The following is a 70,376-nucleotide window of genomic DNA, read 5'->3' as shown; positions in this document are numbered from 1 at the left end:
GTTGAGCCACTTTATTGGCTTGTTCACGTATTGGCAGCTGTGGCTCCCTTCCTGCTGCTTGTACTCTGAATAGATTTTTATTGCTTAATTCTCTGTAAGTGAAGTGCTAGCAAATTGTAAAATCCTATTGCTTAACATGTAGCATTAAGTATTGAACTAGCAAAAGAATCAATTACAGGTTTGGTCACTGATTAGCTTGACTTTTTATGGAATTTAACGTCAAGTCTCATTATAATTCTGCTCTTTAATTCAGGAAATAAAGCACATGTGGGGAGCTAATAGCTGAGAGCAGCTCTGCTCCAGCTCTCCTGCTGGGGGGATGCTCAGTGCTGTGCAGCAGGGAGGTTTCATCTGCTCCCCGCCTCTCCATCAGGGCAGGGCCAGTCCTGAGGTTCCATCAGGGCCCCCAAGTCCTGCAGGAGATACAACTGAGCCCGGGTCTGTGTCTCTGCCCTCCTTTCCTAACCTGTGGGAGTTCCAGGGCCTGGCTGGTGGGCAGGGGTGACCCTGATGCATCTTCCTGTGTCCCTTGCCCCCCTTGTGATCCCCGGCAGGCTGCTGAGCCAACACCATCCCTGGCGAGGGGCCCCATGACCCACTGCCCGCCGCGGGCAGCCCCCCAGCACAGCAGGGAGCAGCTCTGGCTGGGCTCTGCAGTCAGACATGGGCCGTGTCCTACTGTCAAGCCCTGGGTGCAGAGTAATGGACGTTTGGCATCTGAAATCCTGACCAGCTCTCTGAGCCTCCTGTCTGGGGGTGAGGCAGGGTGGGAAGCTGGGAGCTGCAGATGGTTTGCAGGAGCCTTTAGCCAAGGGCCACATGGCAGAGGACTCTGACCTCATTTGGGTCACTGTGTCCATCCAGGAGCTCAAAAGCCTGTCTGGCTTCTGGTAAAAATATGAGTCTGATGACCCTGGGCAAGTGAACTCTGAGGAGGAATCCGAGCCCAAGTTAAACTCTAGCAGAAAATGTTAAATCAATTGTGATCGGTGTCAGGTCTGTCCTGAAGCACCTCCAGGGGAGGGAGGGGAGGGGAAGCCGTGCGGTGCCCGGGGGAAGAGCTCGGTGCGGGATGAGCCGTGCGGTGCCCGGGGGAAGAGCTCGGTGCGGGATGAGCCGTGCGGTGCCCGGGGGAAGAGCTCGGTGCGGGATGAGCCGTGCGGTGCCCGGGGGATGAGCTCGGTGCGGGATGAGCCGTGCGGTGCCTGGGGGAAGAGCTCGGTGCGGGATGAGCCGTGCGGTGCCCGGGGGAAGAGCTCGGTGCGGGATGAGCCGTGCGGTGCCCGGGGGAAGAGCTCGGTGCGGGATGAGCCGTGCGGTGCCCGGGGGAAGAGCTCGGTGCGGGATGAGCCGTGCGGTGCCCGGGGGATGAGCTCGGTGCGGGATGAGCCGTGCGGTGCCCGGGGGATGAGCTCGGTGCGGGATGAGCCGTGCGGTGCCCGGGGGATGAGCTCGGTGCGGGATGAGCCGTGCTGGGTATGGGGGCACCGGCACTTCCCTGGCTCCATCCCCCGGGGCACAGGGGAAGGTGGGGAGAGCTCGGGGCCGCCTCCCTCCCCTCCTGCTCCTCCTCCCCGACCTGCACAGGGTCCTGCCCTGGCCCCTGGCAGTGCCCGGCTGTGGAAGAGCCCCTGGGAAGGGCTGTGGCAGCTGACGGAGGCTTTGCCCTGTCCCGGGGCTCCCGGGGCTCCTGTGGGGTCCTGTGGGGTCCTGTGGGGCTCAGCCCTCCCTGCCCTGCTGCTGGGGGCTCTGGTCCTCCACAGCCTCCTGCCTCCCCTCACCGCTGCCTGCCTTCGCTGACGGACAACTGCAATTGGATTTCCAAATTACACCGTCTCAGATTAGATTCAATATCCCTTTTCTCAGACCAGACAACCCCTTAATTCCTTTTCTTTCGATTGCGTGGGGACCCTCTGTGCAGCTCAGACCCTTCAGCAGAAAATCTTTGCTGCATCGAGGCCGTCGTGTGCTATTGCAATAAGCTGGAGACACAGAGCTCCAGCACAAACAGCAGGAGAGCAGCAAGTTTTCCCTTCCAGCACTGAGATTTCTGGAGGCTCCTTCCTGTCTGGCTGAGCTTATCCTCCTTCCAGGAGCAGCTCTGCTGGCATACTAATTTATAGCGTGCTTGAGCAGTCCCCCTGCATCCTGAGTGAGGAGGGTTTGGGAAATTAAAGTTTGTAGAAAATGCATCAAAAATCTGATGTCCTCAAGCAAGACAGCTGTTTTTCCAGCCACCAAAAAGGGAGGCTGTGCCTTACTGCAGCAGCTGGGGCCAGTGTGGGGGAGAGGAGGACAGGCTGGGGCAAGGGGCACAGTGCTGGGTGTCCTGGCCAGGAACTGGAGGCTGGGTGGGTGCCCAGGGTCTGTGGGCTCTGGGAGCACAGAGCTGCCCAGCAGCCGTGTTCCATCTGGCCTGTGCTGGGCTGGGCACGTTCCTGGTGCTGGCAAATAATAAATAACAATAATGATTATGGAAGCGCTATGCATGTGCCCCATGGGCTCTGCAAAAAAACCTTCTACATCAAAATCCAACTGCAACGTTTTCCCCCTTGTCTAATTCGCAATATATGCCCATAAAAACAATAATTTATTTGTACATGGGCAATTCCCGAGGTATTTAGTGAAGATTGGTAGCTGCTGACTGTATCCTATCCTAGCAAAGTAGACCCAGTGGGATTTCTTGGACTTTGTGCGAGTGCAGAAGTGTCTTGGGGGTGTATATTAAAAAATCATTAAATGACATTATACTGTCTACTTGGGATTAAGCTCTGGGCTAGGTCTGGTCCCACCCCCAGTCATGTCTCCTACCTTGCTGTCGATGTCCCTGGGCTCTGAGCCTGGCTCATCTCCTGTTGTTCAGGACAGACGCTGAAAGCAAATGCTGCTCCCCATTTCCAGTTTTGACTTTCATATCATGGCTCTTCAATGTACTGAAATCTGTGTGGTGTTTAAAATTCAGCTATGTTTGTCAGAATTCAATTACCCCTGAAGATTACACAAAGATTATCAAAGTTGTAAACAGCAGAATATGCTCAGAGATCAATGAAGCGCAACAAAGACCATATTTAACAGGAGAAATAAAAGTAGGAGCATGCTGGCAAACCCTGGCAGTAGAGCATAATGTCACATCATCGCACTGAAGGTTGGGAAGTAATTGAAATCTATGTTAAAGCACAATATATCCCCGTGCAGATTTGCAGGCACAGAACCCAGTTCCAGTTCTAATATCTGAGCAGTTCATTTGGTTTAAGCAGACCCAGGCTCGGGGGGTTCTCTGTAGCTGCCAGTGCAGTGCTCTCTGCAGGGTCTGCGCTGCTGCCCCCTGCTCTGCCCCCTCTCCTGGCAGCCTGCAGGCAGCAGGAGCCCTTCACTGAGGGAACGGGAGGATTAGGGCTCAGGATGATTGTCCTTCATACAAATGAACCACCTTGTTCATTCCTGTGTGGTGGATTTGGTTGGAAGCTGTTTTCAGCTCTGTAGCTGTGCCCATGGCAGCACTGGGGCAGGCCCTGTGGGCAGTGGGCAGTGATTGCCCCCATTGGTGCCAGCAGGGTGCCCTGCCCTGGGTGGTGCCCATCCTGGGGGTGATGCCCTGCCCTGGGGTGATGCCCTGCCCTGGGATGATGCCCTGCCCTGGGATGATGCCCTGCCCTGGGATGATGCCCTGCCCTGGGATGGTGCTCTGCCCTGGGATGGTGCCCTGCCCTGGCACAGGAGCTGGTGCCTGAAGAGACTGAGGTGGCTGAGGTGGCTGAGAAGCAGCAGGAGTGACCAGGGGTGCTGGGCCCCGGGTTGTGGCCATCCCTGCTGTGCAGGACATGTCTGTTTGTCCCATGGGATGCTGTGTCCATGGGGCTGGGTGGGATGTCTTCCCCACGAGCACCCTTCCCGGTGCCCCAGTGCCTGCAGAGCCCTGGCAGATCCCCTCCGGGCAGCTGCAGCTCCGGCGTGTTTGTGGTTTCCATTGTCATTCTGGAAGCAGCAGCTAGCTGATTTTTCTTCTCTGTAATATATTGCCACTATAATACCAAGTCTAGCAGAACAATGAACTCTAGAGGATGGAGGTACCTTCCTCCTGTTTTGCAAACTAAACATAATTTTTATTTGTGCTGAGGTTTCTGGGTGGTGCAAGGAGAGTGAGGAGGGGGGACAGTGCTGGGCAGGAGGAGCTCCATCCCTGCCCTGCCCTGGCACTGGGACTCCCACACTCCCTGTGGCCCCACAGCACCGGGATACAAGGAAGGAAATCTCCTTTTGTCAAATACTTTGAGGTTTGAGAAGAAACCCTAAAACCCAGATTAATTACTGCTATCTGGTCCCACCGGGGCTGGTCCACCTGCTGCAGCCAAAATGGGCTGAAATTCTCATTCCCTTTCTGCCTTCCTCTCTCTCTCTCTTTTTTTTTTTTTTTTTCCTATTTACTTCTGGTTTAATCTGCATATTATCATCAGTGCAAAGACCTCTGAAATAACATCTGACAAATGACGCCTATTAAAAAAACCCTCTGCACTGTCCTCTTTCACCGCCTTCCAATTTGGACTAGCACTATAACTATGCATCAATAGACAAGCAATATTATGTTAAGAACATGATAAAATACCAGCAGCTTCATAATGGCAGCAGCCAAATGGTAATTTCTGCTTCAGAAATTGGTCATTTATTTTGCTGGTCTGTTCTTACGTTCAAATTAGATGAAGTTTAATATACTGTAAAATTGAATGTATTCTATCCTTTTCAACAAATATGGCATGTATGAAATGATTTATGGGTCTTACAAACCTTAAAATGTTAAATAATCTCCTTTTTCCTGTACCTTAACTCAGTGATGCCAAATAGTTTAAGTACAGAGAAGCAAAACTTTATTAGCTCCTATCCTGATCATCACTTTATTTTGCTGCCTTTACAGAGATAGGAACAGTATTTAACATATTAGACCAAGTTTAGAAGCCATATTAATTGGTACATTAATTTTACCCCATTAACTGTAATTGGTAGGAAAGCGATTCTTCCCAATAAACGTTGTGCTTTGTGTTTTAAAAGTTTAATGAAGTCATGAGGCCGAAATGAGGTTGCTCCTCCGGGCCTGCCCGGTGCCTTGTGGGGCTGCCCCACAGCACCAGCCCGCGGCTGTGCCTTTGCCAGTCCCGTCCCTGCCCCTGGCTGTGCCCCGGCGCCCCTGGCGTGTCCCTAATTTCAGCTCAGCCGTGTCCCGATCCAGCCGTGTCCCAGTCCGGACATGTCCCCATCCAGCTGTGTCCCCATCCAGCCGTGCCCCCTCTGTCCTTCCCCCGGAGCGCCGCACAGGCCGGGCCGGCAGCGAGGATGTCTCAGGTGTGCATCCCCTGCTCTGCTGCTCGGGGGCTGCTCCTGAGGGTCTGGGCAAAGCCGGCTGGAAGGGCTGGGGTCTGTTCTGTGTCTGCTCCGTGCCGGGGCTGGCAGCACAGTTTCCCCCATCCCCAGGGGGCCAAAGCACACCAGGCTGTGACCCTGACACCCGGGCCTGAGCTGCTCTTCCTGGGAGATGCAGAGCCAGGATCAGCATTCTGGAGGGTTTTGATGGAGATTACTGACAAGGTGCAAGCCCCACCGTGACTTGAAAATAAGTATTTTAATCTGTTCAGTTCAAGGTGTTTTTGTGTCTGGTAGCAGTAGCTTGGGTCCAGGTCCCCACAAGGCTGGTGGTAGCAGCTCCTCTAAGCAGGAGGGGTAGGTTCGATGGGGGCTGCCCTGCCCCCAGGGTGTCTCCCCTCCCAGGCTGAGGGGAGATAATCACACATTATCCCCTCTCTGAAGGTCTGGCCCCAGATCCTGGGAAATCCCTGAGGGGACTGCCTTGGCTGTGGGGCGAGGTGATGGGTGACAGAGAAGCAGTCAAGAAGCAGAACGGGGGTGACTTCCTCCTGGCTTGCAGTTATTTAAAACAAATTGACTCCTTGCCCTTCGCCTTTCCTGTCTCCCGATCAGCAGCTTGTCCCTGAGGATAAGCCTCAGAGCAGCACAATCTCCTGCAGTCCCCTGGAGCTGCAGCCCTCTGCACCAGGATAAGTGAGAAGCCCTTTATTCTGTTTATTTGCTCTATATAATTTTTTCTGCTCTTGCTGACCCTTCTGGGAAGCGTTCCACCCTTCAGGCTCTCTGCTGGGTGCCAGAATTACTGAGCTTAGGCTATATTTGCATTTCATATCCTAGTTAAACCAACACCCTCAAGGTCAGGACACTCTGCTGGGTTGGAGTAGGCTCCCAGACAGCAGCCCCGGCTCAGCAGAGGGGCAGAGCGACACCCAGCCCCTGCTCCGGGAGCGCCGCGCTCCTCCCAGCTCCTCCCGGCTCCTCCCGACCAAGGGACGGGGTTTCTGCCGCGGGCCCTGCCCGCACGGGAGGGGTCGAGCAGGGGCTGCTTCCCTGGGGAGATTATTCTGTGTCTGTATCCTCATAGTGAAACATTTTCCTCTTGTGTCCAGACGGACTCACCCTGGGAGGAACAGGCACCTATTTCCCCTGGGCTTTCCCGTGTGACTCCTTGTACAAAGGTGTCCTTTGGGTTATGCCCCATCTGAGGGCACAGCCTTGCTACCCCCAGTGCGGGATACTGATGTGCATCTCCATGCATGCCTGTGTCCTACAAACAGGCTGAAACAGGCAGCAGCTGCAGAGAGCACAGAGCTGTGCTATAATGATTCTTACATCCGTGAACACTGTCTGTTTTTCCTTTCATTAAGGAACATTTCTTACAAAAAAGTAGCTGGATTTCTGATGTGAAAAAACAATTCTGCTCAAGACTGAGAGCTGTTTAGAATAAACGCCAGACGCTGTGTGATGGAGACGTTGCATGGAGACTTAATGCTGGTCACATCCCTTCTCTGCCAGTAAGTCAAGGATGTGTCTTTGCTATTGTATTTGGTGACTCATCTTTCAAATAATCATCTCTGGAAGAATTCTGTGCCAAGATGAAAAAATGCCTGGGTCCCAGAAGCATGTGTATGTCTCTCCATGAGCACAGTCCAGGAGCGAGCTGTGGGGCAGCTCTGCTCCCCCTTCTCTCGGGGGCCAGGGCCGTGGGACATGGGCTGGAACGGTCCCCTCGCCCGGCCAGAGGACTGCAGGTGAAGGTGAGAGTTTGGCAGGAGGCAGCACTGCCTCATGCAGGTCCCATTTTCTGTGGTTTGGCTGGAGAACACAGTCAGCCAGCCCCCCTTGGCCACTGTCACACTCACAGCATGGGGCAGCTGCAGCACTCTGCCCCACACCTGCCCATGCTCACCTGCCTTGGAGCTGCAGTCCCAGGCACCTGAGCTTCCTCCCAGCACCTGGAGGTTTTCCTCACCCTCGGAGAAAAATATGTAGATTAGGTGAGTAAGTGAAGTGCTGTATGCTAATGCATTCAACAGAGCCACTGTTCCATAACATCCAACCTACACACAGAGGATGTGCTGGAAGTGGCTTCCCTGGAAAACATTTCCTCGCTGATTTACAAAAAGTTACATGAACTCATTAAACATAACACAAGATGGTGAATAGCAGGGAAACTGTAGGTGCTGTGTGGACTGAGTGCCAGCAGCTGTGCCCACTGAGACATTCCTTGGTGGCATGGGGAAGGCTCCAGCAGCCTGGTGATGGTGAAATGTGGCAACAGCATCTTATTTGTAGCCTGTGGTGTAAATGGCCCCCAGGCTGGACTAACCAGGATATCAGGCCATAAGCACTTCTCCAGCCAGGCTGCACTGCACCAGGCCAGCAGCCAACAATCTGTCTCCACAGGTAACCTCCCGAAGAAGGTGCAGGTCAGCCTGTTCCCTCCCTGGGGCAGGGGGAAGAGTCTCCTCTGAGCAGGGTTTGGGGCACCATGGTTGCCTGTCTATTACAGAGTGCTGGTGTGTGTGCAGCCCCCTCAGGAGAGCCTGACTGCATGGTCAGGGCTGCAGCTCACATTGCTCTGAGCTCTTCTTTTCTGTGTTTAATAACTGGATGCTGCAGTTTTGACAGGACCAAGAGCTGACTGGCTGGTCTGAGAGTTCTGCTGCTGTGAAGAGAGCAAAAGAGATGGACAAGCCAGTGGCACATGTGTTCCCTCTGAGTTACATTTTCCATATTAGGATGGGGTTAAAACTCACAGTTCTCAGGGCATTAGAAGATTTCTAGCATATGTCTCTGGGAGCACTGCCTTAGGTCTGTTTGGTTTTTTCCTTTCTGGGAGTAATTCTTATATCGTAAATCTTACAAATCAATTTTTCCACATAAGTTGTCATATCTGGTAGGAAAACATCAGACTTATGATATTATAATCAAATATTGCTAGAAAAAAATATTAGTTAAACAGTTTTTCTGTATTACAGAGATGCAGAGATGGCCCTGGACCAAATGGATGAGCCGAGTGCTTGCTGCTGTGCCTGCTCTCCAGCTTGGGAGATGCAGTTCTTCAGGAGCTGTGAAGCCCCTCTCAGCAGGACTCTCCTCTGCTGTGAACTTTGGCAGATTGTGTGAACTGGAAAATGTTCCAATTGCAGCCTCTTTGCACAGTCACTAATGGAGTGTCTGGGCAGCCTGGTCTCATGGTGCCAGTGCTAAGGACTAAGAAATGGCACAATTGTCTCAGGGGATGCAGTGGACTTTTAAGACAAAGCTAACTTCTGAGCAGTAAACCTTTGCTAGGCAGTAAATATCTGCTGGACAAACAGGTCAACCCACAGGGCAGTCAGAACCATCAGCATTTGGGCAAAGCACCATAAATCACTTGCCCTACTCCAAGGAGATCATCTGCTGTGAAGATCTCATGTCATCGGCCAGCTCTGGAGTCTTACTGCTCCAGCAGCACCCACTGTGCCTCTGAAACACAGGACAGGGGGAGCAGACAGCCACAGCATTGAGAAATCAGATTAAAATAGCATGAATTAACTGTGATGAGATGCTTTTTCACAGGTAAATTTGGAACATTGAGGAATTGAAGCACTTCTCCATCCTCTATCACAGCACTGGACAGGGAGAAGTTTCTGGTGCAGGCACATCATCCAGCCCTCCAGCTTCACATGTCACGTGAATGTAAAGATTCCCTGGCAAAAACTGAATTTGACAAAGGACTTGCTCTCAACTGCTTATTCACTCAGAAAAAAATCCTTCAAGAGTTGAGTGAGGTCACCCGCACGACCTGCCTATTCCTCACTCTTTTCATTAACTGCAATTTATCCTGCAGTAGTTTTCTTAGATCAAGGCAAAACGCTGCCATTACCTTTCCCTTGTTGAACTAGGGCTGAAACCCAGCCAAGTCTACCTGCTCACACTTCTGGGTGCTGCAGAGGGTCCCCTGGGAAAGGGCTGGATGTCAGTCTCTGGGGTGGGACACTTGAGCACCTGCTGACCTGCCAGGGCTGAGCTGGCAGTGACCACAGTGGTTGGGAGAGGAGGGCTCAGCTGGCACCTGACAGGACAATGCTGCTGCCCCGGCAGTGCTGCCAGGTGCACTTATGGCTTCCCAGGGTCTTCTGTTCCTGGGGAATGTCTCCCTTTGCCACTGCCAGCCCTTGGTTTGTCTCTGCTAGTGAGGGGCTTCAGGCCTGGTGGCTCTGCAGCCCCTGGTGGCTCAGCAGCCCCTGGTGGCTCTGCCATACCTGCTGCTCAGGTCCCTAGCTGCAGCACCAGCCCTTGCCACACGCTGGCCCCACAACCTCTCCAGAAAAGCTTTGAAGGATGCTTACACTATTAATGGTGTATATTTATACCTGTTTATCTCTGTCAGTTGGGTGGAAAATTGCCAGATGTACCGTTTGCCTTCCTGACACAGACATCTCCTGCGTCATCTGGATGAGTGCACTGAGTGGTGTCACTGCCAGGGAAAACCTCATTGCTCCTTCGTGGTCTGGGCATCTGTGGGATCTGCTTGGAGACTACAGAGAGCAACACCCTGGAGGCAGATCTCCACATGCGACAGATCTCTGCCCCGCACTGCTCTGGATTCAGCCTGTGGGAGGTGAAAGGAGCAGTGGAGCCAGGAGCTCCTCCCTGAAGTCCCAGCAGCCAGGGCTGCGATGGGCAGGCACTGCAGAGGTGGAGAGCAGTGCCTTGCCTCTGGGACAGCCAGCACTCCTGGACATGACAGCACGTGCCACCCGCCTTTGTGCCACTGCTGCTTTGGAGGCACCAGGAACACCTTTGCCTGCTCTGAGGGTGCCCGTCCCTGCTGGGGATGCCCTGCCAACAAATATCAGAGCCAGCAAATATCCTTTCCAACAGAGAACAAGGCAGAAATATAAGAATGGCTTAAAAAGAAAGAAATTGCCTCCAAATAAAATGTTTTTCCTCATTTCCCATGATACAGTGGAATTTCTTCATGGGTGGATAGTCAGAGTAGAGTCCATTACACTCCACACTTTTTGCCTTGAAACATAAATAGCTGCATCTCATATAAGTGTTTGTTATGAGGAAAAGCATGTGCCTAGAAAAGTTAGACATTAAACCATTATTTCATGCAGAAAGATATGCTAAAGGGAGAGGATTACTTACTATATTAATTCTGTCTTTCAGCTACCCGTACGTCTCTCTGCATATAATGACTTCAGTCACAAATGAGGTGCTGCAACAAATTCAGTTCCCTCCATTCCCATTTCCTTGAAGACTGTGTACACAGTGACCCTCCCTCTGGGCCCTGTGGGGGCAATGGGACAGTGGAGGTGAGAGCAGAAATCTGTTAATCTGCAGGTACATCTGTCAGCCTCTGTCCTTGCATAGGGTATAAATGGGCAAGTGCTGATATCTGGTATTAGTCCTTATATTGCAGCTAAAAACTTCAAAATATCTTTGTTGGTGGCATAAAGTATTTGTGATGTGACCCTCAAACATTTCTTCCTGTACTAGAAGTTAGAAGAGCATCTTAAAAGGCACGAAAAAATTTCTAATTATATCTTTTTCCCAGCAAATGACTCATAGAGGGAGAGTTTGAGGTTAGCAGAACCAAAAACCCCAAGCACACGGCCCCAGGAAATCTGGGATGTGAAAGATTGTTCAGCTGTTTCTGCCTGGGATGTCACAGTCTGGTGGCACAGGGTGACAGTGCCACAGCCCCGCAGGGTGCAGGGTCATGAGCACTGGCACTGTGCCAGGGAGGCAGTGGCCGAGGTCAGGGTGATTCCTGCTGACCAAGCTGTAACAGGTCACTGCAGGGTCACAACCTGCCCAAATAAATAACTAAATAACCCCCACAGTGCCACCCCCCTGGGCTGGGGTGTGCAGACAAACCCCTGGCCCCACAGTAAAGCTGGTGGAGGAGCTCAGCTGACATCCGGGGCCCTGGGTTTGCTGGCACTGGTGCAGAGAATGCTCCAAGATGCACGCAGGAACAGGAACAGCAGGGCCAGATAGCACCATCTGGTCAGAGCCCATCCTGGGCAAAGAGAACCCAAAGTAATAGTATTTGGGTTTGGGGGAGTCAGGAAGGGTCAGCAGAACCATGTCCTTGGATGGGCAGAGGGCAGGCTGAGCTGCTGAGAAGCCTGGCTGACAGATTTCCTTGGGGGTCTTGGAGGGCACAGAATTCCTCCAGGGAACTGCAGGCCTCTCAGTCTGACCTTGGTGCTGACAAAGCTTAAGGACCAGATCATCTTGACTACTACCACACAGCATGTACAGGACAACCAAGGGATCAGGCCCAGTTTAGATTGGATATTAGGAAAAATTCTCCATGGAAAGGGCTGTCCGGCCCTGGCACAGGCTGCCCAGCACAGTGACAAAATCACTATCCCTGGAGGGATTTAAAAGCCATGTAGATGTGGCACTTGGGGACATTGCTTGGCAGTGGCCTCGGCAGTGCTGGAGGGATGGTTGGACTTAATGGTTTTGAAGACCTTTTCCAACCTAAACAATTCCATGATTCCATGATGCTGTGTAGTAAGTCATCCTTATTCAAAGGGCTCTGTTTGAAATCTGGCATCAGCAATACAGAACATGTTGCATCTTTGCTGGTACCTCTTCAATCTGGTTTGCAAGACATCCTGGAGGACGTGACCTTGCAGGCAGGCAGCATATCGAACCTGCATAATCTGAGCATCTCTGCATCGGCGGCAGCCTGTTGGGTACCGGGCAGTTAATAAATAATGAGGATGTCAAAGATGACAGCAGGAAAGTGGAGCAGGTAGCAGCTTTGCAGCCAGCTCTCTGACAGCCGCTTGGCAACCTCCAATTACCAGGCGTGAGCCGGCGATCGTCCCGGCGCGGTGTCCGGCACGGGGAGCGGCGGGAGCGGCACCGGGGCCGCCGGCGGGAGCGGCCTGGCCGGGCCGCTCCCGGGAACACGGGCTGGGGCACTGGGGGGAGCCAGGTCCCGCAGCTCCCGGGGGCAGGAGGGGATGGGAGCACTGAGGACAGCCGGGTCCCGCAGCCCCCGAGGGCAGCACGGGCTGTGCACAGCGAGGTCCCGCACCCGGCCGCAGCAGCGAGCGCCGCAGGGCAGCCAAGGCACCGCCGCAGGAGCCGCGCTCCGGTCGGTGACGGGCTGTGCTGAGGGAGATAACCCTGCTAACCCTGCTAACCCTGCTCGGAGCCGGGATGGAGGCGTTGCAAGAGACAGCCGGATCAGCTGGATGTGAGAGTCGCTTGCCCGGGGTTTGCGGGAGGGGAGGAGCGGCCCCGGGGCTGCGCCGGGCGCTCCTCTCAGGTCATCGGCTCCTGTTCACAGGTGTTTCTTTCAAGGGTTGAATTACAGCACACCACAGCTCACAGATTAGGAACCTGAGGTGTAACTGATCTTTTGATGGCTTTTTAAATATCTGGTGAGCGGGGGCTGCTTTCCAAACAGAAGAATCTACACCAAAATGATCTTGATTTGAATAAGTATTCCATCCTTGTTTGGTAAATATACCCAGTGTTAATGGTGCTTAATGGTGCCTGTAATTGGTGTCTAAAGTTATTTAAAAGTAAATTTACTAGAAAATAATTAGCAATTTTATAGTTCACTACTTCCTAATTTTGTCGATAAAAGTTTTTCCGTGGCTTTTATCAGATGACACAATAGGACCATGCTGTGAAATAACCTTTTTTCAAACAAGCAGGAAATCGTGCACACAAAATAAGATAAAAAAATTTTCCTCTTAATTTCTTTGCCTGGCAGCCAGCCCTCTCTCAGCCCTCTCTTTTTATTAGCCACTGATTTATCCTTAATCAGCAGCAAGTGAAATGACCCAGATATTGCCCGGGCATTTGTTCTTTGCGCCCTTGGGAGGTGCATCCCAAACTGAGAGGTCAGTGAGGAAAGCTCCCCCCCACACCAGGACCTGCAGGCTGGCCCAGGTGGTCCTGGTCCTGGTCCTGGTCCTGATCCTGGCTGCAGCATGTGCCTTCCCCAGCCCTTTTGGCTGTGGGGGCCACGGCCTGTGGGGCAAGTCACAGCAGCCAGCTGGGCTGGCAGGTCACGGCCAGCACTGTCCCCTTGTTGCTCCTGCTCATGGGGTGATGGTGCTGCTGGGGGGCCAAGAGAAATGGAGCCAAGAAATGCAGCTGCTACAATGATTTATTGTTTAGTGCTGGGGGTTCCAGGGTTCAGTTCAGGACAGTCACATCGTTCAGGTACAGAGACACTGATGGACAAGGATGCACTGGGGAGGCAGTGACAGCACAGCAAGGAAGGTTCAGAACAGACCTGCTCTCCATTTCCAGCCCCTGAACCAGAAAGTACCAGCTTTTCCAGAACAATGAATCACTCAGTCTGTGTATAAAATTAAATATAATTTATGCTTTGCTAATTGAAACCAAATACAAAATTCAATTTCCTGTGTACTCTAATGCTGACATTTGAATAGTTTTTTTAAAAAAGTGTAATTAACCTGACTCTCATTTGGCAGGCCTCTCTCTGGCCAGATAGAAAACAATCCCCCCACCCAGCCCCAGCTGCAGTGGGGCATACATGGGGCACATTTCCAAAGAACAAAACAAAATAACACCACCCTCCACCCCAGTCCCCATGCCCCCAGCCCACCCCAGGGTGACTGGCATGTCCCTGCTCCCTCCCAGCACTGCAGTGCTGGTAGCACCACAGTTGCACCTGGGGAGAGGACTGGAGGGTCCTGTCCCACCGTGCTGAGGGGTTGATGTCCATGGAGCAGGCACTCAGGGCCCAGGAGCAGGGTCTCTTCTCCCAGTGGGCACCCATCAGCTCCTGCTGAGCTGCAGGTGGCATCTGGTATAAAAAATAAACCTCTGAATATATGGCAGAAATAAGGAGAGTGAGTGTGGGGGCAGGCAGAGGGGCACAGCGGGAGCAGCGTGTCCCCAGCCCAGCCAGGAGCCACCATCCCCTGGAGCTGAGCCCCTGCCAGTCACCAGAGCTGCCAGTCCCAGCACCCAGCCCAGCACCCACAGGGCCAGCCCCACACCACGCTGGGGGTGCAGCACTCCAGAGACAGGCAGAGATTCCCAGACAGCCCTCTGGTGAGGGATGGGCCTGGAGCCCCTTGTCCTCCATTCAGCATCTTGCACCAAATTATGCAACAACAGGATTCACGTAGGACCTGTTCTGGTATTTTAATAACGTGTGAAACACCGTAAGATTTTTCTTATTATGTGCTTCCAATTTTCCTGTAGTAATTTGGGAGTTTGTGGGTTTGTGAAAACTGTGTCAGGAGCTGTTTTTAAATCTGACCAAGCTGATGGGAACTGATGTGGTGTCAGCAGGGACCTTGCAGTGCCCCTCCAGCACGGGCCACGCAGTCAATGGTCCAAATGGCTTCAGCTCTTCTCATCCAGTCCAAGGCACCGGCACCAGTCCATGGCCTAATGAGCCACACGACAGGCCCTGGAACCCTGAGCAGGGTCAGCTTGTCACCCCACGAATGCACCAGTGATTTCATCCCGTTAGCTGGAGCTGGGGGGAGTTCCTTCACCTCAATCCAAACTGAGTCCTGGTCCTCCTGCAGCAACCTCATCCTACACCTCTGCTGGGGACCTGCCCAGTGGGAGAGGGCTCTCATGTGGCTACACCCCAAGCTGGAGGTAGTCCTAGCCCTCATCAGAGCAAAGAGAGCTGCCAGCAGTATCCGAGTGCCCTGAGAAATCACCATGCGAGGGAGAGTTGCAGCAGCTCCGCATTCCACCTTTGCTCCCCCTCTGCCTGGTTTCCTGCAGCAGTGGAGGTGGAATTGTGCAGTTGTGTGAAAGCTCTGCTCTTGTTGTCTGCTGGGGCCAGCAAACAGCTCTCATGACACTGGGGGATCGAGTGGGGATATATGTTTATTCTATAGTTTCTACCAGGATTTGTAAATCTGGGTGACTTGGTCATTTCCACGAGAAAGCACAGGTTTTGTGCGCTGAGCAGTGCTTGCCCTGGGAATTAATTACTCTTTTGTAATTCTGAAGTAAGATGAAGGCTGCTTCCCTGTTCTGCGACCCCAGCTGTCCACAGCAAGCAGCAGGGATTGCATTTTCAAGGTGCAAACAAATGGCAGTGCCAGGGGTCCTGACTGTCAGACCCCGTGCCAGGGCTGTCCCCTGCAGCCACCCCCTCAGTCCCCCCTGCCAACACCCGGCTCCAAACCAGAGCACAGCCTGGCCAGGGGGTGCTGCGTGGACACGTGTGGCACCACACTGTGCCTTGGCAGCCTGGCAGGGCAGTGGGAGCCTGGCTCACTCCTGGGGAGCCTGGGAATGTTCCTTCAGCTTCCAGGAGAGTGGAGACCCCAGGGGGACCCCAGTTCTGATCTCACTGAGCATCTCAGCAAAGAACGAACAACTCTCTTCCAACAGTGGAGGTGCACCCATCGGTCAGAGGAGAATTGAGGCCAGGTGTCTGTGGCACTTGGTAAATTCTAGATTTAGTGCAAGAAGTAATTGAAACTTTTGGTGCAAATGAAGTTCCTGTACATAGTTCCTTTGCAGCATAACTGGCTTTATTCCTTCCACACACGAAGACCAGTGTGCATGTGAGTGCACAAGGCCTGAATTTACCAGATCTGATGCTGCTGTTTGGGCAAAAGTAAAGTGCAGGGCAGGAGAAATCAAACCTATGGGTTTTTCCCAGTGCTGGGTTTTGGGAGCCACCCTCTCGCCCAGCTCACCGTGGCAGGAGGTCTGGTCCTGCCTGCCTGGCTGCAAGGGGGACACCAGCAGCAAAACATCAACACAAAGTGCCCCATCACCCTGAGGAGCCCTGCTCCCCCTGCCTCCTCCTCCTCCCACCTGCCCCTGGCCGCTAGAGCCGTGGTGGGGACAGCCCGAGGTGACAGGCCACTGCAGTTCCAGAAGGGGACATGTGGGGTGACTTCTGCTGCAGCCCTGACAACACAAGGGCCTGTTACACACAGGGCTGAGCCTCTGGCCCCAAGAGAGTTTTGGGTCTCAAATGATGATTCACATCCCAAAAAACGAAAAATATTTTTTCCTGATTTTGTGGTTCTACTTATCACTTTCTTCTTGCTCCCACTGGAAATCTTGGCCCGTCATTTGGTAAAACATGACATTGAAGGGTTTGTAAAACTTCCGCAGTCTGTGGATGACGTCTGGGTCTATTTTGGGGTGAGTTCGACCCTTGGACTTGCCCAAACACCGGGGAGCACTGCTGTCCTCTGGCTTCTTTAGACAGGGAAACCCCTTCGTTTTATTAAAATAAAAATGCTTCTCTGTCACAACCCTCTTGAGGCCTAAGAAGTCCTGGACCTTGGCCATTTCCCCAGCTGGGTCAGTGATGAGCCTCTCACCACTGACAAACAGGATCTGGGAGAGGGGGAAGTACTGGAGCCAGTTTTCCAAGTGCAGGGCATAAATCCCAATGCGGATGGCACTCCAGGAGGCATCAATCAGCCCCAGGGTCCGGTTCTTGAAGGCCAGCACCTCAAAGGTGGGAATCTCTGGCTTTTTGGAGAGGGTCTGTGTGTAGTCCGAGATGGCTCTGGTGACGGGGTTCCGCACCACCACGATCAGCTTGGTGTCCTTGGCCATGGAGTGGATGCGCCGCGGGGCCTCGTTGGTCACAAAGTAGCTGGGGGTCTTCTCCATGGTGATCTGCCCCTCCAGCGTCTTGGGCATCACGTTCCTGGGCAGAAGCAGAGGAGGTGGTTAGCGAGGGGCCAGGCAAGAGTGGGCAAAAAGCCTTCCTGGCTTTGTTCCTTCTCGGCCCCTGGCCATTGTGGGCACCCAAACTGTAAAGTCCGCCTTGGTGAGACATTATGCAGACGATTTGCCATAGGTGTGTGTAGACCGAAGCTAATTGACACTAAACCTGCACAATACCTGCCTGCTCAGAAGCCATCTGCTCCCATTTGCTCAATTAAGCCCATTCACTCCAGAGCCGTGTACGGAGCGGCGCAGCTCGGATTACACAGGACCTTTTTGTTATGATGACATGCTTTTAAATGTCTCAGCTAATAAAACTTAATACAGAATAAGATCCCTTGCTTCTAGTACAATAATTAAATTTATTTACTATCTTGTGTGTGAGAAAGAATGACTCTTCTTTTATCTCTAATTCACATGCTCTGTCAATAATTAATTGCTGCTGGGTTTTGAGCTTCCTGTGCAAGCACTTTTATTAGCCAAAAGGAATTTGCCTACTGGATAAATTAGCATGTAGCAAGATTTTCCTGGATAGCATATTACCATATTGTAAAACGAAACTGCAGCGAGATAGCAGTTATGTCTAAGAAAATGAAGAGGTAAATTCTTGTCCCAGTGCCACCAGTTAAGGATTATCATAGCCAGCCAGAGGGTTTTAAGTGATCACAGAATCAAGGAATAAGCTGAATTGGAAGGGACCCACAGGTGTCCCCCACAAGAGCGTCACAGCCTGGTTCACACCTGTTGTGCTGCCAGGTGGCACTGGGGCTGGAGGCAGTGCCACAGCCAGGGACCTGCCTGCTGCCCACACCCACCCTCACCTGGCCGTGGGCAGCCCCAGCCCTGCCACAGAGCCAAGGACAGGAAGGGGGTCCCTGCCCTGGGGAAGCACTCATGGCCCTGGGCAGATCTCCTGTGCCAGACATGGAGGATGGTAATGCCCATGGCCTTGCAGGATTATCCCTTTGTATTTCAACTATTTTTAGTACAAACATATGGTGAGGAAATAACGTGAATAGGCTTGAAATGGCTCTGTGAGAGCACCTTGGGCAGTGACAGCCACAGTAATGCTGACGTCAAACTGCTGGGCCCCAGGAACACCCATTTCAGGAATAACACAGCTGAAGCCTGGAGCAGAAGCAGATGAGAGGCACAGCCCGCTGGTTGTGCCTGTCAGTGTCATCTCGTATTTGATTGCTACAGGCATCAAGTGGCTTTAACGCCCCTGTAATTTGTGTATTCACTGACGGTGCCACCCAGCCCATCAGGCTTGTTCTGCTGAGGTGCTCGGGGGGGAGGGGGGGGGGGGGATGAGGGGTCTCCTGCCAAAGCAAGAGTGGGTTTGGTGCTGCCACAGGGCTGCCGCAGCATTTTGGGTGAAGAGGCTGGTGTTCCTGTTGCTGCCCCTGTCCTGTTGCAGAACCATTCCTGATGAGTGCCAGCAATGCAGGACTCTGTCTCAGGGCCAGCAGGACTCTGTCTCAGGGCCAGCATGCTGATGGCCAGCCATCCCTCTGCCACCAGGTCCTGCTGGAGCTGCCTTCCCAATGGCAGGGCACCTGCAAGCCTGTCTTCTGCCCAGAGCACTCTGGTGCTTCATGCATGCCTTGCATCAGCCACTTGAGTAGCAGTGACACCATGGGGGCAAGGATTAGTCAGAACGATGCATCTTGAGGTATTCATTCCTTTAAGAAAACCCTGAACAAATTAAGAGGGATAGGAGGACTTGGGGACTGCAGATGCTGCAGAATTACAGACCAGCTTCCCTGGGGAATCCAGTACCCAGATTTAATGGCCTGTGGGAAGGAAGCAGCTTTTATGACCATGCACATCACAGCAAGACCCACAATATGATCAGAGATGAGCCCTTGGGTGCCCACTGCTGTACTGTGGGGGCTGGAGGAGTGGGAGGTGCTGCCACCAGTAGTGCTGCTCCGTGCTCACTCTCACAGCCCGTGGCTCTCGGCAGGGAGGGGACATGGGGAGTGACCCACCTGCAGCAAGGACAGCAGCCACAGTGGTGTCTGTCCCCCACAGCAGCACCAGCTGCCCCAGGGCATTTGGTTTGTATAAAACAAACACACTGGGGGTTTATAAAAGAAGCATGAGCAAACATGTTAATTACAAGTGCCCCTTCAGATGATGTTACCACAATAAACAGGAGCCAAGAAATTGCAGAGCTAATAATCTGGAAGTGTTGCCTCGTGCAAGGACTGTGTTTAACTCCATGCACAATAAAGACAAATGGATGGATGGGCTGGCCCTGAGGAGAAAATAGGGAAGCAGTGATCAAGGAAAAGAGGAGGAGAAGCAGATTCAGCTTTTGCTGTACAGTTTTTAGCATAAAGCTGGAAGCCACAAAGTGTCCTCAAGACACCCTGGCCCAACAGAGTCCGGTACAACTGTAGCTCTGGGACACACATAGAGAAAGGCTTTACCCCAAACTCTGCTGTGTTTCAGAGTCCCGCCCCATGTGCTGCCCTACTGGGGCAGGCACCAAGCTGCACTGTGCACTGAAGGATGCTTGAGCCTGCAGCCCTCGGGTCAGGTGCCCCACGTGCAGCCAGCGGCACACGCTAACTGCTGCCAGAGAGTGGCACACAGCACGGCCAACTCCCGCTGCTGGGAATAACAAGGGTGTTAAAGCTGGAGCAACCGAGCCTCCGGCACGGCAGGAATGCTCCTCAGAGCAGTTAACCTTCACAGAGCTGCTGCCATGTGCTCTGCCCTAATTGCGTGTGTGCCGACGGAATTCTAACCAGCTCCGTGTGTGCAGGCAGAGCAACGCCCCGCATCGCTCTCCTGCAGTGGCTGGTGCAGAGCAGTTTGCAGCGTGGGGCTGGGGCTTTGCTCCCCCTGGAACACACTTTGCCCTTCCCTGCAGTGTTTGTGTCCCTCTCGAGGCCGGCCTGGTTGCTGAAGATGCACGGTCATGGAGTCACCGCACCCGAGGGGCACTGCAGGAGGGGAAGTGTTGGAGTGGGACATGTCTGCTCATGGCTCTGCCACTGGTGTCTCCCCTCCTGTACTTTGTTCTCTCCATCACTGCTCACCTGGAAAAGGTGATCCATGGGCAGGAGCTCTGCTGACACAGGCAAGAACAAACCCTCTGCTCCCTTTGGGGCCAGGTGTCATCCCCTTGTGCTTGTTGGAGCAGCATCCCTACACTGTGCAATGCCACAACTAAATTGCTATGCTGGCCTTGGAGCCAGGAATTACCTCCTCCTCCAAGCAGATGATCCAATATATATTATTGAGTACTTGCTTGGGCTTTTGGTGTTTCCTTTCCTGTTCATTCCCCAGTGCTGTGCCCTGAGGCTGAGGAGGGCCAGACTGCTCTGTGCACCCCCACACCCCTGAGCTGCACAGGGGCTCGCTGCTGTCACTCCCTCAGGTTCCTGCGCTGTGCATGGAGGGCCCCCAGCCACTGTGGGTGGCAGGCAGGACAGCGGGCTCCTGCCTGCCCTGGCTTGGAGCAGAGGCCAGCTCTAAGCCCTCATTGGGAAAATGTGCTGCAGTAATTGTTCTTAACTGCTGGCTTCAAACAAGCTCTTTACTTTCAAAGGATACATTTTATAAATTTGCGAATTTGCATGTTGCCAAAATCCCCTTGTGGTTTATTTAAATCCAGATTATCTTGTTTATTCCTTCAGTCACAGCTGTCATTTATCTCTGTGTAGGCAGCTTGTTCACGATGTTGCAGGTTTCCTGCAATCCCACTCAAAAAGAGTCTTTGTTAAGTGTATTTTCATGTTCTCAACAAGAGAAAAAAGTTCATAGCAACTCCCAGGGCTTGGGGAATCGCTGAGGAGGACAAGGATTTGCACGGCTGCCATGGAAAGAGGAAATGGCCAGGTGCTGCAAGTGTCACCTGCCCACAGAGCTCCTCTCTGCTGCTCCTTGGGGTGGAGCAAACAGCTGCTTTTGTCTTCTGAAAAGACAAACATGAATCCTTTTTCTTTTTATTATTAACACATTCCGGTATAATTGCTTGAGCTGTCAGCTGTGACCTGCCAGTAATTCAGCAGGCGTGGGACTTTCAAGGGGAGAGCGGCATTGCAACTGAGCCTGCAGTGAGCATTAAAAGCAGAACCCATTTGCTATAAGCCCCCGAGTCAAATCTCTTGTTGAATTTGTTCAAACATAAATTTACAGCTGAATTTACATAGGTTTAATGTTTTATAATCTTTTCGGTCTGTGAATCTATATTCAAGAGTGAGTGCATTAGCTCAGAAATATTGTGCTTAACGCTGAAAATAATTTTAATCTCTCCAAAGTCCAATCCTTTGCACATCACTAAACCTCAGAAGCCAATCCCTTCTAATAAGAGACACAAAACTTGCATCTGTCGTTGCCTAATAGATTCACATTGCTCTAATTCAAACAGCTCACATATGTCTGTTAAAAACCACTAAAGGCAAATTATAAAGCCCTTTCAGAAAAGCGGGTGCCAGTTCAGACTGGGGGCCAAAGGGACACAAACCATCCCCAGGAAACTCACGGCAAGAGTTCAGTGGTTAGGAATCTGGTGGCTGGGAGAAGGGGGTGAACCACCTCTCTCTGTGACTTGTGTTCTGCTTTTGCAGGTCTTATAACCCCAAATTAGTGGCTGCTTGTACCGTTGGTTTCCCTCTCCAAGACAAGGAGCTTTCTCTCCTCCCAAAATTTCCAAAGCCATCCACTATCCGTGGAGAACACTATTGTGAGTGGCAATTTGGGATTGCAAGGACACGTCCTTGCTCTGCGCCAGCCGTGTCCCTGCTGAGTTTGTCCCCAGCATCCCCCAGGCTGTGCAGGATGTGGAGCCCAGTGCGCTACAGCTGGAGTGGGGGCAGCCCTGGATCCCAGCGCAGCCAGGGAACAAGAAGCAGCTGGGGCTTGGGGATGTCTCAGTGCCCCTCAGCAGGGCCAGCCCTTGTGCAGCGCTGCCGGGGCTGCCCGGAGCCGTCCATCCGTCTGTCCGCACCGCGGGCCGGCTGCAGCGCGGGCCCGGGTTGCCATACCAACGCAGGTGCTAACGCGTGTTGACTAACCCAGTGCCGAGCCGAGAATGGCAGCTTGGCGTTGCCACGGCAACCGAGATGCCAAATTGGAAACCGTGTCAATAGCAAAGGTATCCGAGAGGCGGCAAGTGCGGGCAGGGAGCAGTGCCTGGCGGGCCTGCCGGGACCCCAGCGGGTACCTGTCCCAGTGTGTACCTGTCCCGGTGGGTACCTGTCCCAGTGGGCACCTGTCCCAGTGAGCACCTGTCCCAGTGAGCACCTGTCCCAGAGAGTACCTGTCCCAGTGAGAACCTGCCTACACAGGCTGCCCGTGGCTCCTGCTCCTGGGCTGTTGGGACGGCTCAGGACACCCCACGGACGCTCGGCTGCATGCCAGGTGCCACCCCCAGGACCCCCATTTCATGGGGCACGGCTCCCCTGCTCCGTCCCTCCCTGTCCTCCTCTCCCGTGTCCCGCAGCCGTGCCGGGGGCTCGGCGCTGCTCGCACAGCAATCCCAGAGGACTCGGCTCCGCAGCCCAGGCGGGAGGATGCCGCTGGGAGCACCATCCCAGCCACACTCCCGGACACCGAAGAAAATGCCTGTGGAGCACAGTCTATTTCTAATGTGATTTTTCACAATATCGCCTAGTCTAGAGTCCAACAATCACAATGAAAGGGCTTCTGTGTCTCCACAAAATGCAAAATCTTTAACGGCTCATTGGCATGTGCTTAAGTTGGCCTGGATAAGAAGTTACTCCTGAGAACCTGCTATTGATTCTGTCAAGGATTCAAAGGTTTTATAGGCATCGCTCAGGATCTCTTTAGTACTTGTACCTTCTTAATGGCTCTCATCACCGATAGAACTGGAAACATCCCCCAGCACCCCGGGAAGCGGCTGTCTCTGTGCCAGGAGTCAGAGCCGCGCTGCTGTCCAGGAGGACGGCCAGGCAAACCTCCTCAGCACCCTGAGGGCACAGCCTTTCTGTGGCTCCTCCGGGGTCTTCTAGGAGGTGGGGCAGATGCTGGGGCTAGGGAAAGGGGCGGGGGGGAAATTGCACCCAGGAAGTCTCCTCTCCTCCTACCACTATGCAACAAAAATCAGTGGGCAGGTGGCTGAGTAGCAGACAAAAATATAAATATGCTCTGATTTCACTGGGACCATCTGGCTCAGGCATGATAGGTGGGTAGGAATGCTATAATCATGGAGCAGAGTACTAAGCTGATCCATTAAAGTCTTTTAGCAGAAGCAACTATGGAACCTATATTAATCTGGCAGTGCTTTCTGAACAGACATCACAAGGTTAGATCCATTCAGCTGCAATTAAAACCAACCCTCACTGATCAGGCTGGCTGGGAGACCTGCTGCAGCATTGTGTTCCCCAAGGCTCTCATGAGTATAGACTGTTGATACTTGCACAATGTAATCTGAAATTATGATCCTAATGCTAAATCTTGCTTTCTTCTGTTCTTTCCTCAAGTGGATCTCCTCTGGGACGTGGCTGCTGCCTTGTGCCGAAATCCCTTGCCTGCCAGTGCACAGCTCTCACTCTAATTGCACAGGCTCAGGTTAGTGCCGTGGGGAAGTGCCTGATGTGCTCCCTGCAGGGGCCTGCCCTTCCCCACCGCCCTCCTCAGCAGCAGCTGTGGGATGTACAGGGGGTGTGTACAGGCGACGTGCTGGCTCCTCCACTGGGGGAGCTCCTAGCGAGGCTGGGAGCACTCGGCACATCTGTGTCAGCACAGACCTCCTCCGGTGTCACAAACAGCCCTCAGCACCACTCGGCTTTGGCTGAGCAAATGAACCTCAGCTCTGTGGATGGAGAGGTGTATTCAGTGTGACATTTTTTGACCAGGGATAAATTTGGCCCAATCTCTCCAATCTTAGTGCAAGATTAATTGTTGGTCAGCAGTCAACCATGGAACAGGTTGTAAAAAAGGCTAGAAGTGCATATTTCTAACCCCTCAGCTGTCAAAATTATTTTCATGAAGTCTCACTATCATTCTCTACAGAAGTGCCATGATCCTATTCACTGGGAATCTCCTAGTGTCGTCTCCCAGATTTAATTACTATATTAGTCACAGTTATAGCAGAGCAGCCCTAGTCTGAGCTTCTCACACAGCACTGGAATGAGGACACACGGGCAGGCAGGGGTGAGCCCTGCCTCCTCTTACTGAGGATCTTCACATCAAGCTGCTCCCAGTCCAGGTTTCCCTTCAACACAGGAGTTCAATCCCCTCGGTGCCAGTTCACTCACTTCTCACTGTTTTTTGCCTGCCCCATGCCAGTGCTCAGCTATGGGGCAGATGAAATGCCGATGCACATGCAATCTGCGCAGGACAGAAACCTCTCTGAAACATGCAGTCCAGTGCACTTTGTTGGCAGCAGTCACTGCATCCCTTCCCTTCCCTTCCCTTCCCTTCCCTTCCCTTCCCTTCCCTTCCCTTCCCTTCCCTTCCCTTCCCTTCCCTTCCCTTCCCTTCCCTTCCCTTCCCTTCCCTTCCCTTCCCTTCCCTTCCCTTCCCTTCCCTTCCCTTCCCTTCCCTTCCCTTCGGCATTCCCAGTCTGGGAGTTCAACACCACCATGCAGCAGGACGAGCCCCCAGCACCAGCCGTGTTCTTCCTGCCCCAGGCAGAGCAAGAGGAGCCCACAGGGACCCCCGTGCAGGAGTGCTCCCACCCAGGAGTGCTCCCACCCAGCTCAGCCCTGGCGGTTGCTAAGTGATGCCGATGGAAGTTTCAAGGCTGTCAGTAATAGATGCTGTTGGTGCTGCAGGCTGCGGTTCCTGGAACAGCCAGTTGGATGTGGGAAAGCTACAACTCATGGGGAGAGCTCTGTGCATGCCGTGCAGCTGACAGCTAACACTGAGCAGCCTCAACCGAGTGGTTCAGACCACTCCAGTTTCCCAAAGATGGGATGGGCCCTTCCCAAAGAAGGCCAGGGAAATAAAATATTGAAATATAGTGGTTTGGGACTGCATATCCTGAGGAGTCCTTTATCATCTTCTGGAAAATTTAATTCTACCAGGAAAAACACCCTGGCAATAATGGCTGCCTAAGTGAAAGCACCACGGCTGGATCATACTAAAAGCTTTTCAGGGAAAAGAGTAAATAAATTCCATTCTTCAGATCTATCTGGATGTTATCCTAACGCCGCGCCAGAGTAATAGGTAAGCCATCAACAGCTAAAAGGCTGGGAATTGTTATGGAGGAGCGATACTGCCAAATAGGCTGAAAACAGCAGTAATCGTTCACATCCTGCGCTGAGCTCCGGCACCGCTGGCAGCCGGGGATGGGAGAGGGACTCCTGCCCTCCTGCCAGAGGGACCGGCACAAAAAGGCTGGACACAAATCCACCATCAAGGCCGCCACAGGAGCCCCAGGCTGGTCAGAGGTGCTGTCCAGGAGCATGACCCTTGCACCTTCTCACCCGCAGCTACCCGCTCCTTTTCTGGCTGTCGGTGAGATGGATCCGTGCTGCAGGCAGGGCAGCCGGAGGGGCGGGGGCGAGCTGATGGGCTCTCAGCAGTTGCTGGGGGTACCAAAGTCAGCTCCAAACCCCTCCACAGAGACCCTGAGGGGCGAGATCTTCCCAGGTGCATTAGCCTCTCAGCTGTTCAAAGCACAACACCCACTGTTCAATCTGCACTGCACCAGTGTCTGCACCCAGCCTCGGGAGCCCTTGGCCACTGCAGGCAGAGACGCACACCAGTGCCCCAGCCCCTCCTCTGCCTCCTCCCCATGCAAGGGAACCACGTCAGTCCCAGCATCACACAAGTCCTGCAGCGGCCAAGGCATCTCCCAAAACTACTGCCAAGGACTAAACAGACCCAAGACTCGTCCATTCCCACTCCAGAGCTGCTCCCCTGCCCCTGGAGGGAGTGATGCCAGCCAGGCTGCTGCCGAGGGCACAGCTATTTATTATTTGCTTCTGTTGATTATTTTGGGGTTTAAGTTCATTTATTATGTATGCAAGAATGGTAATACACTGGCATCTGTATGTCTTTTAGGCATACAATATCCTTATTATTCAAAGTGGTTTTTCCTCCATAATTGAATGGTTTACCTTATTATTACACTATGTTAATGACCCAGCATTTCCATTTTTCTATAGGATGCTTAATTGTAAGCAAAGTGCAATCAGAATCAGAGATGCCATCTGTAATTGACAGCATCATAATAACAGCCAGAACTGCAGGAATGAAGTACCAAAATAAATACCGGTGGGGAGAAAGCCGCCCTGAAACTCCCCCAGGAAGCTGCTCTGGGCTGGGACAGAGCCCACCCACACAGGATCCTGTCCCCAAACTCTGACAGTTTGGGCATTAACAGAGATAGAGTGCTATTGATATCAGTTTGTACATTTAATCAGTTTTTTTGCAGTTTTCAGCGAGATGTGAACTATATCCCTGTCCAAGGCATTTGGTTCAAATCAGCTGAGACAGAGAATAATCAAGATTTATGATTCTCATTCTGACTCGGATCACACAGTCAGTGCAAACGGTACTGCAGAGCTTCCTCCCAGAGCCCCAGTGACATCCCTCTGCTTGCCCTCACACAGTGATTTCAGGTCCATCCCAGGGATGTCACTGTGCTGCTGCAGCTCCAGGTAATGGTCACTCAGGGTTCCCTCATTACCCCCAGGGCAGCACTTGAGGGACAACCCAGTTTGGGGTTGGTTGGCAGAAATCAGTAAAACAGCACTTTGCAAAATAAAAGGCAATTCATCTTGCTGTGCCTCCCAGCACAGCCTAGAGCAGCCTGGAGCAGGAGCAGCCTGTGGCATGTCTGACCTCTGTCACCCAGAGCATCCCTGCTGGGGAAGCACACCTAGGGTTTTCAGCGTGAACCATACCTACCCCTGCAGGAGCCAGGGGCCCAGGAGCAAAGTGAGCACTGGGAGTGCACAGGGAAGGACCAGGGATGGCTCAGGAGAGCTCCCAGCAGCAGCAAGGGCTGTCAGCCCATCCTAGAGGCAGGTCCATTCCCAGGGGCGCAGCAGCAGCCTGGGGAGACAGAGGTCTCCAAGAGCTCAGCTGGGAAGTGAATGTTTAGATAAAAACTAAATGATCCAATACCAACTCTAATAAAGCCAGCCAGGTGATGGGAACAGAGCAATGGTGAGGCAATTTTCAAGCCATTTTGAAGGCAGCCATGCTGTGTGCTGCTGGCTGGCCAGAGTGTGCTGTGGCTGCTCTGGTGGGCTCTTGCCCAGACATCTGCTGCCATCAGTACAGGATGGATGTGAGCCCAGGCCAGGCAGCCCAGCCACAACTGCAGAGGAGGGTCCTGGCACTCCCACACTGCCCAGCAGACCTAGGAGGTCCCCTCTCTGGGCAGCACAGCCCCAGCATCTCAGCCCATATCACACCCCTGCAGTGTGTGCTTCATGGGAAGTGTTGTGATGCTGCTGCCCAGGGCTCAGCATGGCCCCGTGCAGGAATAGGGTGATGGAGCTCCCTCTGGCAGAGGCTGGGACAGGGTCTGTGGGCTCCTGTTGCCTCCTGCAATGCTGGCAGGGGGCAGGAGCAGGGCAGCCACAGAGGGCTGAGCTGCTGGTACCCTCTGTCACTGCTGCCCTGCAGGGCCCTGCTGTGCTCTGTCTCATCAGGGTTTGCTCAGCCACCTTCCCCACACACCCTGTGTGGCACCACTCAGGGTTAGCCAGGGCTCTCTGCTCATTCACACATGTAACATCCAAGAGAGTGAAAAAACAGCCCGATGCCACTCCAGTCAATAGTGTAAACAATTCCTGGTTTGGATAAACAGAATTACTAGTGTAGAAGAGCTCTGGGCAGCACTGCACAGTCTGATTAGTGTAAATGCTAAACACAAACCAATTAACACTCTCTAAGTCTGCTTATCTCATGTCACTTAGTGCTAAAATAAAGGCTAACACTAAATACACACATTGATTTAGCCATTAAATCTAACATCACTCAAAACAGCTCATTGTATCACCGAGAAACAAATAAAGTCACCTGAATTTTCAGAAGCTGCTGTATTATGAGCAATGACTTAATTGCCCCATCCAGCACGAGGGAGTCACTGCCCATACTGAAAGGGAACTGATACCCAAAAATCCAAAAATCACACCTGGGCCACAGGCAGAGGTGACAAGTGACATCCCTGAGACACCTAAGGCAGTGCTGCTGTGGAAGCACCTGGGCCTGGCCTGGTGCTGTGCCACCAGCTATGGGAACAAACATCACCATCACCAAGAACACAATTGCATGGCCAGGGCCAGACACCAGTCCCAGGCATCCACCAGCTCTGCTAAGCAAGAGGAAACACTAACCAGTCCCAGGGAAACTCCACCAGCTGCCAGTGCACTTTTAGAGGGCAAAACCAGCACTGACTGAGCACCCACCTTAGTCCCCAAAGAACCAAAGCTACTTTGGGTTTGATTTGGGCTTTATATGCTTCTTCAACTAGAAATTACTGAAAGCTGGTATGTGGGAAGCTGATGACAGGAATAGCCTGTCTGGGGTATCCTGCCCTAACAAGCACCGGGAGCAGGCAGGGAAGGATGTGTGGATGTCAGCAGGCAGTGTGAGATGTTTACATTCCTAATTACAAGGGCTAATTCTTCGCTTTGGCCAGGTATCCCTTCTGCAGACAAGGTTAATGGGATGTGAAAGACCACAGCTGCCACAGCACCGAGTGAGGAGGACAGGCAAGAGACAGTAGCATTAATCAGCAAGGAGCCATGCAAAAATGGTTATCTCAAGCTGTTTGGAGGCACGGAGTAAAAATAAATCTCCCCGAGTTTAATATTCTGCCAGTCAGCTCCTTTTTGTAGGTGGAATCTATTAAAAATTATCTTTCTGCTAAAATGCTAAAGTGTTTCTGACATTTAACAGCTTGCTTCGAGCAAAAAGGTGCAATAAATACATAGGAGAGCTAATTGGCACCAGAACACCCAACATCCACCCAGCACGAGCAAGCACTGCTGTGTCAGCTCCTGGCAGAGCCTAGCATCCCACCTGTGCCCCTGCTCCCGTGGGCCTGCTCACCTGGGGGACTGGGAGGCTCCCACCCTCATCCAGAAACTGCAGATGGAGTGGCTGGAGCCCAGGGTCTGGGGGACACGTGCTGCAATCTGGTCCTACCCAAGTCTCCACTTTGAGGTACTTGGTTGCTGCAAGACGCAGAAGGAGCTGCTTGGCAATGCGGTCTCAATAAAAATTAATGCTTTAACAAGGAGCCAAATAGCTACAGCTAATGTTCTTCTGAATGAGATCTAAATTTTATTCATAAGCATCAGTGTCAGGACTAAAATAACAGTTTTATGGACACTGTGAGCATAAACAGCTCTGCTGATTCAAAAACAGAAACTGCACTTCTGAATGAATCAACGTGTTCATTTGGAACAAAAGCACTGTTCCAAATACATGCCTCAAATAAAAGAGAAAGCCAGACAGTGTTCTCCTGGTGAGCCTGTTTCCAAGGAATGCACTGCAGAGGGGAAGGGAGATGAGGGGACAGTGATTGGGAATGTGCTGGGAGAAGGAGCAGGGCACACTCAGGGGCTGCCTGGGACACGGCTGGAGGCGGGGTGGGATGGTGCTTCCACCTCATCTGCATTTGGAAAAGAATCTCAGGTGAGAAAGAAGAGTGCTACACTCCTGCAGAAATCCCTGCTGAGCTCCAACATTCAGGACTGAATGGCTCTGGCAAATGGTTGAAATGGTTTTTGTTTATTTGGGGTCAACGCCTTGAAAAAGGGTGAGAGCTGTGTGGCTAATAAGTAATTGATACGAGATTTTTAGAAAAATACCTCTTGGGGAGTGGGCTCGGACAGATAAAGCCAGGTAGCCCAGTGCGGCACACCTGTGTGGGCATGAGCACACCGGCCAGAGAGAGACTCCAGAGCATGGCTGAAATGGGACTGGAAAACATTGTACATTCCGTGAGGAGTTTGTTAGGCTGCTAGTGGAGCCTCTGGACAATTTGTTTACTTTACAAGGCCCACTGCGGGTCGTGCAAGAGGGAAGCACCAGTTCCAGCATCCCCATTCCCACAGTCCTTCTGCAAATGGGAACAGGACCAACAGGACTGGGCACTCCCAGTCAGCACTGAAACACCCCAGATATCACGATCCTTGTCCAGCCCCGAGAGCCCAGGCTCCCGAGATGAGGCAAGCCCAGGCTCCCAGGATGAGGCAAGCCCAGACCCCTGCCCTGGGCAGCCCCCGGTCCCCCACAGTCCTGTAAGCTCAGGTTCTGCAGGGAGTCTCTCTCTGGGAGAGCCCGGCTTTGCTGCTGCACTGCTTCCCATAACTGGGGCGATATATCTGAGGCCACAAATGAAAGATCAATATTTATTTAACAGACACATTACTCTTTAGAGGCCCTTAATTGTAAATTAATCATCATTAGCTGGCAGTAATTGAATACGCAGAAAGCTGTGATCGCAGCTATCCCCCACAGCAGGGTCTGGCCAGCAGAGGGGAGTGGGATGGGGGTAAGAGGTGGGAGAGGGACCCACAGTGAGCCCTGCAGGGATGCACAAGGACTGCTGCAGCCAGAGGTTTGCTCACCCCATAGCAACCTAGCAGTGGCAGGACAGAGCTCTGTGGGCTGGGAACCCTCACAGAACAAGGGGCAAACCCTGGAGCAGGAAAGTGCCTCTGTCCCTGCAGCAGCAGGACACACACTGCTGCTTTGGCCCCAGTCTCAGTTCGAGCTGGAAAGGCAGTGTGCTCCAACCAGACAAGCCCCCCTGGCCTGTGTGTCCAGCACAGGGGGCCGAGAAGGGAAATGAGAGGGGTGACAGGCCCATCAAGGGCTCTGCTCTGCCTGCCCAGGGAAGCACCTGCCCAGCACCCATCAGCACCTGCATGGAATTCTGAGGCTGCTCATGTGCTCACTGAATTCTGCCTGCTGGAGGCACAGCTGGTGGCAGACTGTAAGCCCAGGGGATCCCTTCCCTTTGGGAGGGAGAAACTGCAGTTTGTTTCTTTCCAGATTTTACAGGAACACAGATCAGCAGTACAAGCCGCAGCCCTTCCTCCCCGGCTCCCAGATCCATGGGGTGTGAGCCTGCCCACAGGGATCCAGGGGGACACAGGGAGATCACAGACACTGGCACAAATGCTCTGGAGAGCGCTGCTTTTCAGACACCCTTGCACACTGGAGCGCTTTGGAGATATTGGTGTGCTCTCTAGTCTGGGGCTTTGGGCAGTTCTACCCTGTTTCTGGTGTCACAGTGATTAAGAAACAAAATCTTAATGTCGTCCTTGGTGGGAACACAGGCAAGTGCACAGCCTCAGTGCCAGCGGGCTGTGTGGGGTGAGCTGGCAGAAGGAAATGCAAATTCTCTTTCTGTAAGGACGACAGTGGCACGAATGCTGACTTTATTAAAATGCAGAATTATTTCAGGGCCCTTTGTTTAGCTCAGAGCCCGGAGGTAATTTATGCACAAGGATGGAGCAGCGAGGGCTGTGCTCGGCTGCCTGGCATTGCCAGCAATTCTTGGCTGGTGCTCCTGGTGTGAAGACTTTCCAGCTCTGGAGGGAAGGTCTGAGAACCCACAGTCTCACTGCTTGTTCTTGCTGAAGAATTTTTCCTGTCCTCACAGCTCCTGTGCACAGCTGCTACGGACGGAGGCTTTAACACAGAGACTAATTAATGCTCGCTGATGAAGGCAGCTGGTCTCCAGTCCAGTGACATTCCCTCTCTGCCTGCCCTGCTCCTGCTGCCCAGGAACAGCCTGACTGCACTGGCCTCTGCTGCTCCCAGGTGCCATCCCTGAGAGCTGCTGAGAGCAGCCCCCCGTGCTTCCCCATGGCTCCCCTGGAAACAAGGCAATCTGAACTTCTGCAAATTCTGATCAAAACCTGGGGCTTAGCTGGCACTTCCACAGCTTCGGCCTCTCTATCAAAGGGACGCATGCAGGATTTGGCAGAAGAAATTCCAGAACCTGGCACAGAGATGACAATGAGTTTGTTATGAATAAATATTACAGCTTGGAGGGGTGAACTCCAGCATGGCTGGAGCTGTCCTGGTCCCATGGACAGCTGTGGGGGTCCTGCAAAGGTACAGGGAGACCATGAAGCAGGGCTTCCCCATGAGCAATAGGTGGACAGGAGAGAGGTCTCAGTCCCTGAACAGCAGCAGTAAGCTCACCTGCTCATCACCACAGTCCTGGGAGAGGGTCCAGCCACCACCAGTGGCCCAGGTGCAGCCAGCTGAAGGCTCAGACCAGTGCACTTCAGAGGAACAGGTTCAGCCAGGTGCTGGAGTGAAGCAGCACAGCTCAGGGGCATGGAGGGATGCCAGGACCTGTCCTGGCAGCGCCTGGGGGCTGCTGCAGCAGCACGGAGTGCAGGGACCAATGCCAGGCACTTCACCTCTGCTGACCATCACTGCAAAGGCAAACAGAGGCTGCTGGAGCCTGTTGGCAGGGAGGTTTATTGAAATTAAACCTTTGCAGCAGGTTATGTGCTCTTGTTTTGAGGAGTTTAAACCATGTCCAAGATCAGGCTAGATTAAATCCTGGACTTCCACTCCTGCCCAGGAAGCCTCATCTAGGGCGATTGTGTTTTCATCTGCATACTAATGCCGGGCTTTTTAATCAGCAAGGAAACCTTCCAGCACATTGCTTCAAAGGTAAATGTCTGCAGTGGAAGGCAAACAGGGAGGAAGCCCCTGCCAGCTTCTTTCCCCCTCTGCCGTGCCACACACACCAGATGTGCTGCATCTGAGCTGGTGGGACACGGGGGCTCTGCCCTGGGAGCTGCGTGGCTGCCATCAGGCTGTGCACTGCTGGGGCTGTGCTTGGGGAACATTACTGTGTTTGACACAAAGTCTGGCTTCACTGAGCCAGGTTCATCACCTGGTAAAGCTGCTGTGCCCAGCCATCACAGGCAGAGCAGAGGGCCTGCTATTAACAGGGGAAGGAGCTGGGGAAAAAATCCAGGACTTCTGCTTTTGTGCAGGTGGAGTGCAGAATTACGTTGCAGAAGAAGATCTGTGCTGTCTGTGTGAGTCCTAAATCCCACCCTGCCCCTCACACATCGATCCCAGCAGCTGGTCACAGCCTGCAGGTTGGCAGGAGGAGGGCTGGAGTGCTGGGAGCGCAGGGAGACGAGAGCCTGGAGCCAGCCACCCTTCTGGAGGGAGATACTATTCTTAGGAGGGTATTTGGAGGCAGTTCAGAGGAACCTGCCTTGTCACACTTTTAAATTCCTGTCTCTGCGGTGGCACAGTGACAGAAGCCTTCCCGTATGGTGCCGTGGGAGGGAAAGCTTCCGCCCGCCATTGCCTGCGGCGGGTGCCAACCGTGCTGGGCACCTGCCATCACAGGGGCTGGCACTGCTCTGCTCTGGCTGCTCAGGGCAGCCACAGCCCCCAGCCAGCAGCCTCCTCACACCAGGTGGGTTCCTGGCCACAGAGCTCTGATTCACGGCACTCAAACACCCTGTCTTGGCCCCCAAGCATCCCGCTTCCTGAAACCTCTTCACTCCTCTTTCCTCACATGGTGATCTCCTTGCTACACCAATTACTGCCACCAATTGCTGTGCAAAATAATAATGTTTATCCCCACCTCCACTGGCAAACAGACAGTGAAATCTCTGGCACTCACCAGCAGCAGGGTCCAGCACTGGGAGCACCAGCACGACCTGCAGAGAGCCTGGGCTGGGCGGCTGGGAGAAGCTCCAGGTTACACGGAAGGAAAAGGGGCACAGCCTCAGCAGGAAAGAGATCTGTAACGTGAGTGGCTCGGTTCCAGCTGACAGTGGCACCTGTGCCCTGCCCTGCCCCAGGCAGCCGCTGTGGCACACCACACCCCAGTGCCACCCTGGCACTGTCACTGCAGGGCAGCACCATGTCAATGCCCCGGCCCCGGCCCCGGCCCCGGCCCCGGCTCCTGATGTTTTCCTGCCAGGGAAAACATCAACAGGTCTGGTTCCAGCAGCAAACACCGCATTTCCACAGACTTTCCTAGAGGTAATGTTTCTCCTTTGTACTGGAAAGTTTCCGGAAAGTTTCCAGCAAATAGGTGTTGCAGGTAAGCAGGGGTGGGGTCAGTCCATCCTGCACCAGAGGCAGCCGTGCAGCCCCACTGCAGCACACAGAGGTGTGAGGACATTAATCACCACTGCCGAGCTCCTCTCCTGCCACTGTCACAGCCCTAATTGCGCTTGTTAAGTGGAATGTCTTCCTGGCGCTCGCTCGGGGCCACGGCTCGTTCAGATAAGACAGACCCGGATCAATGCTGCTTGACAGGCGATGCACTCCGATGCGCTCCCAGCAAATGCTGCACGGCCTGTGCCCCTCAGAGCGCTCCCACCCACCAGGAGGACATCCTCCCGGAGCCCAGAGGCCCCAGTGTCGCCGGTGCACGGCGAGGAGGGATGTCTCCGGCACGGCTGTGTGCTGCTGCACTGCTCTCCCTGCACAGCCTCTGCCGGGAAACCTGCTCACATTGCCAGGAACAAGCACCCCAGCCTAGGCTCAGTGCTGCTCCCGTGTGACCCCCTCGCCCTACAGGGTCTCTACTACACAGGACACTTGGCAGCTCTGCCTTTCATGGGTGTGCTGAGCACAGGACAAAGCTGAAGCACACCCAACACCCTCGGCATCGCAAGTAACCCCTTTAGATGTTTCTGTGTTATCTGGCCCATCACAAACACCTCACTCTAAGGCAGGCCCAGCTGCCCTGGCTCCAGCTGGTGATGCTCAGTCTGAATCTATCAGGGCTGCCCACAGGCAGGTGCTCACACTGCATCCCAGCTGCATGGGCTGGGCACACATGCTGCCTGGGGCAAAGTCACTTTTCCCCCTGTCACCTGGGGCTTTTCCAGACTCTCCATATTTGCTGTGCCTTCTGCAGCTTGAAGGGACATGGTCCTTTGGAGGCAGCAGGACAACTTTCTTGCCTGAGACAGAACTCCGAGCAGTGTGGTCTCCATCAGCTCTGATCACCTTAAAAGCCTCAGCCCACGTGAATGCATTTCCGACCAAATGCATCTCTGGCTGAGGAGCGCCTGGGGACCAGCAGTGACGGATGAAGTGGTCCTGCCACTGAGCAACCTCAGGCATGTATGGAGAGACATCTCCTTCCTGTCAGGGGAGAAAAAGCTATAATCCACTCTAACTGATGCTGTGATTTTCTTATCCATCACAGTGGCACCTTGTTTATACCTACCCAGGGCCCAGTGCTGTGCAGGCAGCAGAGAAGTGGGGCAGCTGCAGCAGAGCAGTGTGAGTGCCTGATGGGCTGGAGCTCAGGGCCAGGGGGATGAGTCCTGCTGACCAAAGCCAAAGGCAGGTGCCCAGGGAGAGGGGGTGCAGCACTAGCCTGCCCTGTGCACTCCCAGAGCAGCTGGAGATCCAGGTGGGTCTTGAGAATGGAAGATTTGGGGAGTTGTCACGGCAACAGCATCACTTACTGTCAGGGTATGCCAGAACAGCATTGTCTCTGAATCCAAAACCTTCCTTCAAATTAGCTCCAGAGCACACCATACTGCCTTTGGAAACATGTAATGTGCTCCTGTAAATCTACAAAGCCTTGTTTTTTAAATGGTTGGTGGCTCTTCACTGCCTGAACAGCATCCTTCAGTGCAGCCCTGCATGCCAGCCCCTGCTGACACTGAGCCCCTCAGCTGGGCAGCAGCATCCAGCCCTGCAGGGCAGCTGTGAGGAGCAAACCTGCCTGTGGAGGGTCTGCCCTGCACAGCCCCGTTACTTATCACACCTCCTCCACATCCCCTCAATATTTACAGACATAAATCCTCAGCATATCACAAAGAAAGGTTCAGCTCTGCCAGTCAGACTTTAAAACAACCTTGCAGTGGCCCACAGCTCTGCCACAGACATTTTAACGTGGCACTGTCGTGTGCCCAGCTATGTCTGGGTCAGCGGCTGCCAGGTGAACCTGCTGTGCAAAGGTTGTGGCACCACCACCAGCCCTGCGGGGGGGTCGTAGCTCCCGGCTCCTCATCCCACTGGACAGAGCCCCCGAAGAGCTGCGAGGTTTCAGCTGCCCGGGCTTGGGACTCCCAACCAAGCCTCAGCTCAAGCAATGTCAGGAGGAGGATGTGAGAGCAGTTCATGGGGCTCTTAACAGTCAATTAGGTCCCTGTCAATCAGTTTATGCTGAAGTAAGGTAATTACCTTGTCGTTTACAGAACTCCCACTCTCCTGGAGAAGGCAAACCTTCCTCCTGCCTGCCTGGCACCAACAACCCCCGGACTGATCACCCGGTGCCTGTGGGGACGGTGGCCAGCGCTGCCGATTCCGCTGCTCCGGCCCCTGGCTGCCCGGACTCAGCACCAGCCCTGGGACAGGCTGAGCACAGCCTGTGCTGAGCCCCTGGATTCCACACCCAGCTCCATGCTGAGTCTGAACTCCCTTTTCTTCTGCTTCTCTCCAGATGCTTCTCCAGGTCCTCCCAAGGGCTGCTGGGGCAGGAGAAGGAGTGATGTCCTGGGTGCTCTCAGGTGGCAGCAGGATGCAGCACCTTATCCCAGTCAGCAGTGCCTGTGAGCTCCCCTTTGGTGTTTGATGAATGCCGCTGTTTCCAGTAACAGCCCCACATTCAGGCGCTACATCTCCAGAGACAGACAGACAGTCTCCTCGTGGTACTCTGCCTTGCCTTTACTTGCCATGTCTATGGCCAAGCAGCATCTCACAGGTGTGTCAGGACAGGAAACCTCCATTAAAAATGAAGCAAAATAAAAAGGTTCCATTGTAATCCTATTAATGCATCTCCACACAGGTCGGTATCTCCTGAAGAACACTTCCCATTAAAGAAATCAATTTAGCATTCGGCTTTCTTCCTGTGGTGCATATTGAAGTGGGATTTGACAATGATGGAAAACAGATTTGTGTTAAATACTGCCAATAATGTCTCATAGCTCAAGGTTACAGCTTGTGGTGAGCGACAGACGCTCGTAATCCAACGCATGGAAAATACTGCACTCCACTATCAATTATCTGGAGTTATTAGCTTTTAAAATAAACTGCACATCCGGACGTCAGGCCACATGTTTATTTTACATTTCCCTTGCAGCTGCTTCAGCCTGTTTGGGGCTTTCTGGTCTGTCTGAGGGCTCTGTGCACAGCTGGCTCTGGCTCCAGCTCCAGCCTCAGCCCAGCCTGGAGTTCCAAATCCCCACAGGGTGCAGTGCCAGCATCCTTGTTGCCCAGGATTTCAGACCTGGATGGAGGTCCAGGCTCCAGAGAGGCTTACAGCAGACAGGGAATTTCTTGATCCGCTTCTTTTAACAAACTGGGGGTTTCAGATTCACCAGTTGAGTGGGGAATTTTGAACAAGTGTTTTCCTTCCTCAGGTTCCTCAGGAGCTCACAGCAAAGCAGTTGCTTTGTGTCCTGAATCCCCACTTTGATGCTTGACAAAAGCTTTTTTTCTCTTTGATAAACAGAAATGAAGGCAAACATTAATGGATCCTTTCCTTCCACTCAAGCAGTCTGGGGAGCCTTGCAGGGGGTCAGAACACCTTTTGGAACCTCTTTTTACTTTGAGGCTGCCGAAGTCTCAGCCGAGGAGGGGAACGGAGCTCCTGCAAGCTGCTCCATGGAGGAGAGGCCTGGGCAGCAGCAGGGAGCCACACTGATCTCCAGGCTCAGGTGCCAGCATTGCCCAGCTGGCACCCTGGGCTGCACAGGGAGTTTGGCTTCAGCATAGCAACAGGAAAACTGGGATGACTGGGAAATGCACATCGGGCTGGATGTCAGCTGCTGCCTCAGGATAGGCAGTGTTACGTGTCTATGGAGGAGGAACTGCCACGTGCCAGGGAGGAAAAACAACAGCCAGAGCTGGGGAAACAGAGACAGAACTGAAGGGTTCAACGATAGGTAAGGAGTGTCAAATGCACACACACCTGGACAGTGGGGCCAAGGAGCCTGGACCACCCAGGCACTCACTGTTGGGCATCTTCCCTGGGGGTTTTTACCCTAATTTGCAAGTCAGTAAAAATCCGCATGGAAACCCTGTCCCGTTTCTGGATTGCATTGTGGAAGCAGTATTTCCTGGGACAAGGAACCTGCAGAAGTGGGTCACAAGGGTGACCAGAAAGCTGAAGCCAGCCCAGGGGATCATCAACTGCAACACTGTCAGACCACAGAAACATTTGCTGGTTCTACAGAAGCCAGGGGAACAGAGGATGTTCTTCATCCTTTCATCAAGCAATTAGATCTACAGACATCTCTATTCTATTAAGTGTCCCTGCATCAATGGCAATGGCCTGCAAATATTCGAGTGGCATAAACAGAGTTATTAATCAGGTGCTTTAAAGGCAAGAAATTAACATAAGGAAAACACAGACTGAATATTGGAGAAAGTTTTCTGGAAGCAAACCATGTTAATCAGGAAATTGCCATCCTAGGGAAAAGAGGAAAACTCCATGGCACGAGATGGATCAGAGATCCCTGGCAAATACCCCAGAGGGAATGCACAAATGCTGGCTAGTGAGATGAGCAGGATGACCCAATATGTGACTTGCTCTTCCTGACATCATTGAGTGATTTCTAATGATGATTCAGTGCTCTGGGTAAAGGTGCCTTCATTCACACAGTCTGCTGCCCTGCCACAGGCTGGGCTTTGCACCAGGAGAGTTATTTCTTTGCAGCAGGTTATCCTCCTGCAGCAGAATAACCGTGGAAACTCTGCTGTCCTTCAGCGTGGTGCCTGTACCCCTGGGGAGCCAGAGTCCCCTGCTCCCAGGTGTGCTCTGCCATTGTGGCCACAAGAAAAGCTCTCTCCAGCTGTGGCAAAGAATTTGGGATGTATTCAGCTGCTGCCAGCTGCTCCCTCCAAGCTTCCGGAAGGCCATGACCCACCTGGCTTTACCCTGGAGGCTGAACACTGTGAAAACACTGGCTGGTTTCACAGCATATGCCAGCAACTAGGTGTAGTAACAAGTGTGAGGAGTGGAACTTGTGCAGCTGCAGGGATGCCAAGGTTACCTGTTCCTGCCATCAAGGGGAGCAGCTGCTGCAGGACGCGCCCCTGAACGCTGACAGATCATTTGCTCTGGTGCAAACAGATGTCTCCGTGCAGCAGAGCAGCCACCCGAATGCTAAAGCAGCTTGTTCTGCCTCTCCATAAAGATGTCATATTTGTTCCCAGAAGTTAATCTTTAAAGATTTTAGAGCGATCAATAAGCAGTGGATGTGTGCAGGGCAGGCTGGAGCGGCGGCAGGGGACAGCAGCACAAGGAGCCATGCTGAGCCCCGTGCCCCAGGGTGGTGACTGTCCCCACACAGGACTGGGGGCACCACGGCACTGAAGGGCTCTGGGGACTGGGACGCTGAGCCCCATGGCACTGGGTGCTCTTGACACTGAGCCCTGGGGCCATCAGAGGACCTGGGCACAGCTAAACCCGGCCAGCACTGGTGGGGGCTCCCAGCACACACCAAGTCATGCAGCCATGCCGTGGCTGGGGGCACAGAGAGCCCCGTCAGCAGCAGGGCTCCTGCACGTCTATTCTGAGCTCTGGCTGCATGCAGATGGCTGCAAGGAGCAAGGGGAAGTTTGGCTTCGAACTGGCAGGCAGATTAGCAGGGAGAGGAGTGCTCAAAGCCAAGAAACGGGAAAGCCATTTGCACTGGGCAAACAGCACGATGCTGGGCTGGGCTGTGCTGCCGGCGGGGACAGCGCGTGCTGAATCGAATGAGCCTGTTCCTGCAGAGCACGGGCTGCATCCCAGTCCCACAGTGGCTGCTGGAAAACCGGGTGTCTGTACACAGGCACAGGAAATGTCTCGTTATCCTCACAGAGCTCCCCCACGCCCTTCCCTGGGCCCCTGGTCCAGGGCTGTGCTGGCTCCAAGAGCCAGGGTGGGTGTGAGCACCGGGGGCTGCTTCACACATCGCTCCTCGGAGCACATGGTGCTCCAGGAAAGGCAGGATAGGAGCGCTTCAGGAAAGCACCCTGGGTCCCAGCAAACCCCCTTCCCCCATCTGAGAAAAATTTCCATATTCATGAGCCTTATCACTCCCCTCAAGCTGCTGTGTGAATGCAGCAATTCAAAAAGCAGCACCACACAAAGAGAGATTTTGAGGCCGTTGGGGAATCAGCAATAGTTTCTCAGACTCCCTTGCTCTGCGCCCGTCCTGAGCTGGATTTGAGCTGTGTTCCAGCCCCAGTTGTGTTCCAGCTGTGTTCCAGCTGGTGCCCAGGCAGTGACACCATCCCAGCAAGGCTGGCACAGGTCAGAAGTCCCTCCCAGCACTGTCCATCCCACGGCAGCATCAGGGGCAGTCCTGGCACTGCCCGTGGAGTGGGCTGCTGCTCCCAGCTCCTGCAGGGAGGGAGTGGGCTCTGCTGGAGCGTTGGGTCAGTGGGTGCTGCTGGCTGAGGTGGAGCTGGGCGATGCTCTGGGCTGCCAGGTCAATGTTATGGCCAGCTACAAGCCCCTGCCACCAGCCGGCCTGTGGCTGGCTCCCGGGCTGGGGTGGCCATGCTCCGGATGGCCATGAAGCCTCAGCTGCCGCTGCTCTCAGCCCTGCCCACTGTTGTGTTTGGCATTTTATTAAGGAGAGCCATTATCATTTGAAAAAACATTCCAGACTTTGTCGGTGCTTATCCTTGTCTGACTCCACAAAGCTCGCTGAGCTTTTATCTCCTGCAGACTAGATTACAGTAATGCCTCCACGCCTGCCAGGAGGGCAGATTACCAGCCCCCAGCCCCACGGCAGCACAGTGTGCCCGCTGTGCCCACCATCGCCCCAGCACCTCGCCTGGGGCTGCTCCCGGTGGGTTTCCCTCCTGGACAGTCTGGAAAGCAGAGAGCTCTGGATTGCTCTGAGTGCCCAGTCTGTGCTCCCCGTGCCCCCACTGCCCAGCTGCCAGGGGCTCAGCAGCCAGCACTGCTGCCACCCAGGCTGTGCCCTGGCAGAGGAGCCCTGGGTTTTCCACTGCTGCCCTCCCAACATCCCCAGCAGGTGATTTCTGCCGCAGTGTCCTGTCCCTGCCGGCCGCTCCCTGAGGCTGCCATCGCACCTGGCTGGTGGAGCTGCTCTGGCATCATGGGCCCAGCACACTCCCTGCTCGGGGCACAGCTCCCAGAAACCCCCTCCTCCTCCCAGGAAAGGGCCAAAGGGCCATTGTATGTTCAGGCAGTGACCACAGCCTGCAGCAATGCCCCCAGAGCATCCTGTGGGACTGAGCCGTGGGTGGCGGCAGCAGGGGAGAGGGGAGCAGGGGAGAGGGGCTGCCAGTGAGACTGGCACTGCTGGCTCCCCAGCACAGGCACCACCATCTCCCCTTCCCACCACATGCCAGCTCCTGCTGCTCTCCCTGCGCCATTCTGCTGCAGGCTAAATTAATTATTTCTAATAAACCCATGTTTAAATTACCAACCCAGGCAGGGGCCAGCTGATTTGAGGTCTTCTCCCTCTGTTAGCCTTACCGCAGGGAGCACTGGGGCAGGCAGAGGCCTCCCCTGCACCCCCACAATCAGCTGGGATGGGGCCCTGCAGCCCCCCTTCCTCTACTGGGTGAGACCTCAGCTGTGCCCCCTGTGCCCGAGGACAGCTAGAGAGACTCACCACACGCCCAGCCACATGCCTCAGTGCTGGGAGAGAAGGAACAAACACCTCATCTGATGTGTGCCAGTGATGGAGAAGATGTCACAGGCAACAGAGACGTGGGGACAAGCCAGCTTGGGGCTTGCAGCTTCTGTTTTGGGGAAGGAGCAGTGATAACACACACCAAGGACAGCAAGTGAATTTATAGCCAGAGCTGCTTCATGAGCAGGTGTCTGCAACAGGCAGGTGCAGCCAGCAGGATCTGCAGAGGCAGCTGTGGGGAAGAGGCTGAAGAGCCCAGGAAGGATTTACCCCCCTGGGTGTTGCAGCTCCATGGTCCTGAGCCCAGAGAGGTGAAGCACAAACCCTCACAGGCAGTGGGTTCATTCAAGCACGCTGCAGTCAGTGTCTGAGCTCTGAGCTCGGCTGGCTCCCCCCACAACTTATCTCAACTCTTCCCAGATGGCTTTTATCTTTAAACTACTGTACAGCAATACAAAAAGACAACAATAATTTAAGATCCTCTTTGACTGCAGGCTAATACCAATTCACTCCGCTTGCCGAGGGATGGCACTTTCCCTTTTTTATACAGCCTCTGTGATTTTTCTAGCGTATGCAGATAATCTCAAGCTCCTCATAAACGCAGCCATAAACTTTCCTCCCTCTGCCCCCTCGGAAGTGCATAAAACCAGCGGGATAACCAGCATCATCCCGGGAGGCCTCTGAGGAGGCAACAGCTAAAACAGGGCTCAGTAGCTGGACAGATCTCCTGGGGAGCTCCCAGGGCTGGCACCATCACTCACCCCGTGCCAGCCTGGGCAGAGAGGAAAGGGCAAGCACAGAGCAAGGGAGCTGGATCTCTGCCCATTAAATCTCTCCACATCCACAGGGGCTGCCTGGGAAGGTGCCCCTGGGCAAGGCTCCTGGCCCAGGTGTGCTGGGCAGTGGGACCTCTGGGCACAAAGGGCTGCCAGCCTGAAATCAGCTCCTGGTCCCTCTCAGAGCCTGCCCGGCTCACACAAACACCTCTGGGGGCCTGTCTGGAAGGAATTCCTGCTTACAGACAAGCCAGGAATGGTTCTCTTCCCCTGAAGAGATTTTAAAATATAAAATGCTCTTCCTGTGTGGATGAAAGACCAACATCTTATGATCTCTCAATAAATTATTTGGCGTCTATGGAAATGTTGCCTTCACAGAATTCAGCCCTATTGGTTTTGGGGTTTTTTACATGCTAGGCCTGAAGTAATTAAGCCTTCACATTCTGACTCATTTTCCAGCCTGTTCACCAGCGCAGCCGAGAGAAGGTGTTCTGTCAACAATGGAACTTCTCCCCCAAACACATTAAAATCCGAAGGTTCATCAAAATCAACTTTAGTTTGCAAACTGTTTAGGTTTTGACTTAGCAGCTTTTTTTTTTTTTTTTTTTTTTTTTTTTTTTTTTTTTTTTTTGTGGCAAAAAGAACGGTTAAGAAATGCTCCCAGGCATCTCTGCTGCAGATTCTGGGAGAGCAAAGGGGGCTGGCACAGAGCTCTGATTCTCAGCCAATTTCTCCAGCACCAGATTATAAGCATCCTTCTTCCTCTTGCTGGAGTGCAGACAAAAACTGCATGTTCTCATGAAAGCCTCCAGCCATAAAGACAACAAAATGGTGTGTTGTTTGACAGAGCAGGGCTGTGGCTCTGTGTCCCTGGGGTGTTGCTTTGGCAGCTTGGGCCCCTGCTGGCCCCCACCACATTCAGATACCCCCAGGGTGGGGCACATCCCTGCCCAAGCACTGGGAAGGTGCCACCATGGACATCAGGGTGCATCACCCTCAGACAGGAGTAAACCTTCCCAAGGCTTACTTGGAAAGGGGGCAAATTACTGGGAGCCCCTTTCCCGCCAGCAGAAACCTCCTGCCTCTCTGCTGGCTGCTCTTCCTCAGCTCCTCTCTGAGAGTGAGAATGAGAATGAGCACAGTGAAACCACCTGGAGGAACATCTCACATTGCTGGAAAGGTGCTGACACACCCGGCTGCAAGGTGCCCAGTCAGGTTTGTCAAGGAGCCTTCAGGCTTTGTAGGTTCTCCTGCTAAGGCCACGCCTGCCCTTCCCTGCCCTAGGGCTGCTGGTGAGGTGCTGTGTGTGCAACTCCATCAACAAACCCTTCCCAGTCTGCTCCCCACCAAGAAAGAGCATTTAGTTTTTCCAGGAGTCATCTCATTCCAGGTGCCTCCATCCTGCAGATGACAAATCACTGCCTGAACGGACAGGCTGCACAGCATGTCTCTGGTAGAGCTGAGATTTCACCCAGAACCACATCCCCAAGAGTTATTACCAGTTTCATTAGATTAATGATTGCAGAACCACCAGCAGCATCATAGATGAGGTGTTAACGTTTGCATTCCCATACAGTAACATCAGCTGCATGGTTTTGCTTAAATCAGGACAAGAGACCAACTGGAGACTGACACAGTGAGGTGTGATTTCTTGCTGGCTCCAGCAGCAAGAAGACAGATTTATGATGCTTAGAAAACACCAACTGGACTGGGAGACAGAAATCGTGTTCTGTGCATAATGACACACAGGACTTTAACCCCAATGACACACAAGACTTTAACCCCCTGCATGCTATAAACGTCCTTGTCTACTCTCACATTAGGCTGGTGCTAGAACCCCCACTAATACAGTGGGGTAAGGAAAAAAAACTAGAAAACATCCATTCACTGCCTAAACTGTCATCTGTGCTGCTAATAGTCATGGGCAAAGCACATGGTGGGCCTGCTGAGATAAAAGGAAGCTAAGAGATTGTTTGTACCATTAATACATCTCGTGATAAATGATGTGTGAAGTTTTACTGCAAGGTCTTGAGGAGGCTGTGAGCCTGGAACACCAGCTGAGGGAATGCCAGCCTGGGGGAAAGACTGAGAGGCAAATCTGGGGAGGCTGGGGAAGGGTCAGGAGCAGCCTGAGCCATCTCTTCCAGCTCCATGCCATATCCCAAAGGCAGAGGCAGGGCACTGAGATTCCTGATGGAGGCTGAATGAGGGAGACTGAGGCATCAGATCCACACTGAGAAGCTGGAACTGAAGATGCCTGTGACTGCTGAAACATTGAGGCAGTCATGTCCAATCCTGGTGGCTAAATATGCCTCTAGGAGGATTTCTTGCTTTACCTCTTTTAATATTTTTCCTATGCTGTGACCCAGTGCTACATGCAATTAAACAATTTTTCAGCCTGAAAATGATGCTTTGTCCTCAGCCCGAGGCTGCTGAGGATTGTGCCCTGGTGCCCAGTGAGCTGCAGTGAGCTGGGCTCTGTGCCTCTGGCCACAGTCCATGTTTGAGCCTCTCAGCACCACTCATGGAACAGATCCCAGGTCCCTGGGAAGCTGTCACCCACCCACATCTGTTCTCCCTGCTCCAAACCCTGCTGTGTGCATCCTGATGCCAGGGGCAGATCTGTGACTGGGGGCACCTGAGCCCCTCTTTCTCACCAGGGCTTTGAGATTCCTGAAGCAGAGGATTGATGCCATGACTATCTCAGAAATGCCACATGAACGTGAAAATTGAGCAAATGATAAAATGTAGATGAATTTTCAGGAGCAGAGATACTGAATAAAAAACACCAAGGCATCAAACTATGCAGTTTATGCACAGGAAAGATATATCTTGACAAGAACTAATATTTTATGTGCAGCAAATAATTCAGTAGTAAAAAATTTGCACATTTAAAAATGTGGTATTAGGAAGAAAGTCCTGATTTCTCTTACTTCTCATCTGAGTCCCTGACATACACAATCTCCTCACCCTGCCCTCAGTGCTGCCTCGTTTTCCAACACCCTCCTCATCCCTGACCTTCTCCTTCCCCCCCACAGGAGCTGCCATGCTGGAATGGGCCTGGGGCTCCAGCTCTCCAATGTGGGGAGGGAGCACCTTCTCCCAGAGTTTGATGGACAACGCCATGGGTGGACTTTGGATGCAGAAGAGCCCACCCCACACACCCCAATCCCCACATCACACCAGGGGCTGCCCTGAGCCCCACTCCCTGTGCCAGGGGCTGTTCTCTCGGCACAGGATCCTCCTCAGCCTTAGGGATTGACACTTGCGTGGTTACTGTCCATGGAGACAGTCTGAGAGGACATGCTGAGGGAGTGTGAAAACAGTGGCCACCATGGTGGGACCAGACCCAGAGGGATGGGGAGCTGGGACCCCCAGGTCATCCCAGACTCTGCCACAAGGCCACCAGGAAATCTTTTACCCAGGGTGCCTTAGCAGCTCCCTGTGCTGCCTGTGCCAGACCATCTGTCAGTGCTCCCCATCTCTCCCTGCCACAGCCAGAGATTTGCACAATCGAGCCCATTTAATTGATGCTGGAATCTTCCTACCTGGTGTGAGGCTCTAAGCCTTATCTGCATTTAGGAATTGTGCTAAGCCAGCAGATCTCCTGCGTATTTGGTCTTTGAAAGCCCACTCTGAGGAGCTCTGGCAGGAGGGCCACATAAAGGGAAAGCCCCACAGCTCCAGCCCACAGATAAAGCTCTGCACCATACAAGACATTTTGATATTTTATGCCAGCATTTGGCATTGCTCCAGAAGAGCTCTGAGTTATCTTAAGCTTCATAAATGCAGAGCTAAAGCATTAGCAAGGGAATTGCTCCTAAGTCAAGGGTTAGAGGCACAGAGCAAAATGGGCTCTTAGGGGGTGCTCTCCCCCTGGCTTTGGGGGATAAGTCTGTATTTACCACCCCCACCCACCCTGGCCACGCGGTGATGCTTCCCAAAGCTAAGCTCAAGGGCTTTACTAAAACACTCCAGCAAAACAATTCCTCCTGGCTCCTAAGTACATAAAAGCATCAAAAAGTAAAAATGTATTCTAAACTAAGGTGATTAATTAGGATGATGGATGAGGACAAAAATCTGGTTCCATTGTCTCCTTTGCACAGATGCAGGAACTGTTCTGAGTGGAGGAACGCGGGGAGGTCAGAACACAGGGGGTCACACTCGTGCACTGCAAAGGATGGCAGGACACGGCTGGGGCCACCAAAAACGTGCCAGGGGCTCTTTGCCCACACTGGCATGGGCAAGGCAATCGTATCCACATCCGTGCCCACCCTGGGCTGCCCATTTTGCAGGAGAGGATGGTGGGAGCTGAGGAGCTAAAATAGATGGTCTTGAAATAATCTTGAAGGAGAGAATCAAGGCAGCTGCTCAAAGGCTTGTGCCAGCCTGGAGCTGAATCTCGCTCCAGGAAAGGTGCTGCTGCAAAGGGGACCCTGCGTCTGATCAGGGAGCTCAGTCAAGAGCTGGAGCATTGAAACAGCGACAGCAAAGGAGCTGGGAAACACAAAACAGGAAAGAGCAAATGGCTTCTAAACAGTGGAAATGTTCCGCTATGGAGGAGGATGGGGCCTGGAGAGGGAGGATTAGCCAGCTATAAATACAAGCAGTGCTGAGTTAAAAGGCTAATTAGAATAGCAAAAAGAAATACAGCAGTACATTTCAGAGATGATTCTGACTAACAAAGAGTTTTTCAAATCTGTTTGCAGAAGTGAATATGAAAGAGAAAATTGGATTCCTATGAAATGATTTCAAAAATTGGAGGAGGAAAAAGGTAATGGCAGATCTCTTCAACAGCCAGTCAGGCTCCTGACATCTTCATCTGCTGCAAAGGCAAAGAGAAAGGTGACAGGTCTCAGTTTTCATGTCGTGGGAGGAAAAAGGAGCTGGTGACAAAGAATGCTTTGCGCAGAGATGGGCACAAAAGCTGACACTGGACATTCTCCCTGAGGCAGCCTGGAAAGAAGTGACCAGTCCAACTGCTTCAGGCTGAACTCGAGGCTGCAGGTCTCCCCTCCCCGAGGCTGGGAACTGTGTGCCCTGTGGCAAAACACATGGAGGGGACATTGCCACCCAACACAGCCCTAACTGCCCACGGCCAGGGAGGGTGGTGGAATCACCCTGGCTTCAGATCACGGGGTGGTGGAGCCAGCCTCTGGGGTTTGCAGAGCAAACCCCCCTCTGTGGCAGCAAACCACTGAGCCCTCTGGGATTAATCACCTACAGCCTCAGCATATGCCAGAAATGGCTCTAGCTTCCCCCAAAAGCTGGAACAGATGGTCCTCAAGTTCTTAACCCAATAAATGTATACAGACACACAGAGACACATGTACATACATATAGATATTTATAAATACACCCGCCGGTTTGACACCCTCCACCCCACCTCATCCTGCAGGCATGCCAGCCTGGGCTGAGCCATTCCCCAGCCATGCTCACTCTCCTCTCCTCCCGTGACAGACAGATTTAACGCTCCACTTTTCCCAAGTCACTGGGACACAGGAACATGTCAACACTGAAAGAGCTTGGATCCAGTCTCAGGGAGAGCTCGTCCCACACAACTGCTGGCCAGAAGCAGCATGAAAAAAAAGAGACTGTCACCAGAGCAAAGGGTAGTTTGGATTCACATCCTTCATCTGGGCTCCCAGTAGTTTGGGCTGTAGTGTGGGGGTGTCATCAGAGACCTCCGTAGCTGGAGGAGAGGGACTGACATCACCAGAGCTCATGGCGAGGTAAACAGCTGAGGACAAATGGGATGACTTTTGTTCTTCATCTGCTCATGACAGCACTAGTGGCCACTGTGACCAGAGCCACAGGTCACAATGACATCAGGCCATTAATAGGACAAAGAGTGACAACTGGGATGATTCAAGAAGCAGGGATGGGGCAGGGGGGAAGAGGTGCTCAGGAGGAGCAGACAAAGAGTGCTGCTGTCTCCTCCCTGGCAGACAGCACAAGCTGGCTCTCTGTGAACCTGTCTGTGGCAAACAGGGACAGCACAGTGGCTGAGGAAAGGGCTGCCTGGCTGATAACTCTCTGAAATTGAACTAATTGCATTGCCTAGTAAATCCTAACAGCAGCTACGATACCTTTGCTCTACTCCAAAGATGCTGAGTTGCTTTGTGAGCATTAATTAACTCCAATTCACACAACAAGCCTGTGAGGCAGGTACAATTAGATCCGTGGAGAGGGAAGTCCATAGCCCCAGGTCTCACAGCCTGGCAGTGTGCAGGGGGTCCCTACAGGACCAGCTCCCTCCCCAGGGTGTGATTATAGCCCAGGAGATCCCACTCCCAGGACTCCCCTCTAATTAACCGTCCCATCCCCCTGTGCACTCACATCCATATTTATCATGACTTCCTAGGACAGACAAAAGGCAAAACCATGAGAAGTTTAGCTAATAAACAGCCACCAGCAGCAGCCCTTCATCCTGGCCAGACCCAGAGGAGTCCATCTGTCCTCATCCCATCACCCTCCACTTCCTTGCTCCCACCCAACACACCCACCCCGTGCAGCCCTTGGGGCTCTGTGGCTGCACGTCAGTCTGCTCCCACACCTGGGTGTGCTGGGCATGAGGCAGCCCTGGAGGCATGGGACAAGGCATGTGGCTTCCAGACGCCCCATGGGCTTGGCTCTGTGTCCCTGTCCTCTCCCCTCTGAGATTTAGGAGACTCCACTCAGTACAGTGCCTGCACTCCAGGACTGCTCCCTGGGGTGTGGAGCAAGGGGAGGAGAAGCAGAAAAATCCAGACACACACCTAAATAAAATATTTTAAAGTGAATTTCCCATGAGATGTCAGCAGCTCTTTAATATTGTGCTGCTTTTCCTGGCTGATCATGTCTCTCCAGCTGGTGGGAGAGAGATTGCCAGCTGCCTATGGGAAAAGCATGACAGGAATGTCTCCTCTTGCCTGGGAGACCTGCACTGGCTCATCCTCCTGCACCAGTCTTGACTCCACAGACAAATGGCTTCTTGCAGCAGGAGCAGAGAGGCAGCAAGAGGGTCAGCAGACACGTGTGCCACCATGGACCCCTGCCCTATCCCCAGTGGGGAATGGAGTGGCAGGTCCCAGCACGAGGTACACAGGGTTTTGCTCAGGAATGAGGAGCTTTGCTGGTCTCACAGGTGTGGAACAGAATGGAGCCTTTTGTATCCACTCAGCCCTGACGCACTGCCCTAGCCCTGGAGATCTTGCTCTCCCCCCAGCAGCCCGTGGGAAGCAAAGCCATACGGCTTTACCCTTTGTCAGTCCCCACTGTGTGCCTGCCTGGCCTCTGTCCTGGTCCTCAGACTGAGAGCATTGGAGATTGGAGAAATACTGTAGGAATTAGGGAGCAATACTGTCCTATGCCCCTGACCCGTGGTCCCTGGGGGATGGCATGACCCTGGGCTAGGTGCCCTGCCCTCTCCACTGCTCCAGTCACTGCCACCACCCCAGAGGCAGAGGCTGTGGTACAGAGTGGGGACAGCTGCTGTGGATGTCCCCGGAACAGCAGGCGTCACCTCCACTGGATACAAGAGCTCTGTGCCCCGTGGCAAAGCCAATGCAGCTGAGCTGCACAAACTCACTAGGTCAAAGCTGGCCAGCTGCAACTTGCAACTTCTGTGAATGGGGAAGAAATAGTTATTTTCCCTAATTACAACTTAAATGCCAAATAAATGCCTGCCCGCTGTGGTACTTGCAATGTCACTGGGTGATTAAAGCCTGCTCTGCACTCCAGGAACCTGCACCACATCTGCAAACGACAACAGCCTGAGTGTCCCAGCCCCAGGCTCCTTCTGTCCCTGGCTGGTGCCGGGCCAGAGCGTGGCTGCAGTGGGCCCTGGCTGACAGAGCTGCTCTGCACCCTTGCCAGGAGCCGTGGCCATGCCCAGCTCCCAGCCCAGCCCCAGAGGGGCTCTGTGTCCCCAGGGTGTGCAGGGCCTGGACCTGTCCCATCCCAGAGGCTCCTGGAAGCTGCTCTTTCCCCAGCCCGGTGCCCCATCCCAGCGCTGATCAGTGCCAGGCTGAACACCCACACCCACCCTCCAGTTGATCCTAGGTCCCAGTGGCAGCACTGTGCTCCTCCCAGGGGTTCCTGTGCACTTGCCATCGTCACCTGCACCCCGATCCGGCCCGGGAAGGGGGCCCGGCTCCACCCCACCCACCGGGCAGCCACAGGGCTAGCTGCAGGCAGCCAGCGCTGAGCTGCACATCCTGGGCTGCTGCCACTCCCCGGGGACAGCCACTGGGGAGAGGGAGAGGCTTTTAGGTTTAGCTTTATGTGTATAGGAGGGTCTCAAACAGTGAGACTTGCTAACTACAGTTTAGAAAACAACAAAAGGAAATTCTAGAGAAAAGCTCAGCATTTAGTCTCACCCCCACACCCATTTTTTTTCCTTATTCAAAAGAAATAATCTTTTAAGCATTAAAAAACTCCCCAGTGCTGCTGATACAAAATGCAGTGTAACCTTGAATTATGTGTAGCAGGGCTGGCTTTCATTATTTATTAGCAAGATCAATTAGAATATTCTGTTTGCAGAAGAATATAATCCAATATGTACTTCAAGCACTAACAGCTAAATATATGCTTATTTAAAAATCAATCTAAAAGTCAAGGTTTCCTTTGTAAATCCTTACTACAGATTAAAAAAAAAAAAAAAAGCTTTGACTGTTACCACCTGCTGAATGCCGTAGTCTCAAGGAGACAGTTATACATTTTAAAACGTCTCATATGGGAATTGATCACAACAGGCAAACAATTGCTGAACCCCCAGCACGGAGGGCTGAGCAGCTGGCAGGGGTGAGCACCCCGGGACCCGGCACAGTGGAAACAGGCCCCGGGCCGGGCAGTGGCAGCCCCAGCACAGTGACAGCCTCAGGACAGTGACAGTCCCAGCACAGTGACAGCCCCAGGACAGTGACAGACCCAGGACAGTGACAGTCCCAGGACAGAGACAATCCCGGCACAGCGGCAGCCCCAGCACAGCCCCAGCCCCAGCCCTGCCCGCCGGGATGGGCACCAGGGCTGTGCCAGCCGTGCCGGGTGACTCAGAGCTCCTCGCAGCATCCCAGCACAGCCCTGTTTGTCACCGACTTCCCCGCGCTGACACGGAGCCAAGGCATCCGCCTGCCAGCCCGGCTCAGGATCCGCAGTGTCCTCGCCTTTCTCCCCCGAATCACAGGTTTCTAAGATTAATTGTCATGTATAATTTATTGACCTCAGCCATGACCTTGGCCCAGCGCGGTTTCCTTTCCCGGCCCCGTGGTGATGGCGGCAGCAGGCTCCAGCAGGGCAGGGCAGCACCGGAGCACAGGGTGGGCAGTTGTGGTCCAGACACACCGAGGGGCTGCCCCACAGCCCTGGAGATGCCCCGACCCTCTGTTTTTATTCCATCCCCACCCTGCAGAGCCCTTTCCCCAGCTGTGCCTGCACCCGCTTTAATCTCCCCCCTGCTGCCAGCCAGGCGCAGCCTGCTCAGCCAGCTTCCCGCTTCTCCTTCTTCCTTAAGCCCTTTCTCTTTCGTCTTCCATTTTTAAATCTTATCTCCAGGTAAAGAGGGTATTTGATGGGATCAAAAAGTGACCTTTAACAAGGGTAGCAGAGCTTCAAACAACATCCCTGCAAGTTCACGCACACTCAAGTGTTAAAGGGAACAGTTCTCTGATCTCCTGTTCCTCAGTGGAAAAGTGGTTTCACAAAGATTTCTGCCAAAAGCTGGTGCAGCAGACTGAGGAAACTTTCTTAAAACCCAGCACCTAGAACTTGGCACAGGCTGTCCTTAGTTTCTGATAAACCAATCCTTCAAAATTTTTCAGTCTCAGTCTCTGCCAGCAAGCACTCCAGCCACACCACCCTGCACCTGGGTGGAATGAGGGTTGGAACAGGATGATCTTCAACATCCTTTCCAACCCAAATCATTCTGTGAATCTCTGGAGTGTTTGTTTCTCTGCTCAAGTTCCCTATCTCTTGCCAGTTTCCTGGGTCTGACAGATTCCCGACTATCCCCCATCTTTCACTCAGCTGAATAAAATCCCTGAAATGCCTCTTAGGTAAAGCATTCCAGCCGTAGAGGGAAGTCAGACAGAAGCAATCAGAGGGATCAGACAGTGATTAGTGGGATGAATATACAGGAAACAGCACAGTGGACAGACACCTGAGGCTCCCCAAGGCCTCCTCAACAGCACCATGTCCTGCTCCACCCTGAGGTCCTCCCAGCCGTGCTGGGACAGATGCAGGGAGGGACCAGCAGCACGAGCTGGTGCGTGGCATATCCATTCCTTCCTGGGACAACCAGCCTATTTGACCTATGAGCCAGGAGTCACTCCAGTCCTGGTTCAGACCAAGACCTACAGACCTCCTCTAAGCACCTTGTGGATAAATTCCAAGCGGGAGAAGAACAGCAAGAGCTGAGGGATGGTGTGGGCACATAACAGTTTGCCTCCTGAGCTTCCACTGTGCTGTGAGGTCAATGGGTTGCAGTGCCGTGTCTCCCTGGGCCCTCGGCAGGCCAGGAGGGAGCAGGGGGGGCCAGGGGCCATGTCATGCCAGATCAGGACAGTCCCACGCTCTCCAGTGGCAGCCCAGAGCCAGCACGGGCAGTGACATCACCCCCGTGGCATGGGGAGGGCAAGGGGACACACGTGGGGTCCCCCATCTGTAGCGGAGCTTGCTGGTGCCTCCACAAGTGGCAGGGTGCCCGGAGTGGACAGACGGGAGCGCTGGGTGGGTGGCGATGACAGCAGCATTAATCATTTCCGTGGCACCGCGCACAGGCGGCGGGAAAAGCTGAGGGGGGCTCAGCCTGCAGCAGGCACAGCCTGAGGGGGACACAGCCCGCAATGGGCACAGACTGAGGGGGGCTCAGACTGAGGGGTCACAGCTTGGGGAGGGCACAGCCTGCAGCAGGCACAGCCTGAGGGGGGCTCAGCCTGCGGGGAGCACAGCCTGCAATGGGCACAGCCTGAGGGGAGCACAGCCTGCAATGGGCACAGCCTGCGGGGAGCACAGCCTGCAATGGGCACAGCCTGCGGGGAGCACAGCCTGCAATGGGCACAGCCTGCAATGGGCACAGCCTGAGGGGAGCACAGCCTGCAGAGAGCACAGCCTGCAATGGGCACAGCCTGTGGAGTGCAGAGAGCCTGAGGAAGGCACAGCCTGCAGTGGGCACAGCCTGAGGGGGGAACAGCCTGCAGCGGGCACAGCTTGGGGAGGGCACGGTCTGAGGAAGGCACAGCCTGAGGAAGGAAGGCACAACCTGCAATGGGCACAGCCTGCAATGGGCACAGCCTGAGGAGAGCACAGCCTGCGGTGAACACAACCTGCGCTGCCCCACTGCCAACCACTGCACTTGGGACCGGGGCCACGGGTGACCCTCTCCTGCCTGCTCAGCACAGCCAACACCAGGGGCTCTGCTGGCCGGGTCCCCTCCCTGTCCCCTCCCTGTCCCCTGCCTGTCCCCTGCCTCCCACCAGCCCCTCTGGGGACAGGGGCGAGGGGCACCAGCTCCGGGTGCCCCTGCATGGGATAGACAGAGCTGCGCTCCCACCCGCGGCTGCCCACACACACATCCCTACAGCACCTCGCCAGGGGGATGGCGACCCGCCCCCGCAGGCCAGCAGCCAAGGGGTTAAAGTGCCTTGTTACTGCTTCTGTAGCCGGGCTGCACTTATTTGCAGCCGGAATTCCCCAGGAGCCAGGGCTTTTACTAGTGGCTCTGCTGTAGAACCATGTCATTATAGATTGCAAGTTCCTTAAAGGTCAGATAACACAACACAATTGAATCATATTAGTGAGCACAGCGAGCTGATATTTTCCTAGGAAAACCCATAAAGCAGATTGTTTGCTGCAGAGAAACATACTGTTGTATAGCAAAGCCGGTGTAATCGTCTGCACAAACAAACAAGTAGTTTATGAGAAAACCCTCCCATGCTGCAGATCCTTGGGGCAGGAGCCAGCAGGACCAAGCGCCGGGCAGGTTGGATTTCAGCTTGGGTTACAGCACTGAAATACATCACAAAAGACAAGTAGGGAAATAAACAATTTCCAAGTGTATTGTTGAGAGACAAATACTCGATACTTCATTTAATGTCTGGATGCAGGTAGCGGTTAATCCAAGACAGTGCTATTAAAGAAACGCAGAATTGATTGTGAGGATGATTGAAGATTTCTGAAGAGCACGATTTCCAAGGCTGTGATGACCCCGCCTTCTTTTTTTTTTTTTTTTTCAATTTGCCTGTAATGTATTCGGACAAATCCTTTTATCACATTTATTTCCTTTCTGAGTTCCAAAAGTGTGATTAATTACGGAACTTTGCAGTCCTACTTACCCTACTGCATGCTCTAATTTTGCCTCCTTTTAAAATGGTTTTCCATCCCTAATAGACACCTTTCCTTGTTCAGCTCCTGTACTTTGTCCCTCTGAAACCTGCTGTCACTAACTCGTCGCCCTGGCAGCCGCCCATCCTGCCTGAATCCGCAGTTCCATCTGGGGGCAGCCAGCCCCAGTGGCTACTTGCTTTCTGCTGCAGAGGGCCGTGGGCCTTTCTGTGGGGAGAGGAAAGGCACAAACCCCTTTTTCCAAAAATTTGGGTGCTTGTCAGACCCTAGGGTCTACAGCCCCTCCGCCAGCCTAGAAATTCTCATTTGGTTCTAGATTTAACTTCAAAATGGAAAAGCAACTGGAATTAGCACAACTGCTTTAACCTTCCCCGGTCATAGAAAGAGGAGGAAAAGTAATTATAAAAATAATTTTGAATACACAAAGCCACATCTCCTCTTCTTGACCTTCAACACCTGCGTCAACTGTAGGGGCAGCAGAGCAGGAACAGCACTGGCTCCCACTCCCACCTGTGTCAGCTCTCCTCCGCTGCATTTCATCATGTCCCAGCCAAACTGGGGTGAAACACAGGCAGAAAAACAATTAGATTTAAATCTCGTTTCCTCTTTCTATCTTGCCTTTTTCTTTTCTCTACTTAGATGCTCCTCAGTGCACTAATAAGATTTGTGTTTAGCACAGTGCGAAACGAATGATTTATGGCTCTGTCCACACCACACTCTCCCAATGCCATTGCAGCCCCCTGAAAGGGCACTCCAAGAGTAGCCAGACGAGAGAGTTCTGGCACTAAGTGTAATTCTTTGTGCACACTGCCCACATGATCACTGCTACCCTGGCTCTCACAGTGCCTCTGTGCCTTCCTCACACTGCACGTGGCTCTGCTTAGGGAGGCAATGGGACCAAGACCCTTGACCAGCTTCAGCCCCGGCTGCCACGCACCAGCCACGCTGCTTCCACAAACCAATCTGCTGATTTCATTGATGTTTCAGCTCAGATTGACTTGTGCCTCACCTGAGCCAGCCAGGGGCTCAGTACCTGAATTTCAGTACCAACAGGTAATGCAAAGGCCCTGTGAGAACTGACCAGACCCAACAACTCAAGCATGGTCAGGAGCACAGCACACCGAAGGCTGCAGTGACTCTGGTGCCAAAGTCCTACCGAAGGTCTCTGGGACTGGTCAGATTTTCCTGGTGGCTCTGACTGTGGCTCTGTCAGCGCAGCTCCTGCAGCTCTGCGCCAGCAATGCCCTTCATTAATTCCTAATGCTGCCCCAAGTACATCTCATGTCCTCCAGGGTTTGGCAGCCCCTGTGAGCTGGGGCACAGAGCACAGCTCCCTACCTTCCTTCCACATATAACAAGAAGCCAAATGAAATAATGAAAGAAACTCATTTTAATGCCACAGAGGGAATTGTTTTATTGCTAAAGCAGCAAATAGAACTAATTGAATCCACTGGAAAAAAAAAAAAAAGAAAAAAAAAAGAAGCAAAGGAATGGAAAGGGTAGGTGTGGAACGCAGACAAAAAGGGCGAGCTGGAGCCTGAATATTCATGGACCTAGAAACCGCAAATCCTTGAATGCAAAATATCTTCATAACTGATCATACTGCCAATGGCAGTGCATGCACAGCTTGGAGACAGGCTTGGAATGTTTGCATTTACAAGATTTTTTAAAAGTAATATTATGGAACAAATTCTCTGGTTCATTAAGCTGTTTTGCACCTCCCTGGTAAAAGAGAACATCCTGGGAGTGAGCACCAGGACTGGCACAGGTTCCCAGCGATGCTGAGTGCAGGGCAGGTGGCAGCTCACAGCCCTGGGACAGTTCTGGTGCCCCCAGCACCAGGCAGGGGGGCAGGAGCTGCCTGCCTGCTGTGGGGGGCAGCTCTGACCTCAGCCCCTGCCACGGGCTGAGCAGGTACTGTGTGGCTGGGCTGCAGAGCTGCAGCATTTCACCCCAAACCACCTCCCCTTGCACATGCCAGTTACACCTGCCACAAGCTTTTAAGCTCAGTTTTCAGTGAATTTCAATTTTCAGTGGCAACATATATATTAATATGGGGGTTACATTTTAATTAAGGCAGCACTCATGTTCTTCATTACAATACTAAGTCATCCAGCAAGAACACCAAGGATATAAATCCCATTAATGAAGGAGATACGTAACCTGCACTGTGTGCTCCAGCACAGAGGCACCAGTACAAGATGACTCTCGTATGAAATGCAGGGTGAGAAAGCTGCATTACAAATGCAATTTATACTCCCAAGGGCCATACAATGTTCATCTGGCAGCACAGGCCCTGAATCTGCACCCCAAAGACACCCATTGAGTCCTACCTCAATCTATTTTCCCCACCCCAAGAGAGAACCCAAGGCACAACACTGGCTGCCGGGGGTGTACAGTGCCTGGGTCCCTCCTGGATGCTGACAGCCACATGTGAGGGGAAGGGCTGCAGCTGAGACCCTCCCCAACAACAGCAGCAGTGCTGCAGGATGAGGGTGTCTCCCCAGCCCTGGGGTAACTGGGCTCAGCTCTCCACAGGCTCACTGCAAGACAGAGGCACAGGTGAAATCCACCTCCCTGCAGAGCCCTCCCTTCCTCCCTACACCAGCATCCCAAATCCTTACCCTCTGGGCACAGCAAAGAGCTTCAGGCTCACCTCTGCCTGCAACACACTCCAAGCACTAGAAGAAGTTATCAGGGGTCATGAGGGGAGCTGCAGTGGGCAATGCCATGGCAGAGCCCACGGGGAAGGACCCTGAGCTGGGCAGCAGGAGATGGACCCACCACGGTGCCATGGGGGCCCCGCCAGCCAGAGCCCTGCTCCCACATCCATCACCCCCTGACAGCCAGCAGCTCAGAACTCACACACTAATCAACAAGCTCCTTACACAGCCTGGCCATGGGAAAGCACTTCTTCACCGCTGCCTACGGAAAAAATGGCTGAGGAGTTCCTGATAAGGTTTTCCAAAGGAACCCATCTGCAGCAGAGACATGGATCGCCTCCCACTGAGAGGACCACATCCCAAGACGAGAGTGCTTCCAAGTATTATGTGGGAACAGAGTAATAATAAAACACCTAGCTGTAACTTTAGCAGCAGTGGCTCTAGCAGAAAAGCCTGTAATGATCTAATAACACATTTCCCTTGCTGCCATTCCAGCCTTGTGAAATCCAGGGTAGTTTAAGCCATAAATCCATCCCAGCTCTTCCTTTGTCATTAATTGTTAGGCTATTTGTATCACACGTTTCACATACCAAATAGACTCCAATTTCATGGTGGGCTAGACTGCAGAAATGCTGCTTTTAATCTTTTTTTAATTTTAAAGTGATACCAAACTTTAATATTTTCTAAATGCAGTGTATATTTTACTCACATCTAATAGTATCACTACAATTTAGGAGCAATAAAAGTCAAGCTCCCGTCTGTACAATAAGCTTGCAGCTCTATTTCCAAAGTTCAATCAGTTAACCTAGGAGAGCAATAACTTCCCTACAATGAGTAACGGTGCGGAATAATATTTAGATAGAGATAAACCCTTTTTGCATAGGAAATTGCATTATGATTTGCTGGGTCTATGAAATTCTCAGCAAGATGTTTTAGTTTACCAAAGAAGTTGTTGCCTCAGGCATTTTTCCATACTATTTCGATTTTTTTGGGAGGTTCTAGATGATTTTGAGCTGAGTAAGGAGCCGTTATCATTCCAGATCCCGGCGTGTGCAGCAGACCCAGCAACAGAGCTGCTGCAGCCTCTTCCCCACCTTGGCAGTGCAGGATGAGCAGCCCAAACAACAGCTGCCCCATCTCAGGGGCTGTGCAGCCCTGGGGTCTCTGCCCCTCCACACTGCACAGCCCCTTTGGGGTTTGCCCGACCAGACCCAGCTCCTGGGGGGTCACACACACGGTTACAACAGTGACTGCAGCAGTTCCTGGGTGCCCTGGGTTGTGCTCATTTGGCCAATACCCATTTCTCTGGGGCAGCCATAAACAGAGACTGAGAGCAGGAACACTGCTGGGTGCAGTCCCTTCATGGCCAGGCCCTGGGCAGATGTAATGTCCTCTTTTTCTGTGGCACAGCTCAGCACCAGCACCACCCACAGCCCCAATATCCTCCCTCATCCTGCAAAATCACCATCCCCATGGCCTGGTGCTCCTGAGCCCCTCTAGTTCACACCTGACGGTGCATTTACCTTTCTGTGCAAGGGGAACAGTTCATGTAGAAGAGGCAGAGCCCTTTCCTAGGGTACCCAGAGCCCTTTCCTGACATATCACTGTCCCTCAGTGCACAGCTCTGCAGGCCCCAGTGCCACAGAGCATGAAGCAGAGGTGGTGACTGGCAATTCAGGAATTAAAAGCGTACAAACAGAGGGCCCTAAAATGAGCTTGGAAGTTGTGAGTGCTGACAGTGCAGGGGAGTGGCACTGTGGGACCGATGCTGGCACTCCCTGGGGAACAGACCAAGGAGGGATGAACCAACAGCCAGTTAAAGACCTCCAGCAGCAAGTTTAGGATGCATGGTCTGCCACCAGCATTTCTTGAGTCAGCACTTTGGATGGAAAACGGTCAGTTTGTTGTTGAACAAACAGGAGCAGAGCCCAGTAATTGACAGTTTGTCACCTGCACAGATGAGGCAGCACCTTCCACCCAGGGCTGAGTAGGGAGGGTCACCTCCCTACTCTGGGGCTCAGGGCTGGGCAGCAGCTGAGCCTCCCAGGGCACAGAAGCACCTGGAGGGGCCTCAAAGCCTCTGGGGCTGGTACACACCCCATGTTGGCTTCACACGGGCTGGGTGGGTTTGTCCCCCCCTGGCTGGGAGCTGTGCAATCCAGCCATGGTTTAACACTCAGTCCTGATGCTGACCTTGGCTGCCCACGAGCACACTCACGGCTCAGCTTAATTGTGTGAGTGTCCATGAAGAACAAAACAGAAAGGGCAGAGCTGGGGCTGAAATAGTCATTTGCAGATGTGGATGAACATTAACACTAAACATATCACTGTACCCATCTCAATGCAAGATGAAAGGAAATACACTGTAAAACAAAGGAGAACTGTGGATCTGGGCTATCACAGCAGCTCTGCTTGGATCCAAAATGATTACTGCTAATAAAGGAGGGGGCCAAGTCCCATCCAGCCTGGCTCTGAAGGGAATGGAAATCAGATTTTGGCTTGAAATGTGTTACAGCAATCTCTGTAATACAAAATAAAGTCTGGCAGATGGAGTTATTTTTATCCAAAGCTAGTTCTGTTTAGTAGGTCGGTGGCTATAACTGATGTCCCTTTGCTGTTTCCTCTTCCCCCAGGTCTGCCTGCCTCAGTTTCTCCAGGCACTGACAAGATTGGAACAGACAACTCCAGTATATTTTGGGAGGATCCTACTTAGCCGTAAAAATCAATTGTGAATTTTGCATCCACCCCCAGCATTTGGCCTGTTTATATTGCCAAATATATTCTGTAAAGAAGTACTGTACTTCACAGGAGAGCTTGTCAAGGTAAATACCTTCATTTACATAAAATGTGACTAGCAATTGAAATGTTAAAGCCATAAAGAGCAAGTTTATGATCCATCCTTGATGCCTGGATGTATAATATGACAAGGGGGGAAATACTGTGCCTTGCAACATTTACTAAATTAGTGTGTTGACACTGGGGAGGGAAATGAAAGACTGAAAAAAAAGGTTGGAGGGTTTTTTTGAGGGCTGTTTTTTGGCTCTTTTGTTCTTCCTTTTTGTAAGTATGAATCTTTTCCCCAGCCTTCTACAGTCAGCTTTCAACACTCTCCTTCAGCTCGGAAACTGCAGCTACCTAAATAACTAATGTGGGGAGCAGTGCCCATGTGCCATCATGGAGCAGAGTCTGGGCAGCAGCTTGGCCATTTCCACGGAGAGGAGCTGCTCTTGGCAGGGTCAGGGCCCCACTCCCCCAACCTTTGATCTAAACAGGAATTTCTCACTGTGATTGAAAAGACTCTTGTAAATCTGGGGTTTCCTTTAAACTTTTTCAAATACAAGGGAAAACAATTTAAACCTCATACAACCCTAAATAATACTTATTGAGAAGTGGATCAAAAAGCTAAAACGAACTGCTGCTCACATGCACACGGCAGTGAAATTACAATATCCACACTGGATGCTCTGGAAAGTTTGATCCTGCAGGCTCCTCACTTGGACTCCATACAAATGCTTCAGCCATTCATTCATGCTCATACCCTCTGCAATTCATTGAAACCACTTCAAGCAAAAATCATTTGAAAGAAATTACCTCTGTGTATCACACTCCGAGCAGTGAGAAATGTCCCACATGAACCAGCCCAGCCCCCAAAGCAATAAAATTTCTGCTGAAGTGTATGAAATAATGACTCAGAGAAAAGGAGTCCCCATGACAAGTAGAGGTAAAAGAAACCCACGAAAAGAAAAAGACTCTGACCTTTGTCAATACAAGGTATCACAAATCTGTGCTGGAATTTTGACTTTGAAAATCTAAAGCCTTTGCCGATAACTTTTTTTGAGAAGCTGTTGTTCCTTCCCTGCCAGTCTGGGCTGGGTGCAGAGCAGAGTGAGCCTTGCTGAGCCAGGGAGCAAACAGGGGTCAGGTGCATCATTTAAACCTGAGAACGTGACCACCCAATACTTCCCCTTTTGCTTTTCCAAGGGCCTGTTTTCCCCAGGCCTATTTTTGAGTTTTCTGTAACTCTTATGTGCACAAGCAGTACTGCACTCACAAAGAGAGAGAAGCTCACAAACTTTCACATCACAGATAACACTTAAACCGTTAGCAGCAAAGCACCAGAGTGTTTACAAAGTGGGTTATTGAGCAAAATCCTAGAGAAAGGATGTTCTTGAGACTACAGTGCAACAGTTCAATGATTTCAGGGCTGGTGACATGTGCCAGTTTCCTACATGCTCCAAGGGATGTTTCAACCGTCATCGGAAGAGGCGTCCCCAACATGAGGCTGGTATGCTGAGCCCTGTGTCCATAACCCTGCCAAGGGAGCTGTGTGGCTGCTCCTGTTCCCCACACACACTGGGATCAGAGTGGGAGCAGGGCAGAGCCCCAGATGGGCATGGTGCTGGGACATGGCCCTGCTCACTCCACCCATCTGAGGGAACGGGGCCAGACACCTCCCTGCCAAGGCAGAGGGGGCCAGTGCCTGGGGGCTGCCAAGGGCCACAGAGCACCCTGCTGCCTTCCTGTCTTGATCCCACCTTTCTCTCAGCACTTTGTGCCCTCAGTCAACCACAAATACATTTCACATGGAGGCAGAGCAGTGACAAGCCCTGTGGGTGCTCCAGAGCCCTCCTGCCAGTGTGTTGGCCCTGGCACTTCTCTCACTCTCTTTGCAGGAAGAGCCAGAGCAGCACACAGGGGCTGCAGGTGCTGAGAGCAGCTGCCATTCCCATGGCTACAACTGAGCAGCATGTGGATAACCATCATCAGGTGATAAAACACTGCAAAGAGACACAATCCATTCCTTCATCCCATTCCTTGAGCTAAAACAGAGCAGAAAGAAGGAGAGAACTGCTGCCCAGGAAGGGTGCAGGCTGGGTGCCCCTGGCCCAGCACACAAGGCAGGGGCAGAGCCAGGAGACCCCCAGCACCGGCACACAGCAGATTCACTGCAGTAGCTGCAGGATGCAGAAGAAAATCCATGCCTCTGCTGGAGTGGCCTCTCATCAGTCCCCAGATGGGTGAAACATCGGGACCAACCAGCACAAAGCCTGACCCCTGCTCGCAGTGCCCAGCCCAGAGCCGACCCAGGTGTCAGCAAAGTCCAATACACTGGATCCACAGAGAAGAGAGGCAGCTGAGTCACTACATTTCAGCAAAAGCCAACTCACAGCAGGGCCCAGAAACAAAATCAATACACTTTCCCTAAGTTACCAGAAGTGCAGTGGGTACAACACTCTGGGAAGGCCTTTTGCAGAGAAACACAGCAGTTCCCAGGCTCTGCAGCAGTGCCTGTGGGCACCAGCAGACCCCAGTCCACCCGCCCATTGCAGGTGTTCCCACAGTGCCGTCAGCACGGGCTCACAGTGCTGATGGAAAGGGTTTGATTCCTGAGTGCCCTGAGCTGATCAGAACAGCACAGGCATTACCCAGCAACACAATTACAGCTCACAGCCAGCTACAGCTCACAGCAAGCTGACACTGTGTGGGATGAGGCTGAAATGGCCCCAAGCTATTGCTGCCCAACAGCTGCTAGGGGATGTTGAAGAAGGGTCCCCCCACACATCCCTGGACACAATTCCTGCCAGCAGCCGTGGCAGCAGAAGCCGGGTGCTCCAAGGTTGGATCACCCCAGGGCATGCAGGGCTGGCCAGGTCAGCACAGGAAGGAAGGTGGGGTGGCCCATGGGGAGCAGAGCCCATGGCAGAAATAACAATACAGAGCAGCCACCTCCCCCATACAGACAAACCCAGTGTCCACAGGGATGTGGCCGGGAGTGCCAGCTCTAGAGCCACGGAACCGCTGACTCGTGAGCACGTGTTTATTACTGAGAGAAGAGCTCCCTGTCATGGCATTATTCATTATTTGTACGAGGGCAGCAGCTCACCAAATAACACACAGGCCTGACTGCTCGGGAGAACACTCCAAAAAACCCAGACAGGCAGTGCAAATAGCATTAGACATGCAAGCCGTTCCCCTGCCTGTCATGGTGACGGCTCCTGCAGCGGGGCCACTCTAGCACACAGCTACACCCAAGTGCTCAGCACTGGAGGCCCAGGGCAGAGAGGGGAATGTGATCTAATCACAGATATTGCTGAAGCCTCTCCATGAGGGCTCCACTGAGGAGGAAGCAAGGAGTAAAGCAATGTGCATGTACACACAGAATTTAACTCTTCCAATCAGTAAACCTTCCAATTTCAACTCACCACTATCAGGTGCTCTCTTTGTGTTATGGAAGTCATATTCATGTTAAAACTGCAAGTTTTCAAAATACTGTTACAAATCCCCAGTTTTTCTGCTAAAGGCGGGATGTCAAGATAGCCTTGAAAGTGTAATGTGACAGAACTGAACCCCCTCGCCATGCTGGGCCTGCAGGCAGCTGGGGACAGTGGCTGGGAGCATTGGGCTGTGCCACTCAGCTCAGAAAACCTCAAGGGTGCCCAAGTGAGGAGGTCACCTCTGCTGGTCATTTGCACCAGCAGAAAGTCACAACCAAAGCCCCCCCATGGTGAGGCTCAGAGTTCCCACTGCCTTCACACAGCCACCTGCAGCTTTTCTCTCCTGAAATCCCCTGAGCAGTCACCAACAGCATCCGAGCATCCCGAGAAACTGGCATCTGCACAGGTGACCTCAGTGCAGCACCCACAGCCCCGGGGCAGGGCAGTGTGGCCACTGCCCAGTGCCAAACAGGATCACCTGCCCCTCCTCCTGCAGTCACACAAAGCCACTGGGACCTCTCCCCTGCAGAGCCCTGCCCACCTCCCTGAGACCAAACCAAAGCCTCCAGCACCACAAGGGGACAAACCTGTCCAGGTGTTGGACACTGCAGGCAGTTTGCAGTTCCCATTATCCACAGCATCCCTACACAACCGTGTGCCCTTGATCCAACTCAGGCATGTCCCAAATGCTGTGCCTGTGCTTGTAATGAGCATGTGTGGATGTAATCTCCATTCCCTGGCCTCAGAGGCCTCTCTGCCATCCTGCCATCCTTTCTGTGCTCTGAGAAAGGCTCTCAGTGCTTCTCCAAATGCAGGGTAGCTCAGGGCATAGCTTGTGGCATGGACATGCCCACTCAGGCATGAGCATCACACTGGAGAGAGCGAATGCCTGCAGTCCAGGCTGGCCCTGGGGGACACACAGAGATCACTCTATGCCTGGGCACGTGAGAGAGCAGAGGACACTTGGACACTGGCTAAAAATTAGCAGCAGCTCCTGCAGGAAAGATGGCACATCCTGGGGAAAGAAGGGGCAAGTTAAAGACAATGGCTTACAGAGGAACAGCAGAGGAAGATTGGATATCGTTTGAGGAAAGCTGTACCATGGAACTTGTCCTTCTGACAGCCCAGCATTAGGGCAGACAGAATCATAAACTGCAACCATGCAAACAATTCTGGCAGCATTACAGGAACTAACCAAAACTAGTCTTGACCCAGTTTGCACCAGTTCGTGGGTGGGAAGACCTCTGTTTGCAATTGCCACATGAACTGAGCTAAAGACATCAGAGAGTGCATACAAACCTTCAGCCTTCCCTACAGGTTCCCAGGAAAACCAGAGCAGGCAGTGTGGAACAGCCATCCTGACATGCCACCCTGACCCAGCAGCACAGAGCTGGTGTCCCCTGGCCCAGTGTTTGCAGCAACTCCAGCCACTGAGAGATCCTGGACCAGACACCCAGGGGGTTTAGGGCTTTCCCATCTCAAGGCAGCAAAGACACAGGTAATGCAGCATGGAGCACACACAAAGAAATGGCAATGCCCTGGTGCTGTCTCCATTTTACAGGTGGAGAAACCAAGGTGGAGAGGGCATTTCCTTTTCCTCCAGTTCCCCGAGACTGGGAGATAATCTTGTGACTGAACAACAAAGCAAGGAACCCTGAAGGTCTGCCATTCCCTCATTCCACTATGTAAGAAAAAACCTGACCGTGTTAAAAGCTCACAGTGTGTAATGCAGAAGTCACCATAAGGAGATGCTGGTAAAAACTTCAATTGTTATTTCTTTGCTAAAAAAACATTGACATTTCTGTGGACAGGAAAAGAATCTACAATTACTCTACCTGGGACACAGCTGTGAGCTGTCAGCCTCCCTGGTGCACTCCATCAGGTAATCTCAGGGAAGGTCAGGAAGAAACAGGGATGTTTCCCCATTCTGCTTTCGGTTTGTGTTTGATGGCACTAAAAGCCAGCCCATGAAGACAGCCTGGCACCAGTACAGCACCAGGGAAGTTGTGGCTGCTGCTGAGGCACAGACCACAGGCCATAGGCACAAGACTCTGCAAGGCTGAACATTCTTGGAAGGAAAGAGGAGAAGCACCTGTTTGGGCTGGGCAGACATGAAGATAACTGTAGGTCAGGCAGCCAGGGCTGCAATGGCACAGAGCTCCAGAGTCATTTCTTTACCCTGTGCCCAGAGCATCCATCCCACCGCCTGCTCTGCCCAGACCCTCGCACACCAAGGGTACCCCAACCTGTTCTCCCACCTCTCCTGCCCGAGCAGCAGAGCTCCTGGGCTTGAAATGAGCAGCACACACCAGAGAGCTGCTGCAGGGATAGAAAATACCAAACTGCATTCTGCAAGTGAAAACCTGTGCATGCGCCTCTTACTCCATGAGAGGAGTTACACCCACTCACTAGCCCTTTTCTAGTAGCATAACTTTAAAGATGAAAAACCAGCTGCTCATCATATTCAGCGCTTGATCTTCTTCTGCTTGTTTTGAATAAAACCAAACTTTTTTTATATGCCACTTTCTATCCTCTTCCAGCCAGTTTTCTAAACTGATTTTTCAAGGGAAGCCTTTCCTCCAGGAAAATTCAGTACAATAAAATACTGTGTCTGAAATTTTATCTATAAATACAAAACTATAGCCAGTCCTTCAGTTCTTCCCCCCATCAGAGCAGCACACTGAAAACTCTCAGGGATAACCTCACTTTTTCAGCGCTGATGTCCACTTTCTTGAAATCCCTCCAGAAAATCCCACAGCATTTCACCAGAGCCAAGTGGATGCCACACCAGGTGTTATGAAGACTTTGCTTCCACAATCCCCACAGAAAACTGCCTGGAGTTTCTCACTTTTAAATACCCCTGACATGCAGACCATGTACTTTATTTTAATAAAGAGTGACCAGATAATCCAGGCAGTAACTAGCCTGCTGCCTCTCATTTTTAGCTTCATTTTCAGAGCAACTAAGCAGCTGCCCTACTAATCAGAATGAGAACTTCACCAGCTCAGCCACAGACCACTTCTTATCAAGAACCAGTACGGTTTGCTTTGAACAGTGCTGCTGGGAATTTTCAAGTTCTACTGATGTGCTGCATTCTGCTCAGAAATTTTTAAGAGAGAGAAGAGAAAGGCTGAGCCACCATAATCCACTGGTTTGCTAAACCTGTTAACACATTTAACACCGCAGTCCAGTGTTTTCTAATAACCAGGACTTGTAGCATAAAATTCCTTTAAAATATTACCCAACATCAGACAATAGTATTTAGAGACTTGTTCACGAACAGAATTAGATCGTGTCAATGGAAAAAAACTTCCTGGCATGGAACTTGTTGAATAAAGAGTAAACCTCATCTGTGAAGCAAAGCCTGTGCTTGCGTGAAGGCAGCATCCTTCAGCCCTTCAGCCCCAGCAGCACCTGGAATAACTTGCGATCTTGTTTATTTCAGTAATTATTAATTACCGACCTATTTAGGCGGATTTTTCACTAAGTACGGCTGAACTGCTACGGTCTGCTCACACACTCTGAACAGCCGAGAGCGATGCTATTAGAGATTTCCTGCTTTCCCACCAGAACGGCGCGGTTTCCATCACCGCCGCTGCCAGGCGCGGTCCCCGGCGACCTCCGCCTGCCCCGGCCCCGGCTCGGCTCTGCGGCTCCGCGCCCGCCGCGTCCCCGGAGCGCTCCCGGAGCTCGCACCTCGGCCCCGGGTCCCCCCGGAGGGTAACGGGGCATCCCCGGGACCACACAGGAGCTTCCTCAGCCCCGCACGGACACGCGTTCCTCCCTCCCCCGCAGCGCCGCGGATCGCGCCCGCAGTCCCCCGCCCTCACCTGTACCACTCCAGCCCCTTCTCGTAGTTCCTGTCGAAGAAGTGGGGCTCGGTGCCCACGGCCCGCACGTCGGGGTGAGCTCGGATGGCCTCCAGCAGCGCCCGCGTCCCCCCTTTCTTCACCCCGATGATGAGGGCTTGCGGCAGCCGCTTCTCCCCGTAGTCCGGCGTGGTGCTGCTGCCGCCGCCGCGGCTGCCCGGGCTGCCGGCCCGGCTCAGCTCCTCGTCCGTGGTGCTCGACTCCTGCGGGTCCCTCTCGAAGGCTCCGCTCTGCGCCGTGATCACCTCCCCGGGGGCCAGCGGCGTCCGCGGCCAGGTGCCCGCCGCCCCTTCCCGGCTGCCGTTGGAGGCCCGCGGCGGAGCGGCCGAGGGCGCCGGGGCGCCGGGGCTGCCCGGGGGCCCGGCGGGGGAGCGCGGGGCCGCCGTGGCGGGGAAGGCGGTGGGGGAACGCGGGGCCCCGGGGGCCGCCGAGCCAGGCAGCGCGGCGGGGGAGCGCAGGGCGGCGGGACCGGTGCCCCCCATCAGGCTGTAGCACAGGTAGGTGAGGCACAGGGAGAGGCTGCACATGCAGAGGAGCTTCCGCGCCGGGGGCCCCTTAGAGCCGCGCCCGCCCGGCACCCCCGGCTGGGCGGGGGGGGACATGGCTGCTCCCCGCTCCTCGCCCCGGGCACCGGGCGCACATGGTGTCAGCCGCCGCCCGGCCGCCCCAGCCGCATGGGGCGCCGCTGCCCGCCCGCCCCGCCGCCGCCGGTGGGGGGGGGGCCCCGCATGGCACGGTCGCCGCCGGCCCCCGCCGGGTACCGGGGCGCTGGGGCTCCGCGCGGCCGCGCTCCGGTGCCACCGGCTCCGCACTGTTGCCGCCCGAGTTCCTGCCGCGAAACTTTGTGCCGGGTGGGAGGCGGGAGCGCGTTCCCGGCGCGGGGAGGGCCCGGCCCGCCCCCGCCGCCGCCGCCGCCGAGAGCGCGGGGAGCGCGCCGGGCCGGGCCGGGCAGCACCGCGGACAGCGGCGGCAGCCCCGAGAGCCCCGGCCGGGCCCGGCTGCCGCAGCCCCGGGGCCCACCCGGCTCGCCGGGCACAGCCCTCGGCTGCCCCACAGCCCGCCCGCTCCATCTGCCGCCCAGACCCACCCGCCGTGCCGCATCCGCTCGTGGCAGCGCTCACGGCCTCAGAAACAGGGCCAGTGTTGGCTGTACCCTACAAATCCTCCTCCATTCCCCCTGCAAAAGGCACCGCGCCACAGCTCCTTGGCCCCTTGTTCTGGCCTGCTCCCCTCCACCTCCCCCTAGTTTACTCTGCCCGTGGCTCCTGCACAGCTGCCAAGGAACAGGTCCCCTGGGACAGTCCCGTGCAGCAGGGCACAGGTCCCTTGGTTCTGGCCCTATGGGGATCCGGGACAGTTCCTTAGGGCAGGCTTCTCCTGGGATCCTGAGGAGAGGTGGCAGACCGTGGGCAGGGGCAGGCAGGAACTTAATTTGGAGCGTGGAGGGTTCATAGTTTAGGTGCCAGGAGCTGCACTAGTAGATGAGGCCAATTACACCCTCACACGATGCTCTTCCAGGAACTCTGTCCCAGCCTTGGTGGAGCGGGCTGGGTCTGACAGCCTCCCTCCTCACAGTTTTCTGGAGCAGCCATCGCCTCTTTCCAGCTCCACGTTTTGTCACTTCCCACCTCCAGTTCTCAGGTTTGGCTTTAGGATGTATTTTGTGAGGGGAAGGAATGCATTATTGTCTCTCAGGTTTTTCCTGTACCTCATCTGGGGTCTACAGGAGTCTCTCCATCATGACTGTTGCCCTGGGATATTGGGGCATGTCACAGCCCTTGGCATCCTGCCCCACAGCAGAACAGTGCTGACAGTGCCATGTACGGAGATGAATTGAGGAACACGGCCATTTGCTAAACCCACAGGTGAACGAGCAGCAGTCTAACCTTGTGCACCCGCACTGCCAGCACTACCTGAGGGCAGCAGATCACAGAAAGAGCCAGCACCTGACCCCAGTGTCAAAAGCTGCAGAGCAGCTACATGTTCACACATATGAGGGCCACAGTTGCACTTCTGAGCCAGCACTGGGAAAATGCAGATTTGTGTCTCCAGCCTGTGCAGCTGTGTAACTCATCCTGCCTGTCAGCGGGGTGAGTATTTGGAACCAGTGACACCTCCACTCACCAGTCTGGGGAACTGCTGGATTGTCCATCCCATCACACAGGTGTTCTGGGTGGGAGAGAGCTGGCAGAGCTTCCTCATGCTCCCCCAGCTGATGAGCCATGGCCTCGGTTTTACAGGGGAAGCCCAGGGATTGCCCAGTTTAACAGGGGAAGCCCATCTCCAAACCTTGCTGTTGCATAGGGAGCATAGAATCATGGAATGTTTTGAATTGTAAGAGAATCTTTGAGGTAATAGAGTCCAACCCTTGCCCTGGGCAGAGACACCTTCCACCATCCTAGGTTGCTCCAAGCCCCAGTGTCCAGCCTGGCCTGGAACACTTCCAGGGATCCAGGGGCAGCCACAGCTTCTCTGGGCACCCTGTGCCAGGGGCTGCCCTCCCTCACAAGGAATAATTTCTTCCCAATATCCCATCTAACCTTGTCCTCTGTAAATGTGAAGGCATTCCCCTTTGTCCTGTCCCTGCTTTCTTTGACCTCCCTTTTCAGCTGACATACCTGCAGAAGCCCTTCTTGTCATTCTGTGTGTCCCTTGCCAAGCTCAGCTCCAGACCTAGCCTTCCTGCTTCCATCCCAACACAACCGGGCACTTTCCCTACACTTCTCCCACGATACCTCTTCCTGTTCCCACTGCCCGTGCATTTCGTTCCTCCCCTCGAGTCTGACCAGCATGTCCCACCTCAGCCTTGTCAGACTTCTGCCTTCCTTGCCTGATTTCTTGTGCCTGGGGATCATGAGCTCATGTGCTCTGTGGGAAGTGCCCTTAAAGACCTGCCAGCTCTGCTCTGCTCCTCGTCCCTGAGGGCATTTTCCCAGGGGTCACACTGACTAACTCCTTGAAGAGCTGGCAGTTTGCTTTC

The 70,376-nt window shown here is 53.3% G+C and overlaps 2 protein-coding genes across 2 annotated transcripts; both read right to left on the bottom strand.

Annotated features, from left to right (window-relative positions):
- Positions 1 to 992: 992 nt before the first annotated feature.
- Positions 993 to 1,508, bottom strand: LOC136298048 (apidaecins type 73-like). The gene has a single exon (XM_066198489.1). The coding sequence runs from the start codon at positions 1,506 to 1,508 to the stop codon at positions 993 to 995; it is 516 nt and encodes a 171-aa protein (XP_066054586.1).
- Positions 1,509 to 15,728: 14,220 nt separating this feature from the next.
- Positions 15,729 to 67,998, bottom strand: HS3ST4 (heparan sulfate-glucosamine 3-sulfotransferase 4). Its single transcript, XM_066198287.1, has 2 exons — positions 67,358 to 67,998; positions 15,729 to 17,008 (listed from the first exon to the last, which is right to left on the bottom strand). Exons 1-2 carry the CDS (start codon positions 67,996 to 67,998, stop codon positions 16,372 to 16,374), a joined length of 1,278 nt encoding a protein of 425 aa, XP_066054384.1. The 3' UTR covers positions 15,729 to 16,371.
- Positions 67,999 to 70,376: the final 2,378 nt, after the last annotated feature.

This window comes from Chamaea fasciata, unplaced genomic scaffold, assembly GCF_029207755.1.
Source record: "Chamaea fasciata isolate MVZ Bird 193981 ecotype frontalis unplaced genomic scaffold, bChaFas1.0.hap1 SCAF_16, whole genome shotgun sequence".
NCBI classification, from domain to species: domain Eukaryota; kingdom Metazoa; phylum Chordata; class Aves; order Passeriformes; family Sylviidae; genus Chamaea; species Chamaea fasciata.
Note: the sequence above shows the minus strand (reverse complement) of the source record. Positions and strands in the feature narration are given on the sequence as shown.

Excerpts from the sequence above, each read along its gene's own strand:
- HS3ST4 (XM_066198287.1), bottom strand. The coding sequence starts at position 67,998 with ATGTCCCCCCCCGCCCAGCCGGGGGTGCCGGGCGGGCGCGGCTCTAAG. Across the intron at positions 17,009-67,357 it reads AAGGGGCTGGAGTGGTACAG|GAACGTGATGCCCAAGACGC; the intron begins GTGAGGGCGGGG and ends GCTTCTGCCCAG.
- LOC136298048 (XM_066198489.1), bottom strand. The coding sequence starts at position 1,508 with ATGGAGCCAGGGAAGTGCCGGTGCCCCCATACCCAGCACGGCTCATCC.